Raw genomic sequence first — 72,089 nt, 5'->3', positions numbered from 1 at the left:
CCGAAGAATAAGATATTATACTTTTTATACCAAACTGAACTAAATATAGCATCCAACTGTAATACTACTAACAATCCCCATCCTGAAAATAATATACTCATATTTAATTCTAACTTTATAATACACTTCTATCAATCGAATTAACCCATTTCCCCCCATTTTTAATAATACTCCAGCAAAAATTATAGACCCATAAACAAGTATCTCAACATGAGCCTTAGGTAATCAAACATGCAATAAATAAATGGACATCTTAATAAAAAAAGCCATATAAATCATTAAAAATCCTTAAAAAGTAAAATCATAACCTCTTATAACCATTATTATTAATCTAAACTTAACAGTTATCCTGTATATATTTATATACACATATATATATATATATACACACATATATGTATATATTTTATATATATATATATATATATATATACATACATATATATACATATATATAAAATATATATAAAATATATTCTAATAAAAGAAATAAAAATAATAATATATATACTATCATATAACATCCTCTAAGATGTTCAGGATTACCGTTCCAATGAATAATTTTTAAAAAAGTAGGAATCAACCTAATCTTAAATATAAAATGAAATAAAATTAAATCTATAAATATAAAAAATATCACTAATACCATCAATATATTAATAAAAATTAATTTACTAAACTTTAATTTACTAAACTTCTCACCCAAACATATAAATATTAAACCCAAAATCCACAACATCACTAATATTATTGAATAATAATTACACTCTACACTTATTATAATATTAAATCATTCAATATCCTTTTACATAAATATAAAAATTAATATAAAACTAAATAAATAACATAAATTATAATAAAATATAATCATAGTATTAAATACAATTATAAAATTTATAAATATAATTATTATAATAAATTTTATCATATAAAATTTTTTAATATAATTTTTATTCACCCATAAAAAATTATATTATTCTAATTAAATAATAATTTAATAAAATAAAATTAATTCAAATACATTATAAATAATAATAATGATAAATAATAATAATAATAATAATAATAATATTGTATAAAAAAATTCATATTTTTTTATACTCTTCCCCCTCTTTTCTTAATCCTTACTTATACTCTCATCCTCTTTTAAAACTTTCTAAAATTAAATATATAATACAAATCATTATCCCTAAAATGAACAATCATCACTAATAAATCCAACCCTAATACTCTCTCACAAATCCTAAAAATTAAATAATAAATCAAATTAAGTAATAAACAAAATTAAGCATTAAATAAAATTCTATTTTTACCTGTACCATAACAATACATATATAACTATCGATATATTTACTACTAATAACTCAATTATTATTACTATAATTAATATAGGAGGGCAAGTCAATAAGTTCTTAGAAAATCTGTCAGAGGGCACTCGCAGTGTCGTGTCACATTACTTTTTGACAAGTAGCATCTTTCAATTGATTACTGTCAAATTTTGAGCGGAATTCATCGCGTGGTTTCATTTCTATAGATGATTAAAACGAACAATCTTTGTATTTTTTGCAAAATGGAAAAAAACGCGTTTCGTGCAGTGATCAAACATCTACATACGAAAGGTTTAACGCCGAAAAAATCAAAGCCGAGTTGAATAATGTTCATAGCACATCTGCATCAGCGTTTGTCGCGAGGTGGCATTTTGATTCTACCGTTAATTCATTGTACTTCGTCGAGACATCGCGATTATAAGATTACCGTTTCACAACATTTTAAAGTAAAAACGCACTTTGGACCAAGAGTACCCGTGAGGTACAAGCGGTTACACCTACCGGGTGTCTTTTTTAGAATGGTTCCCTTGCCAACATATTGCCGTTACCCTGGTTTCGTTCTAAATGTGTTCGGAAAGAGTTCCTCCAAGTGCAGTTATCACGAACCGGGCTTATTTTGTGAAAGTTGGTCACCAATTATTCGACGGCTTGAAAAAGTTGGAATCGTTGTCAATGTCTTACTGAAGCTAGTGGTATTGCGATAAAAAGTGTCTTTATATTTTTCCTCAAATAAAACTTCCCGTATTTATATTATACTAATAATATAGGCAATTAAAAATTTCCTATCATTGGCGCAACTATGCGCTGTTAGTTTGTGAAGACAAACGCAGACTTGCTGGCACCTATGAAACTACAAATATAAGTTTTAAGTGTATTCAAAAACGTATTAATTTTGATTAAGTAAATTGTACTAAAACATAAAAAAAAAATAACTAACTGAACTATCTTTAATCAAATAACTTTATTACTAAACTATTTTTGTTTTTTGTTATTATCCCCTCCACTTAAGATAATTCTCTAATAATGTCGGTTTTTTTTTTTATGCATGTTATTTATATTATTAGTATTCTTGTAATTCAGTTACTTAATATTCGAATTATTATTATTTATCTAATATTTTACTCTTATTAATCTTACTTAAATCATTTGTCAATTTTGGGATGTCTAATTATATTCACAACTGAAAGAGTACTATATTTGATATTCCAGATTAATTCAATTACAATATTATCATTTTAACCCTGCTAATAATTCAAAAAGTATACGTCATGCTATAATAAATGAAATCATCGTCGCTTCATTGAATCCAATTTTTTCCAATATTAACTTTATTACTCTTCTTTAAATCAAAGATTTTTATAATAGATAAAGAATATGTGAATATTTAAAGTTATCATAATTTTAAAACATCACTTTACTTGCATATCGATGTCCTTCATAGCCATGACTTGGACATCATTTAACAAGCCAATTTAATTCTTATGATAAAATTACATTTAAAAGTATTTGTTTATTATATGCTACCTTCAAAGTTGCGCGATGCCCCTATCTACGCTATTTAAGAAACACATTGTATCGAGAAATCGATCATATCTATACTGAAATCATTTTGTGCATGTTACTACAATAATATAACATTATTTCTTCTTAAGAAAATCTAAATACGTTTCTATGTATTTTATCAAAAACAACATTCATGAAAATAATGAAATATTCAACATTCAACTACTCATAAATATCTTTTCAAATGGTTTCAGCCAACTCTTATATCCAATTATAAGAATCCCTAATTTCGCGCCAATGATAGTCATTATGGTTCCAATCTGATTCACACATCACCAGTCTACAATTGGATTTTTATTGGGAAAATAAAGACACGATACGGAACTACTCTTAGAATACATGAAGAAAATTCGAGAATCCTTAATCTAATTCTACTTGAATTTCGGGTTACATATTTTATACAGATACAGCCTCTACATGCCTGAGGACATGAAAAATTTAGAACTGAACACATGTACAACGTGACGGCAAGGGGAACCACTTTAAAAAAGCACCCCGACGAGGTGTAAGTCCGACCTTGTGACCTCCACGTGGTACATCTTGGGTAACGCTGACACAGGCGGCATCGACTGTTCAAGATCTTGATAATTAGGAATCTTTAAAAATCGATGTACACGACTACAAATGAATCTAAAGGTAGAATTCAAATTCACTAGCAGATAGATGCATCATAGCTATGTAAATACCTAGTATTGTTTGAACTATTTTTTGTACAAACACATCCATATCTTTTAAAAGGTTGGTACGGGTGCTCTAAAAGTAATTTGACCTCCACATGACCTCTAAGGGTAATTTTGACCTAGGCTTGATAACGTATTCGGACGTAAAATTTTCCGCTATCTTCATTTGTGATGTCATGAATAAGGGTTTACATTTGTATTATAAAACGGTACTTTGACCTTGAGTTATGCCCAAGGTCGACCTCAAGGTCAAATTCAAGGTCACTATCAGATAGATCTCTCGAAATCCTGCAAATTTTGTCTGAACCATTTTTTTGTACAAACACATCCCTACCTTTTAAAAGAGTGGTACGGGTGCTCTGAGACACCCGGTACAATTGGGTGAATGAATTTAAACGTAGGCATACAATTGGGTGAATGAATTTAAACGTAGTTATACATCCACATGTGATGCAACTTGTTCCGAACGTCCAATTAACGCTGTTACGCCAGAAATCATTAATAAAGTCCACGATATTGTTTTGACTGATCGACGAGTGAAACTGCGCGAGCTTGTTGATATGCCACAGGCATATCACATTGTACAGTGATTTCAATTTTGCACGAATAATTGGGTATGAAAAAGCTATCAGCAAGATGGGTGCCGCGTTTGCTCACTGTATCATAAACACGACCGTGTGACGATTTCAAAACAATGTTTGGAGATGTTTCCGCAATCCAGATGAATTTCTGCATGGATTCATTACTTCACACCGAGACGAAGGAACAGTCAAAACAATGGACTTCATCGAGTAAATCAGCTCCGAAAAAGGCGAAGACCGTGAAGTCGGCCGGAAAGGTGGCCAGTTTTTTGGGATGCACGCGGTATAATTCATATCGATTACCTTCCGTCGAAGCAAACAATCAATGGCGATTACTACGCAGCCTTATTGGACCGTTTCAACAACATTTTAAAGAAAAAACGTCACTATTTGACGAAGAAGAAAATACTCTTCCATCAAGACAACGCACGGGTTTACACATACCCGGCACCGATGGTCAAATTCAACGAATTTCGCTACGAATTGCTTCCCTATCCAACATATTCGCCAGATTTATCCCCCTGCGACTATTTCCTGTTTCTAAACCTGAAAAAATGGTTCGGGAAAAAGAGATTCCCTACCAGAGAGCAGCTTATCACCGAACCGGGGCTTATTTTGTAGAGTTGGACAAATCATATTATTCGGACGGCTTGAAAAAGTTGGAGAATCGTTGGATCAAATGTATTGAACTGAAAAGAAACCATGTTGAGAAATAAAAATATATCGATCAAAAAAAATGTGTTTTACTATATTTTTCTAAAAATTTATTGACTTGCCCTCGTTTATTTATATATTAATACTAATAATAATAAGAAATTTAAAAAATTTGCATATTATATTAGGTGCGCAACTAAGTTCTCGCTGTTATTTTGATGAAAATGCATCAAAACAGCGAGAACTTAGCTGCGCACCTAATAATATCTAAAAAAATATAAATGTTTTATAGTTTATTACAAAAATATTAATTTTGTAAATTAAAGATATAAATTTATTAAAACAATAAAAAAAAAAATATACTTCTACTTATATCTATCTTTAATTTCCAAAATTAATATTCTTTATTTTATAAACTATTTTTGTTTTTTTTTTAATTTTTATCCACACTCCCACCCACCTTTAATGACTAAATTCTCTAACATAATTTTCTTTATTTTTTTTTATTATTAACATTTTTAATTATAATTATTATATTAATTAATTCTTTTAATATCAGTTCTATAATTATTCTATATAATATTTATTATTCTATCTAATATTTTACTCTTTATTAATCTTTACTATAATATCATTCTGATCAAAAAATTATTTATATTCTATTATTATATTCCTAACATTAATTAGAGGATTACTTATTATTTTTTTATATTTTACAAGATTAATTTCTAATATAAAAAATAATTATCATTTTAAATCCATTCTAATAATATCTTTTCTAATAAATATACTCATGCATAATAATGAAAATCTCTCTCTCTATTGAATCCAAATCTTTTTTTTATTCTCAATTTTTATTTAACTTTTATAAAATATAAACTCTAATATCTTTAATATAAATTTTTTTATTAATATTAATAAAAGAATATTTGAAAATATTTTTAATATTTATATATATCCTTATAATAACATCACTTTACTTTGTATATTATTCCTTCTTATATCCATATTTATAATCATTAAAATCTGCTCAATTAAATCTTCCTCATTATGAAAAATTAATTTAAAATATGTTTTTAATATATAAACTGCTTACTCCTTACAGTCTCCCGACTCCCCCTATCTTACTGCCCCATTTAACAAATACTTATTTTATTGTCAATCTCCCACTCGCTCTATTTTAATCCCCACCTCCATTATATATCACCTAATAAAAACTAAACTATCTTATTATTCTACTCTACTATCAATTTAAATATAAAATTATTTCATACCATCCCCTAATATATAATTACATTATACATAAATACATTTCATATTATTTTATACAATAATAATCAAATAATATGAAAAAAATTAATGAAATAATTAAACATTCCTTAAACCTCCTCTCTCTTATAAATATCTTTTACTGATGAAACTTTGGTTCTTTACATGGTATTTTCTTAATAATCCAAATTATTAGAGATTATTTCTCTCTATTCATTATTGCCCCCATATTCCATTTCTTTTCCAATGCTTTTGATTTATTCATATTATCCATGTTCCTAAATGGATGTTAAAATGTTTCTAATGGATGAATTATATATAATATTCACATAAATGGAACTTCTTTTTTCTTTATTTGTATACTTACATATTAGACGAAATATTTACTATAATTCCTTTAATCTAATTCATACTTGAATTTCAGGAGTCTCAATTCTTTTATTATCTATGACTACAGCCCTTCTAGGCTATGTTCTTCCTTGAGGACAAATAATAAAATATCCTTTTAAGGGGAAACAGTAATTACTAACCTTATATCAACTATCTCATATATAGGAAATATACTAGTTATATAAGCTGAGGAGAATTCTCAATTAATAACTCAACCCTAAATCGTTTCTTTTCCTTTCATTTATCATTATATTATTTATTTTTATTCATTTATGTTTTTTACATTCAACTGAATCTTCAAATCCCACAGGAATAAATAGAGATCTATACAAAATTTTCACCATATTTTACCATCAAAGATCTCCTAGGATTTATCATTGCTCTCTCTCTTTTTTCTTTATTATCATTCTTCAATATCTATAGATACTTAGTGATCTTGATAATTTCACTCCCGCAAATCCCATAGTAACCCCTACTCATCCTCAGATATTTTTTATTTGCTTATGTTATCTTTCGATCCATCCCTAATAAACTAGGGAGAGTTGTTGCCCTTACAATATCAATTTTAATTCTTTATATTCTCCTTTGCATCAAATCTAAATATTTTATCTCCTCCTCAGTTATAATCTCAAACCAACTAATCTACTGAATACTCATTAATATCTTTTTTTATTAACATGGGCCGGAATCCAATTGATTGAAATGACATACATTATAATTTGCCAAATTCTTACCTTAATCTATTTTTAATTTTTTTATATTATGTTATCTCTAAATCATGAAACATAAAAATTTATTATTTACAATTATTATAATTAATATAAAAATTCAATATAATTTATTTTATTCATTTTTTATTCAATTCATTCATTTATTAAATAAATTATTAATAATCTTTAAATTATTAAATAAATTAAAATTTTTTATCTATTATTTATATCACAATCATAAATATTTATTTATTTTATTATGATAAATAACATTAATTAATAATAATATAAAAAAAATTATTAAAATTTATTAATAAATTAACATTTTTTAATATAATAAATTATATTATAATTTAATTTTATTATTATCTCTTATTACTACCCAAATAACCTATCTTCTCTATCTATTTTATTAAAATTTATTTCATACAATATAATTTACCACAACATTATAATCATTATAATTATAATATAATTGTATTATTTATTATTACACAAACAATTATTTCCTTTCATATTGTGCGAGAGCGCACCGCGCGGAAAAATTCGAGTGAGAGTTCGGCGCACGGCTGGTATGATGCACGACAGTAAAATCAACTCAGTTTCTTTGTAATTTAACAAAAGAATTTCTTTAATATATTCAGTTACAAAGTCAAAAGATATAATTAATTAAAGATCAGATTAACAGAATATTAAATGCGGTCACCTTTTCCAAATTGAGTTTGGAATCGCGGTGATGGAAAATCTCGGCGATTTTTCTCGGCACTTCTCGAAAGATTCGGTTTATAGCGATTTCACTAAACGATTAGCACGGCGATTTTACGAAGCGAGATTATGACTCTAAGAACTCTAAGAACTTTTTGGAAGTAAGAAGGAGGACGGCGAGATCGAAGCATTTATTGCTTTCGGCCTGAGCTTTCCCTTTTGGGAAAAATCCAATAAAATTTTGCCACAATCGTAATTATTACGTGGCATTAGGTGTACAGAATTGATTGGCGCTTTGAATTCTTTTCTAGCGACGTTCAACGTAACAGTCATGCGCGGCAGAAAATCCGTGCGTGGGATTGGTGACAGCGCATGACGTATTCGTCAGAGCGCGGCGCTCGCGTGCGCGAATTGAATCGTTCTAGAACTTTCGATTGTCCGTTGCCGGTAACGACAGCTTGTTTGCATGTAACGAGTTGTTTTTAAAAAGAACAAAGAACGACGAATTCGATGATTTTAATGAGGATTAAGATCATGCTTGAGATGAAATCACGAGCTCAATTTATGCATGCGTTCAATGACAATTAATGTCGGTCGACTGACAGAATTCTTGCTTTTCTTCCGAATTACCGATCTCGAACACATATAAATTATAAAAATTCAATCTTCCTCTATCTTTCTTCTTTTCTTCTCTATGTTCTCCTCTCTTATTCCAATTTATTATCCACCCCATTAATATTTTTTTATAATATATTTATAATTATAATAAATAATTAATGATCTTGAATAAATCTATGTTTTGAAATCATACTAAAGGAATATAAATTTTCTATTAATTTTTATCGTACTCATTTTTACTTTCTACATCTTACTCCCCCCTTCCTTCTTTTTTTATATATACAATCATAATCCATCTCATATTTTTTAAATTTATATATAACCTCTACTATGATTATATTACATAAAACTTATTTTTTTTTACTTAAATTTTTTTAATTCTATTAAAACAAAAATCAAATAAAATTAAATACCATATTCACTTTCTATTTAAAAATATAACTTTATATATAATAATATTATATTATTCCTAATATTACTCTACTAACAATAAACAAATTCAAACTTAAACATTAAAATAAAAATTATATAATTTAAAATATTAAGTGTACAACTTTGCTTCCGCCGTTTTTTTTCCGAAGTTCGAGACTATATTGTAAAAAACTGGTTATACATTTATGATTCAAAGTATTATCGCTGGTCACTACTTTCTCCAATCTTTCGGGCAGCGTACGAATCGATCCAATTTTTTACTTCTTCATAAGACTGGAAGTGCTGGTCAGCCAGGCCGTGTGCCATTGTTTGAAACAAGTGATAGTCAGAGGGAGCAACGTTTGGAGAATACGGCGGGTGGGATAGGACTTCCCATTTCAACGTTTCCAAATATGTCTTGACCACTTTCGCAACATGGGGTCGAGCATTGTCAGGCTGCAAAATCATTTTATCGTGTCTCTGTATTGCGGCCATTTGTCTTTCAATGCTCGGCTCAAATTGCGTTCGATACTGCTCGCCTGTGATTGTTTCAGTCGATTTTAACAGCTCATAATACACTACGCCGAGCTGGTCCCACCAAATACAGAACATGACTTTGAAGCCGTGAATATTCGGTTTGGCCGTCGACGTGGAAGCATGGCCGGGAATTCCTCATGATTTTCTGCGCTTAGGGTTATCGTAATGAACCCATTTTTCGTCACAATGCGATGCAGAAATCCCTTCCGTCTTTGCCTTTCAAGCAGCTGTTCACAAGCAAACAAATGCCGTTTAACATTTCTCGGCTTCAACTCGTATCGCACCCAATTTCCTTGCTTCTGAATCATTCCTATGATTTTGAGGAGTAGAGTCAGAAAGACAGAGAGGGAGGACAATTTTTTAAATAAATTTTAAGTAAATAAAATAATTTCTTTAATTTAAAAAAAACATAATTTATTTGCAATGTGAAGATTTTATAAAAAAAGATATGAATTAAAGATAATAATCCGGTATTATCTTCAAGATAATTATTAGGTGCGCAACTAAGTTCTCGCTGTTATTTTCATGGCATTTACATCAAAATAACAGCGAGAACTTAGTTGCGCATCTAATATATATAATGTGTCTTGAATACGTGCCCACTCGTCCAGAGCAGGTAGAATGAACTAATTTGAACAAAATATTAAACAAAAAAGTAATGCTGCTAGAAAGTGAATAAATGCATTGATTTAAAGTGCATTTCGAAAACATCTAGCCAAAATTGCAGAAAAAGTGTTTCTCTTCAAAACTGCCTTAAAAACGAATTGCACCAAAAATGTGTAAAAATTACTTTGCAGCTAAAAAGTGAATAAATTTATTGGTATACAGTGTATTTAGATAACATCACACCAAAATTGCAGAAAAAGTTAATCTCTCAAAAACGCCTCTAGGGCCAATCGCATCGAAACTGTGTAAAAATTAAAATGCAGCTTTAAAGTAAATAAACGCATTGATTTAAAGAGCTTTTCGAGAATATAATGCCAAAATTGCATAAAATGAGCATTTCATTAAAAATTATTTTATACCGAATCGCACCAAAATTATATAAAAATTATAATGGTGCTAGAAAAAGAATAAATGCATTTGTTTAAAGTACATTTCGAAACATCTAGCAAAAATTGCATAAAAAATGCACCTCTTCAAAACTGCACTAAAAGCGAACCAAAATTTTATAAAAATTATAATGCTACTAGAAAGTGATTAAATGCATTGGTTTAAAGTGCATTTCGAAACATTTACTCAAAATTGCATAAAAAAGTGCATCTCTTTAAAACTGCCCTAAAAGCGAATCGCACCAAAACTGTGTAAAAATTAAAATATTGTTTAAAAGTGAATAAACGCATTCGTTTAAAGTGCATTTCTCTAAAAATGATTATATACCAAATCCCATCAAAATTGTATAAAAATTAAATTACGCCCTAAAAGTGAATAAAGGCATTGATATAAAGTGCATTTCGAAAACATCGTGCATATAATATTATATTATATAAATATATATGTATAATATTTTATTTGTTCTTTATTTATAATTATAATTATTTTATATTTCTTTATTTATCCTGATTTAATAATTATTTGATTTTTCTTAAAAATTTTTACTTTTTTATTTATTTTTATGCTTAATATATTTAAAAATAATAAAAAAATATTATTTTTTATATTTCATTATTCAAATTATCCCATTTTTAATAATTTTTTCTATTACAACTAATATTATTATTTTATTCAATAATTATATTTATTATATTCTATTTTTTTCCCTAATAATTAAACTTAGCGTCTCACATTTTCCATTTATGGTTTCCCATAAGCTCTAAATTTTTACCATTAAATATACTATTAAATTTTATTGCTATTAAAAAACAATTTTATATATTAGGTGTTGGAATTAATTCGTAGCGTTTTTTAATGAAAGAATGTTATTTATTTCACATGAGCATTAAAAAATACATTAATGAAAGTACTTCCCATCACTTGTAAAACGCTACGAATTAATTCCAACACCTAATAATATCTTTAATAACATTACTTTAAATCCAAAGCGCCACTACGGTTTAAGTATTAAGATGTTGAACTAATATATATATTTTCAAACAAATGAATTAATTTCAGAAATGATAATTACGTGCCGATATGATTGTCGACATTAACGCAATTGATCTGAAATATTAATAATCCCCCTAAATTCCCCAAATTAATCTTAATAATCGGGTTCGACTCCCGGCCGAGGCAATATTTTTTCGCAATAAATTTATGATTAATTTGGGGAATTTTGGGGGGATTATTAATATTTCAGATCAATTGCGTTAATGTCGACAATCATATCGACACGTAATTATTATTTCTGAAATTAATTCATTCGTTTGAAAAATATATATATTAGTTCAACATCTTAATACTTAGACCGTAGTGGTGCTTCGGATTGTAATGTTATTTAATATAAACGGTCTTGTTTCCTATCTTATTATTTATTATTTAATTATTACTACATTTATTTTTTTTATTTTGATCTATTATTTTCTTATTACCTATATATAAATAAACATATTATGTATAAATGATTATTTTCTATTATACTAATCATAAAGGTATCAAAATTCTTTATTTTATATTAGCTATTTGATCCGGTATAATTGGATTAATAATAAGTATGCTTATCCGATTAGAATTAAGATCTTGTAGAAATTTAATTAATAATGATCAAATTTATAATTCTTTAATTATTAATCATGCATTTATAGGGTGGGCCATCTATTGGTACGTTTTTGAATTTCGTCGTATGGCAACACCGAACGAGCTACAGACCCGAAATTTTGACAGTTTATTAGTCATACCGTCCGCGGCACGAAACAACATGTTTTCTCTTGAAGAGCGTTTTGAAATTTTAAAAACTTATTTTCAAAGTCAGTGCTGTGTCGCCGAAACTGTACGAATTTTGAAAAGAAATATGGAGCACCGAAGGAGCTATACGCAAATTGGTGAGGAAAGTTCGTGAGAAAGGGATGTTAGTGGATGACAGAAGTGGTCCCAGAGCTCGGACAGTGCGCACACCCGAGAATATTGAGGCTGTGGCCCAAAGTGTGAGACAATTCCAGCTTTGAAAAACAATAGTCCAAAATGTCATTAATAATTGGGATGACCGAATGGCATACTGTAAGGCCAGTAGAGGGAGCCACATGAACGAAATCGTTTTTCATTCTTGACGCGGATACTTTTAGCTTCACAACAAAAAAAAAATTAATAAAAAATATCAATGTATGCTCATTTGATCGCATTTTTAAAAACGTACCAATAGATGGCCCACCCTGTATTATAATTTTTTTTATATTTATACCTTTTATAATTGCAGAGGATCGGAAATTTCTTATTCCATTAATACTTGGCTCACCAGATATGCTTATGCATGTAGAAATAATATAATATTGTGAATTTTATCCCTATCCATTTACTCTTCTTATTTTAAGAAATTTATTTACTTTAGTACGGGCGCAGGATGTATCCCTTCCCCCCCCTCCCTAATATTTAATATGTTCTACAGATTATTATCACTTGATCTATTAGGTGTTGGAATTAATTCGTAGCGTTTTTTAATGAAAGAATGTTATTTATTTCACATGAGCATTAAAAAATACATTAATGAAAGTACTTCCTATCACTTGTAAAACGCTACGAATTAATTCCAACACCTAATAATTATTTTCTCTCTACATATTGCAGGCATATCTTCTATCCTAGGCGAAATTAATTTTATTTTTATAATCTTAAACTTACATCAAAAAATTTTATTCATAGATAAAATTTTTCTCTTAATCTGATCAATTCTTACCAGCCGTATTATTTTTTTCCTGCCGGAGCTACACTTTTAACCGAAATTTAAATACCTCTTTTTTTGACCCCTCTGGTGAAGGAGACCCTATTTTATACAACATTTATTCTGATGTTTTGGACACCCTGAATTTTATATTTTAATCCTCCTTGAAATTGACTTAATTTCTCATATTTATTATTATAAATGAAAGAGATTAAAACCTTTGGTCCATTAAGAATAATTTATGCTAGTTAACTTAACCTTTTGTCCCCCACTTTTTCTAAGACGCTCAGAGGAGAGTACTCAGATTATCCTGATTCATTCTTATCTTGTAATATTATTTTATCTATTCGATCTTTAATCTCTATTTTATGACTTTCAATTTTATTATTTATTATTTGAGAAGCTCTCTCTTTATCATTAATAATATAACTTATCATTAATACAAAACAATTTATCATTAATAATATATTTCTTCTTAATTTTTCATTAGAATAATTAAATAAATTCCCCTTTTTAAATCACAGTTTCTCTGAAATTCCTACAATTTAAAATAATTATTTTAATATTAGTATTTTGATACTATTATTTAAAAAAAAATATGTATATATATATATATATATATACCATATATATATATATATATATATGGCAGATTTAAGTGCACTGAATTTAAACCTTAAACATAAAGATTTTTATTTTATATATCTTTTATTAAAAATTAATATTTGATCTGTTTCCCTTCAAAACTCAAATTCTCCTACTTATGATATAATAATTTTATTTTACGATTCTACAATAATTATCTTAACTTTTATCACAACATTAATCTTATTTATTATATCCCTATTTAATAAACTTATTAATTCTTCCAATTCTTATTAGAACATCAAATAATTGAAATTATTTGAACTATTACTACTTATATTTATTTTAATTTTTATTGCCATCCTCTCAATTAAAATTCTATATCTTACTGATGAAATCTCCAATAATAATTTATCCATTAAAATTATAGGATATCAATGATATTGAAGATACGAATACTTTTAAATATTGATTTCGATTCGTTCATAATTACTCCCAACCAACTTTTACTAAATGAATTCCGTCTCCTTGATGTTGACAACCATTGTATCTTACCATTCAATTATCCCATTCGAATTCTTAACTACTTCTATAGATGTAATTCATGCTTGAATAGTCCCATTCTTAGGACTCAAAATAGATTCTATTCCAGGTTGGGTCTAAATCAAACCTTATTATTAATTACCTGGAGTATTCTTCGGTCAATGTTCAGAAATTTGTGGCTTAAATCATAGTTTTATACCTATTGCTATTGAACCTAGAAATTTAACCAATATTAAAAAATGATTCAAAATTTTATCATTAATTAATTTTATTATTTTATTCTCTATTCTCTATATTCTTACTAATTCTCCACTCATCTTATTTTCATCACTATATTAAAATTTAATTTTTATATACAATAATTTTTTTAACTTTTTTATTTATCTTCTATTTTTATTTCCCCCTTCCGTGTTCCAATTATTTATTTTTATACTAATATAATTAATATAATTAAGTTAACCTTATTACTTAAATTCCAATTATAATTTATTACATAATTATTAATCATATTTTTATTCATCTTATCATATTTTTAATATTTTTCTTAATTAATTAATATTTTTATTTTTTATATTAATAATTAATAATTTTTATATTTCTTTTATTTTTTTAGCAATAAAAATTTTTTCTATATATAATAATAATTTAATTAATTATCAATAAATAATTTATATTATTATAACATATATAATTTTTAAAAAAATTCTATTTTTCTTAATTCAATTTAAATTATTTATTTTAAAATCAAATTTACTTTTATAAACCATTAAATGACTGAATAAAGTATTGATCTTTTAAATCAAATTATGATAATACATTCAACTCTATTTTTAATGGAAAGAATTAATTAAATATAAAACATTAGATTGTTATATTTTTAAAATATTAATTAAATAATATTCTTTTATTCCTCAAATAATATTATAATATTAAAGTGAACATATATATTAATTTTTATAGTTACCATAATGTTAATTTTAATTTCTTTTTTATATTTTTTCTTTATCCCCCCCCCTCAAATTTACATTATAATAAAATTCATCATCACTTAAAACAAACCAATAAAAAAAATTTTTGAAATTGAATATGACAATAAATCTATTTTCAATTTTTGACCCTGCTTCATCCCCATCTTTATCTTTAAATTGATTAAGTATATTTATTTTTTTATTTATACTCCCATATCAATTCTGATTTACACCATCTCATATTACTTATATCTGAAATATTATATATTATATATCTATTAACATATTTAATGAATTTAAAATTTTAATCAATTTTAATCAATTTCTTTTTCAAATATTATTATTTTTACTAGATTTATTTTATTTATTGTTTTCAATAATTTTTTAGGACTTTTTCCATACATTTTCATAGCTTCCAGTCACATAAGATTTGCCCTTTCCCTCAGACTTTGAATAAGATTAATATTATTTAGAATCACTAATTATTTAAATAATTTATTGACCCATTTAACTCCCCTGGGCACTCCTTTTATATTATTACCATTTATAGTTATTATTGAATCAATTAGATTAATTATTCGTCTTTTCACTCTAGCTATTCGTTTGACAGCAAATATAATTGCAGGACATTTATTACTCACCCTCTTTGCCTCATCAGGAATATTTTTAATCCTCCTAATTCTTATTTCCACTAAATCTTTATATTCTTGAAGTCATAATATAATTCAAGCCTATGTATTCTCAATTTTATCTACTTTATATATAAGAAAAACTTTAACTATCAATTATTATTATGATAAATCATAACCCTCCTTTCCACTTAGTTACATTTAGTCCCCTGACTTCTTATTATCTCTCTTAGAATTTTTAATAATTTAATCTGTTATATCAATTGATTCCATAATTTTTATAGCCCCCTTCTAATCATATCAATTCCAAACACCCTAATCTGCATATATCTATGATGACGAGATGTACTTTGAGAAGCCACTTCATCAAGGATTTCACTCAATTTATGTATTCCTCTATTATAATATTCCTCTTATAAACACTATTATTTTGATTTCCTCCAGCTTAACTTGAATCCATCATGCCTTAATTAATAAAGATATAAATGAAAGTAAAAAAAGAAGAAAACGAAAGTAAAAAAAAATAGAAAAAGAAGAAACTCTAACAATTATCCTCTACTACTTTTCCCTTTTTCAATTAATTGAATATATTAACTCTTCTTTTATTATAGTTGATTCTATTTATGGCTCAACTTTCTTTATCGCCACGGACTTTCAAGACATTTATGTTATCATTGGAAATTTATTTCTAGCAGTTTTATTAATCCGACTTTATAACATACATTTCTCACCCTACTACCAGTTCGGATTTGAGGCAGCATGATATTGACATTTTGTAGATGTTATTTGACTATTTCTCATTATCTCTATTTATTGATGAAGATTTTAATATAATTTTTTTATAATTTATTACTATATTATTTATAAATACTTTAAAATTATCCCCTTTATTAAGCTTACCTTTTTTATTTTATGAAAATTTTTCCTAACTTAATTAATAATTCATAATTGTAGACAATAACTTTACTTTCATTCAATTTATATATTTATATTGATATAGTATATATCAAGTATAAATCATTATTATATTTAACTTCCAATAAAAAAATTTGAATAAATAAATTAATGTAAATAATTATAAACATTATCTTATTCACTTCATTATATTATTTGCTCTATCTTCTATTCCATTCTTAACTAACTTTATATTCTCTAAAAAAAACTAATTTAAATCAAGAAAATATATTCTCCTTTAAATGTGGATTCAACTCAATATCTAAGGCTCTCGATTATCTCAGAATTCAATTCTTTATTATTAGTCTTATTTTTCTAATTTTCGATATTGAAATTGCTCTCTATTTACCCCTAATTTATATATTCATAAATTTTAACATTACTATTTTCTACTCATTTATATTTTTATTTATTTTAATTATTGGTCTTTAGATTGGTCTTTAGAATCTAATGAACACTCTCTTGATTGAAAAATATAATATTTATATATTGTATATTTAACATCCCCTTCTTCCCCCAGTTCTTAAATCTTTTACTCCCCCCTCCTTATTATATATCCACTCTCTACTTTTACTTTACATATAAAAATTAAGGATATTAGTTAATTTATAACATTTTAATTGCATTAAAAAATAATATTATTTTTAAATATATATACCTTATTATTTTATTTATCTACTTTACATAATTAAAATGTAATTAATAATATTAATATAAATTAAACTATCTTATTCAATTTAAACTAAAGCTCCCCCCTCCCTTCGTACACTACTATAAACACTCCAATATTTAATTACTAAACCTTTCAATACTTAAAGTAAACATTTTACATTTTAACTTCGAATTAAAATATTGATTTTTAATTATAAAATCTAAGAATTCTATCTAAAAAAATAAATACATAAATTTAATTACTAACCTCTCTTTCTACCCCCCCCCCTCTACCCTCACTTTTTGATATTTTATTTTTTATTATTCCAATAATATAACGTACTACATTTACAAACAAATTTAAAAAAAATTTTTCATATTCTACTCAAAACTATTAATCATCATTATAATATAAAATTAATATTTATATTGTAACAATAATAAGACTCAATAAATCAAAATAAGTAAAAAGGAAAAAGGGATACGAGCCTAAAACATAAATTGACAAACTGTGTAAATAATTAAAATAGAAATAAAACTATGTAATAAAATTAAAAACGTGAAATATAATTTGACAATCAGAAGGTGAACAAAACAAACGTTTCAATCCTTGTTGGATCATTTTCAATGTGACAAATAAATTGATGTGACAAAATACGAGGGGTATCCAGAAAATAAGTTCCGTTTTTTTTACAAATAAAGTTTTTATTGAAAAAATCTAAAATTTACATGGATAATACTTGATAACTTCTAGTCTTTTTCTACATAATTCCCGTCAATCTCAATACATTTTGTATATCTGGAAACAAGCTTCGAAATCCCTTCTGCATAGAAACTTCCCGCCAGTTCTTTAGTCCAGTTAGTTACAGCTGTCTGAACTTCCTCGTCGCTTAAACGACGATTTAGTTAAACGACGATCATTGCGAATCGCATTTTCAATTTTTGTCGTCAACTCATCCGTGATAAGGGAGGGTCTGCCTCTCCCACTTTCGTCTTCAAGTGAATGTCTTCCTGCCTTAAATTCTCGGACCCATCTCCGCACCATAGATTCACTCATCACACTCTCTCCATATACAGAAACAAGCTGTTTGTGAATATCAACCGATTTAAAATCTTGAGCAAAAAGAAACTGAATGATGCCGCGCAAAACAACTCGAGAAGGAATCGGAATGGAGGTGGCGGGACGCGAAGTGGAGGACTCCATTTTGATAACCTCTCCTGACCGTGTTTCACGAGCTACTGACGCCGAACACCGCTCATTCTATTCGGTAGCTTCCCCTCTTCAATGCTGTGTTGCCAGCTCGCTCATACATCGACCTTACTAAACGTATAATACAAACGGAACTTATTTTCTGGATACCCCTCGTAAATTAACAACAGTAATTAACAATAGAGTTATAACGTAGATAAAAACATAAGAAATCAAGTAAAATTCGCATTCGGACGCAAAATTAACTATAAAACTCCAAATTGAGAGGAAATCAAACAAACGATTATAGTTGACAAAAATGTGCTCCTCCGAACCGTGTGTGTGTATAAGGACGAACATGTTTCTGTTAGCAAGTATAAATTGTAATAATAAATTAACGATAGAAGTAAATAAAAATAATAAGAAAAGTACAAATCGAGTCGCAAACAATAAAAAGAAAGGTACAAACAAGTCAAAATTAAATAATAAGTAAAATTAAAAGAAAGAGGCAAAAATTATCTCTGGTATTATAAGACAAGCACATAAGAAATAAAGAGTAAATTGCCGACATTCATTGTATATGTATGATGAGTTTAGAATAAATAAATTTATAATAAATACCTTATGTGTGACTCGAAACGATGTATTATCGATTAGGCAATGCAATTGGAATCGAAATTGATCGTCTCTCTAGGAAGCTAAGATATAAAGTACGACATATAAAGACAAGAAGGTTGAAATGGAAAACTAGAAAGGGAAGGGGGAAAAAATAATAAGAAGGAAAGAATAAAGTGGAAGGGAGAGAAAGTAGGGAGAGAAGAGAAGGATAGGGAAGGGAAAGCCGTCAAGAAGGAGAAAGAGATTGAATGATCTGTGAATAAGTATCGGGTAAAGATTCGGTATCATTTTGTCTATTAAGGCCTTGTTTTTGTCTTTTAATATGAATCATTTCAGACACCAATCTCTTATTGTATGAAGATTCACAGTCCAAAATTCTCACATCATTCCATTTGAAATTATGATCAAAATGGATTCGATGATCAGTTATGACAGTGGGAGAACCTGTATTCTTTTTGATGTCAGAGATATGTTCGTGTAGTCTCGTGCTCAATTTTCTCTTTGTCTGACCAACATAACTCGCCTCACAATCATCACATGAGATCTTGTAGACAACATTCTGATTGGATAGGAAATTAAGCTTGTCTTTTCCTCTCTTTATGAAGCTTTTTAAAGTGTTAGGAATAGAAAAGGCCAATTTACAATGAAACATACTAGAGATTGGAAGGAAACTTTCGGAAATAGATTTAACATAAGGAATCGTAAAATATTTGTCTTTATTGCGTGAATAGTGTGTAGCATCTTTGTTATATTTATGAAACTTTAATCTGCGTTCTATTGTAGAGAAAATAAAAGGAAGAGGATAACAGTAATTTAAGAAAATATGAATAGCATCTATCAAATTTTTTTGTTGGAATCATGGATGTGATAATAAGATAATTTTGTCAATAAAACTGATGATGGTATCTTTTTTATGGCACAGAGGATGATTTCAGCTCCCTTTTCCCACCATCTAAAATAATTGAAGAGAAACATGTCAGATGATTTTACTGGTTTGTATCAACTTCTCAATTTAATTTATAATAAGACCGGCTTCGCGAAGTTCTTCGATAATCGACAGCATCTCGTTGTCGTGAGAGTTGTTGCCCGCTCGGTGCGAAGCGTCGAGCAATCGTAGACGATCCACCAGCTCGTTGGGATCGTCCCAGTGCACGTAATCGATCACATTGTCATTTAATGTCATTGCGTGAGGTAATCCCTTTCCAGATTTCTTCTTCTGTTTCTTGGGTGTGATCGACATCAACGGCGCGATATTTGTACTTGTATCCCCTGTTGCTCAATAATCGGCCCTGCGAATGATGCTATTTGTGCGCATTCATCGCCAGCAGCATGCTCTTGTATTTGTTCATATCGTCTTCCGTGTAAAGGAGATCGTCGGGAATTCTCTTGAAAATTAACTCGTAAAGGCCGGGTGAACTGGCCGGTATCGTACGCCGTCGATAATTATGTTGTCAGCATCATCCACGTCGAAACGTTTATTGCCAAACATCAATCCATCCTTGTGTAGGTAAACGCCGTATACATGATCTATACCACTCTTCTGTTTATCTCGCGCTCCCCTCAGGACAGCCTCGACGTACTTTTGACCCAGCGGACCCAAGCCGGCTTGCAACGCTTCTCGACCTTCCGACGTTTGCAACTGATTTTGAACCTTTGTTGCTAGCGAGTCGTCCGTCGTTTCGAAAACGTTATCCAACGATTCTATCGTCGGTACGATCATCGTACGCGGAGTGGAGGTTATCGGCTGTACACGATCGTGCGATCGATCATCGGATTTCCGAAATCGCGGAACGCTCGAACGTCTCACTCTCTTTCTCTCTCTCTTCCTCCTCCTTCTCCTCTTCTTCTTCTTCCTTCCTCTCGCGTTTGGAAGCAGACGCTGCGTCATCGTCGCGCGACTGTCTCGTTATCGCGTGCACACCGGGGCTGTTAACGATTTGTCGCAGCGGTTTGATAATAGGCTTAAAATGTCTGTCCAATGCCATGTCTTCCTCGATTCTACCGGTTTTCAGAGCGCGATGTTTCTTGCGGATCGACTCGCTCGTCTTCTCGATCTCTCTCTCGCGATTTTTTCACGCTTGCGCACATCAGCCATGTTCGTCTCTGGTGAAGTATCAACAACGACTAGTCACGTTACAGTATTGCGAACTCGTTAAATCCCTTTCTGTATCTCCCGTCTTTAAGCGCACTATCCTTGTCTATTACTAAAAATCCATATTTTTTTTGCCAACAGTCGCGGCACAACGTGCAAAATTCATCGTAGAACATGTCGGTGTTCACGTGATAATTGTAAACGTGTTTCAAGTTGGTACAATCCTGTTTGAACAGGATCAGCAGATTCGCGTTGTCGCGTATCAGATGTTTAGATATCCTCGCGTACGTCTGACAAAGATAGAAGCAGTCAACGTTCGCGTGGCGACCCATCGAAAAGTATTCTCTCACCGCATCCTGCTTGTCGCATGCCACGTCATCAAAGATAAAAATAGAATTTGGGCGCGCCTCGTTCGGTGGAACGATGTCGCTATTGTTGGAAAACGTAAAGTAGCCGATTTCATCGATAGATGTAAATAAATTTTCGAGATATCGATACTTTGGCTGTTGCAGTGATTTCGAGTAGACATACACGTTCTCGAAACGTACGCCATTTGGACTCTCGAGCAAACTTATGAGAACGTTAGTTTTACCACAATTCGACGGGCAACAAATGATCGCGCGTATAGTACTCGGCAGCATTTCGCCGTGCTTGCGCTCCTCCGCACTGCCTCCCATCATTTGTGATTTCACGTCACAGTTTGTGACACGTATCGTCAGCGGTTGCAGCACGAATTTCATGCTCACACTAAAGACTACGCGCTCTCTAACGATTATTTAAAGGCGTGCGAATCCGCGAATCGCGCAGTAGCAAAATGTATGTCGCGCTGTGTCATCCTTCCGATATTCGAGATTTGAGCGCCGAGCAGTTACAATATATACCGAAGGTCGTACTCTTACGCGTGTACGGTGAATACATCGAACACGTTTGGGATAAGCTTCCGGAACACGTGAAGTCAGATTCGGAGGTTCGAACTTATCGTCGCTGCGACGAACAGTACAATCAGCCGTGGCAGCGGACGCACATCGACGGCCCCACACCGAAGATAAAGGATTGTAGCGAATGTCGGCGTCGCATGGCAGTCTGCTAAATCGAGCGCTTCCTCGAGTTACATATTCCAGTTTTGCGGTCCGGGCACTCGACTTACGAAACGATTAACCAGAGGTGACGCGGGCATAAATCCGCTGGACGCGGCGTGTCGAGAACACGACATTGCGTATTCTCGAAGCAACGATCTCACCGATAGACACACGGCGGACAAGGTACTCGCCGATAAAGCGCTAGGACGCGTCGTCGCGAGAGATTCGGCTCTGGGCGAGAGAGCCGCCGCAGCTGCCGTCTGGGCAGCGATGAAAGCCAAGACCAAGATCGGCATGGGCATGAAACCGAAGAAGAAAACGACGAAAAAAAAGGCGACGAAAAAGCGGATACTTCCGACGGTGAAACGAGGCGCTGCGTTACCGTTTCTACCAATGTTGGGTGCACTCGGGTCCTTGATCGGCGGAGCAGCCAGCGTGGCGAAAGCGGTAAACGATAGCAAAACCGCGCGACGTCAGCTCGAAGAGCTGCAATGTCACGATCGCGCGATGGAACAGGGTCGCGGACTGTATCTCGGTCCATACAAACATGGACAGGGCGTAGCTGCAAAGAAAAAAAAAACGTCAAAAAGACGATAAAAATGCCGTCTGGCGCAACTACCAATGTACAATTGAACGAGCTCGCGAGACGTATGCGTGTACCATACTTTAGAGGCGTTTTCATGCGTAACGCGTTACCGACGAGCGGTGTGCGCCGAAACGAAAGCGGTATCGTGAATCTGGACGATGCGACGGGGCCTGGTACTCACTGGGGTACTAGCGTACGCGAAGAGGAACAATCGCGTCATGTATTTTGACAGTTTCGGTAATCTTCGACCGCCTAAGGAACTGGTGCGATATTTCGAGAACGACGCTATGGCGATAGAGTACAATCGCACGTCTTATCAGACGTACGATCAGAGTTTCTGCGGACAGATGTGTCTGCGGTTTCTGCAAACGGTAGACGCGCGTGAATTTAAAAAGCTCGACGAGGTGCTGTGAAATCTTAGTATTAGTCGAACGCTTTATTCCATCATGTCGTTGACGCTTACGCTGAGCGGAAATCGTCCTCGCGGCGAATTACTTCCCCGCCATAGATTTGAGTGACGGAGATTACGAGCTCGGTTTGGCGATTTTTGAGACTTATCACACGATACCGAACGTGAACGAATCGAACAACAAATTTTATTTCACCAAAGACGACGTGGAAATTACAATTCCCGAGGGTTCGTACGAAGTGCGAGATATAAATGAATTTCTGAAACGCGCCATTTTACGAAAACGTCCGCACCGCGACGCACTTGAAACCGTTTTAGTGGGTGATGACAATAACAATAACACTGATAATGATGATGATAATGATGAGGGTGAAGAATACCCAATTACGCTCCGCGCAAACTACAACACGATGAAATGTGAGATTAGATGTGCGTACAGAATAAACTTTGACAAGTCCAACAGCATTGGATCGCTGCTGGGATTCTCGTCGAAGCGTATACTGCAGCCGCGAAGGTGGCACGAATCGGACGTGTCGATCAACATAATGAATGTAAATGTTATCCGCGTAGTGTGCAACATGACCGCGGGTGCATACAACGGCAAAAGCGCGCACACGATACATGAATTTTCGCCGAGCGTGGCGCCAGGATATAAGATATCGGAGAGGCCGACGCAAATCATTTACCTGCCGATCATCGCACGGAGCATTACAGCTCTAACGATACACATCGTCGATCAAAACGGACGATTGCTCGATTTTCGAGGAGAAGAGATCACCGTTGCACGTACGACGGCGACAGTAATAACGTGAGTGTGAAATGCTCGTGCTGAACGGAGCGGAGCGTACGCAGAGAGATAACATATCCTTTACAAGATCGGTGACGCCACAGTTCGATAATGCTCGCTCATCCAGCTGCATAAGGAAGAAGAAACTCAACGCGACGAACGTTACATTTTTAAAGTCTTTGGGATTCGCGGTGCGCTACATTTGAGATGACTGATATCTTAAACATTAAAGATGAGCCGATCTTCGACGATCGCATCGTCAAGATTGAGACTCACACGTACAACCCGTTCGCCAACACCACGTTTGGGTACAGCGACGAAATAAGAATACCCATACAGCAATCGGATCTGTATACACTGCCGTACGAAAGCTTTCTATATGTCGAGGGAAAACTGACGAAGAACAAAGTGGTCCAGGGTACTCATGTGACATTGGGAAATAATTGCGTCGCGTTCATATTCGATGAGATTCGATATGAACTCAATGATGTGGAGATTGACCGTAATAGAAATATGGATATAACTAGCACGCTCAAAAACTATGTAACAGTGTCATCCGACAGAAGCGTGATTCTACGGAATGCCGGCTGGGATGCGCAGACTACTGCAGCCGGATATTTTAATTTCTGTGTACCGTTCTACTGCTGGGATTTTGCGAAGATTACAAACGCGTGGTGATTAACGTTCGTCACGAGTTGATTTTAATACGAGCGCGCAACGACAACAATTGTCTGACGGGAGATCCGGCGGTAGAGCCAACGCTCGAATTATTCAAAGTACAGTGGCGAATGCCGCACGTGTTATTGAGCGAGACAAATAAGCTGTCGATGCTGCGCGCTTTGGAGAGCGGACGATATCTGAGCATGGCTTTTCGTTCGTGAGATCTGTACGAATTTCCGCTCTTGCAGAGCACAACCAAGCATTCGTGGGCCATCAAGACGGTTACTCAGCTCGAGAAGCCGCGCTACGTTATTTTCGCTATGCAAACAGGTCGAAAAAACGTCATGTCCGAGGATGTAAGTCGATTCGACGACTGCAAATTAACTAATGCGAAACTTTACCTGAATTCGGAATATTATCCGTACGATGACTTGAATCTGGATTTTGACAAAAACAGATGTGCGATTCTGTACGACTTGTACGCGCGTTTCTGCAAGGACTACTACGGATACGAGTATCTCGAGCCGAGTCTCACCTTTACAACTTTTTTACATAATGGTCCATTCGTGATCATCGATTGCTCTCGACAGAACGAATCAGTCAAGAGTGGCACCGTGGACGTGCGATTAGACTTTGAATGTAAAGAGGATGTACCCGCAAATACAACAGCCTATTGTCTCATCATACACGATCGCGTGGTTCAGTATAATCCATTGAACAATGTTGTGCGCAAAATCACCTAAGATGCACCTCTGACACGATGTAAGATCTGCGATACGTCGCAATCGACCGCAATCGACCGCAGTCTTTTCAACAACATGCTCGTGCCAACGTTCGTGGATCTGCAAGGATTCATCGTTAACAAGAAATTTATCGTGAAGGAAGTAGCGGTGTTGAAACAGGGGACCGTTCTTACGCATTACATTTTTACGAGCTCCATGCCATGGAAATTTTTGACAAGATCCGACAGGTCTTGCGCCTCCTGGTTGATTGCTTATCACCATGGATTGCAATGGGAGGACGGGACGATCCCGTACAACGAGGCGAAACGTCTAATTACGATGGCTGTATTTGAAGATGATGCTGTCGTTTATGTCAAGGGACGCGAGAAACGAATGTGGCTGTAGAACTTACTTCTGGACGATGAGCGAGAACGCATGTACATCGAGACCTTGGACGCAGTTTACGAAGACATGGAATCTTTATCTAATCTAAGATGTTACTAATATTATACGGTGTGAATAACATGTTAAGAATTGCGCGTTAAAATGTATTGAAAATATATAAGTGGTGGTTGCAAAAGAATTTTTTAAATAAAAATACGTTAACGTATTTATTATGTATTTCTTTTCCCTTCCTTTGTAATGTATAAACGTATGTACGTATGTATAAACGTATGTATAAACATATGTATAAATTCGTGACAAAGAAAAATACATAAAAAGATAAAACTTGATAAAACGTGTCGCGACGTGTCAGACAGTACATCTGACAGTACATATATGCAATGTATATATGCAGTATATTAGACTTTTTTTCATTCAATCGTAAGCTTCAGTTACGAGCGTTAAAACATGGACCGAATAAAGGAATATATACGTCGAAAATCAATCGAGCGAAAGGGGTACTGTCCATTGTCGCCAAGTCCGCCAAGTCCACCGCCTTCGAAGGAAAAAGCAAGATATTGTATATCCTGGAGAAAAGGTGTCAAAGTCGCCAACGTGCTCATCACCAACGTCATCGATGCCATCGAAATATAAATCATAAAGTATAAGCATTGATAAACTCGCGAACAAAAAATAAAAAATAAAAAAACATAGAAAGACTCGATAAAACGTGTTGCAACAGGTTCGCAATTCTTAGAAAAAGAGTGGAGAGTTATCCCCTCTTCGATTCTAGAAGTTTTATATATATATCGCAATTTACGCGGGTGCAATTAGTCTTGCGATACTCGCTTGTACGAACGGTTGAAAAATGTACTACGCTGAAGACAGCAACGCATCGTACGAAACGAAGAAGAATTGCAGTAACATGTAAGTTTTAACATTCTATATGCAAAAGAAACGTTTTTTAACATTATGTATGTATACACAGCATGGAGCATCGCAAGATGCGTTTATTGGGTAGACATTACGATCTGACGACTACGGGCTATAAATTTTTGGAAATTGGAATCAACTTAAGTGAAGTGATAATTTTTTTATTGCGGAGCTATAACATGCAAAAAGAACAAAAAGTTGAGGAGACTGCCTCCTCCTCCTCTTTCTTAGAGGAGATTCAGAATAATATAGTTGATCTCACTCAATTAAATGTGGATCAGGTCCTCTGAGGGGAGCGCGGGACGCGGGGGGTACTCGGTGGCGCGGGGAGTACTGGTTGGTGCGGGGAAGGGAGGGGGAGGCGCGGGAAGTCCTGGCGCTATCAGTGTTTACTGATATGATGATACATATCGCTATGTGTGGTGTCACGTATTATTGGGACCGCCTACCAGTACTCCCCGCGCCACCGAGTACCCCCCGCTCCCCGCGCTCCCCTCAGAGGACCTGAGTTAGAACCCGCCTATTATTCCTACTTCCATACTAAAAATTTCTTATACCATTTTTTAAAGAAATTTTAAAGAAATAAATATTATATAATTAAATTTAATAAATATATTAATAAAGGAAAAAGATAAAGAATATATAATTAAAATTATAATATATACTCTTTTAAATTAGAATTATAAATCTTATTTTCATTATAAATACTTTTCCTACGATAAACATATGAAAATAAATACAATGAATAAGCCTTCCTAAAAAAAAACAAATTAACATTAAATATATTAATATCCCCACATCTCAATTTAAAATTTTTATTAATATCATTATCTCCCCAATAAAATTTAATGATAAAAGAAAAATTTATAATACAAAATAAAAATCATTTTATAACTATATAAATAAATACAGCCAAATTACTTACTATACTCTTATTTAAAAACAACAATCGCCTCCCAGATCGCTCATAATATAAATTTACTATACAAAATATTCCAGAAGAACACAACCCATGAGAAATTATTATCACATATCCTCCCAATATATCTCATTTAAAAAAAGTCATTAACCTAACAATTCTAAAAATTTATATAAACTATCGAAGAATAAGATATTATACTTTTTATACCAAACTGAACTAAATATAACATCCAACTGTAATACTACTAACAATCCCCATCCTGAAAATAATATACCCATATTTAACCCTAACTTTATAATACACTTCTATCAATCGAATTAACTCATATCCTCCCATTTTTAATAATACTTCAGCCAAAATTATAGACCATAAACAGGTATCTCAACATGAACCTTAGCTAATCAAATATAAAATAAATAAATGGGCATCTTGATAAAAAAAGCCATATAAATCATTAAAAATCCTCAAAAAGTAAAATCATAACCTCTTATAATCATTTAATCTAAACTTAACATTTATCCCATATATATATATATATATATATATATATATATATATATATAAAATATATATACTAACAAAAGAAATAAAATTAATAATATATATATTATCATATTATATATATATATATATATATTATAACATAATATATGTATATATTATCATATTATATATATATATATATATATATATATATATATATTATTAGGTGTTGGAATTAATTCGTAGCGTTTTTAATGAAAGAATGTTATTTATTTCATATGAGCATTAAAAAATACATTAATGAAAGTACTTCCCATCACTTGTACAACGCTACGAATTAATTCCAACACCTAATATAATTTAATATATGTATATATTATCATATAATATCCAGTTCTAAGACGCTCAAGATTACCGCCCCAATGAATAATTTTAAAAAAGTAGGAATCAATCTAATTTCAAATATAAAATAAAATTAAATTAAATCTATAAATATAAAAAATATCACTAATACCATCAATATATTAACAAAAATTAATAACTTTAATTTACTAAACTCCTCACCTAACATATAAATATTAAATCAAAATCCACTTCCTTAATATCACTAATATTATTGAATAATAATTGCACCCTACACTTATTATAATATTAAATCATTCAATATCCTTACACATAAATAGAAAAATTAATATAAAACCAAATAAATAACATAAATTATTATAATAAAATATAATCTTATTATTAAATACAATTATAAAATTTATAAATATAATTATTATAATAAATTTTATTATATAAAATTTTTTAATATAATTTTCATTCACCCATAAAAAATTATGTTATTCTAATTAAAAAATAATTTAATAAAATAAAATCAATTTAAATGCATTATAAGTAATAATAATGATAAATAATAATAATAATATAATAATATAAAAAACTCATATTTTTTATACTCTTCCCCCTCTTTTTTTAATTCTTATTTATACTCTCATTCTCTTTTAAAACTTTCTAAAATTAAATAAATAATATAAATCATTACCCCTAAAACGAATAATCATCCATAATAAACCCAATCCTAATATTCTCTCACAAATCCTAAAAATTAAATAATAAATCAAATAAAATTCTATTCTTACCTGTACCATAACAATACATATATAATTATCGATCTATTTATTACTAATAATTCAATTATTATTAATATAATTAATATATATTTAAATATAATATTAATACTAATAATATTAAAGAAGTTTAAAAAATTTGCATAAAAATTATAATATCTAAAAAAATGTTTTATAGTTTATTACAAAAATATTATTAATCATAAATAATAAAAATTAAAATTGAAGATTTTGGTTTTAGGAATTAGGCAAATTAGTTAAGTTCAACTGTTTAATAAAAACAGTTTGTTTTTTGATTATAATAAAAGATATTTTTATTGCTTAATGATTAATAATTAAATAATTGTAGTATATTGACTATACAAAGGTAGCATAATAAATTGTTTTTTAATTGTAAACTGGAATAAATGTAGGAATAAAATTTTAGCTATTTTAAATTAAAGTATTGAATTTAGTAGTTATTATAAATAAAAATTTTTTAATGTTATTATGGGATGAGGAAGACTTTATAGAATTTTATATATAAATATTATGAGTAGTATTATATAAATTATTCATATGAAATTTATATATTTAGTTGGGAGGATTGTTAAATTTTATAAACTTTAATTTAAAATAAAATATAAATTAGTAGAAGCAATAATTAAGCGAGGGATTGTTGTTTAAAATTAAGTAAGAAATAATTATCTTATGGATAACAGCGTAATATTTTTAGAAAGATCATATTGATAAAATTGATTTCGACCTCGATGTTGAATTAAGATAAAAATTAAGTATAAAGTTTAATATTTAAGTCTGTTCGACTTTTAGAATCTTACATGATTTGAGTTTAGATCGGCATGAGCCAGATCGGTTTCTATCTATAATTAGGTTATAAATATTATACGCAAGGACTATATTTATGAATTCGAAATTTTACAAGAAAAAGTTATTTTAGGCAATAAGTTAATTACGAGGGGTATCCAGAAAATAAGTTCCGTTTGTATTATACGTTTAGTAAGGTCGATGTATGAGCGAGCTGGCAACACAGCATTGAAGAGGGGAAGCTACCGAATAGAATGAGCGGTGTTCGGCGTCAGTAGCTCGTGAAACACGGTCAGGAGAGGTTATCAAAATGGAGTCCTCCACTTCGCGTCCCGCCACCTCCATTCCGATTCCTTCTCGAGTTGTTTTGCGCGGCATCATTCAGTTTCTTTTTGCTCAAGATTTTAAATCGGTTGATATTCACAAACAGCTTGTTTCTGTATATGGAGAGAGTGTGATGAGTGAATCTATGGTGCGGAGATGGGTCCGAGAATTTAAGGCAGGAAGACATTCGCTTGAAGACGAAAGTGGGAGAGGCAGACCCTCCCTTATCACGGATGAGTTGACGACAAAAATTGAAAATGCGATTCGCAATGATCGTCGTTTAACTAAATCGTCGTTTAAGCGACGAGGAAGTTCAGACAGCTGTAACTAACTGGACTAAAGAACTGGCGGGAAGTTTCTATGCAGAAGGGATTTCGAAGCTTGTTTCCAGATATACAAAATGTATTGAGATTGACGGGAATTATGTAGAAAAAGACTAGAAGTTGTCAAGTATTATCCATGTAAATTTTAGATTTTTTCAATAAAAACTTTATTTGTAAAAAAAAAACGGAACTTATTTTCTGGATATCCCTCGTATATTAATATATTAAATATGTTTATAATAATTATGTATGTAGAATTATGTTTAATGTTTAATTTTAATTCCTTAATTACTTTGGCAGAATAGTGCATTAAATTTAGAATTTAATATTAAATATAAATAAAATATAATATAATATATAAGTAATAATTTTAAGATATATGTATTATATATTAATAAATTTGGTTAGATTAATTATTTTAGAAGTATATATTAATAAGAGTAGCTTTTTTTAACACTTTTAGAACTTAAGATTTTAGGTACAAGAGCGTAAGAGTCAAAATAGAGTAGGGTTAATAAGATTATTGCAACCTTTTAGAGATGCCATTAAATTATTTAGGAAAGAAGTTTTTATTATTAATAAATCAAATTATTATATATATTATGTTTGTCCTGTTGTTTTATTTATATTGATGATAAGAAATTGATTAATATTTGGATATATTACTAATATTTATTATTTAAATTATTCGTTATTAATTTTAGTTGTCGTTTTAACCATTATGGATTATATACCATATTTATATTTATAGGAAAAGGTAGTATACAAGAAGGGCCAACAACGTATAAAAGAATTTTAATTTAAATAAGCAAAATTAATACAAAACAATTAAAATAAACAAACATTTCAACTCCAATCGAGTCATTTTCAATGCAATCTTACAATAATATAAACATAGTTCTAAATTAAAAATCTGTACATGGTCTTACAATATTCTTACAATTCCTTAATATAAAATTTTTTTCTTTCTGTGTAATACGCTGCGAGTCATTTTTATCAAGAATTAACAAAGTATATCATAAGAAAATTTTGGAAAAGTAACCGTGAACAAAAAGAATTAATATTAATTACATAAAAATTAGTAATATGATAATGTACCTTAGTAAATATGTTAAGAGTCCAATAATACATGAGAAAAAAAATGTAGACTGTAGTCCATTTCGTGGTACAATAAAATAGTCTTTTTATTTTATAAGTTATTATAAGCAAATTTGCAAAGGAAACAAGCATCTGACTTGCACGATGTCAAATAACGAAATGTCAAGCAGAAAAACATTATCGAGAAAAATAGGGGGGAAAAAGGAGAGAAGATATTAGGAAGGAGAAAGAAAATGTATAATGTCAAAATACAATTCCAGCAAAGACTCCGTGTCATTTTGTCTATTTATTCCATGTTTCTGTTTTTTAATATGGATTATTTCAGATATCAACCTTTTATTATGTGAAGGCTCTATATTTAATATATTTACTTTATCCCATTTAAAGTTATGATTCTCCTCAATACGATGATTGGAAATCACTGAGATTTTGAAATTATATCAGATATAGATATCAGAAACATGTTCGTGCAATATGGTCTTTAATTGTCTTTTAGTTTGGCCATCATAACTGACATCACAATCCTTGCAAGATATTCTGTAGACCACATTTTGATTCTGAATGTGTTCTAAATCATCCTTTCCTCTCTTTATAAAACTTCTTAATGTGTTAGGAATGGTAAAAGTCAATTTACAATTAAACATGTTAACAATAGGTATAAATCTTTCGGATATCGTATTAACATATGGAATCATAAAAAATCTCTTAGTGTCATCCTTATTCTTATTCAAATTATTAATCTTATTAATGTGATATTTAATTCTATTATGAATAGTCGAAAAAATAAAACGTAACGGATATCCATTCTGTAAAAATATCTTAATAGCGTCAATCAAATTATTTCGTTGGAATTTCGGATGACACAAACAAAAAATCTTATCCACAACTCCATAAATTACACCTCTTTTATGACAAAGTGAATGGTGTGAATGGAAATTAAGAAATCTACCGGAAAAGGTTGCTTTGCGGTATATATCAAAAATAAGATTTCGTTCTTCAATAATCAACACCGTGTCTAAAAAACTTATTTTTCCATCAAGGCCAATCTCCATGATGAACTTCAATCTAGTGTGCAACGAATTAAAAATATCCAAAATATCACAAATACTCTCAGACGGAGCAGCTAAGATAATATCATCAACGTATCGATAATAAAATAGCAATCGACAAGGCAGCATTTCAAGGCAGCCATTTTTTCAAAGTCCTGCATAACCATATTTGCAACAACAGGTGACAAGGATGAATCCATGGGGACCCTAAATATTTGCTTGTATATTTTTTTATTAAAAAATATCTTGAAACTAATGTGGTTCTAATATTAACACATATAAAAAATAAGAGCATAAAAAACCACAGCACAAGTTATAGTTTGTGATATTTAATTATTATTACATTAACTAAAACATTAAACGTTTTGGCCACAATCTGGCCATCTTCAGTAATTCAATAATATTCTTATAAAACGCAGAGTTACATCTAGTTGACATTAAATTCAACAGTCGAGAGTTATAATTAAATATGTTCTTTTATATGTGAAGATGCTTCATACAGTAATGTTACACCGTCAATTGTCATATCAAGAAAAGTGTAGAACAAGAATTTCCAAATTCTAAATAAAATTGTATATATTAAAATCTTCTAGTCGGAATATAAAGAAATAGAATCATTACCTGTTTTACAGCAAAAAAACCAAACGATAAATCTCGAGTATTTCTTTTACACAGTTGACTACTTTAATGTTTTAATTAATGTAATAATAATTAAATATCACAAACTATAACTTGTGCTGTGTTTTTTATGTTCTTATTTTTTATATGTGTTTTTTATTAAAGATAAAAACCGTAGAATTTAAAACCATCCGAAAAATATATAAATATTTTAAATATATAAATTTTAAATATATAAATATATAAATATTTTAATTTCTCTTTTTTTTATATTCGATATGAATATGGTTTTGAAACTTATTAATTTTTAAAAGAGTTTTGTAAGAGTTATTTATAGGGTTTTATATTTTTATATTTTCTAATTCTTTATATTCATTGATGGGAGTTTGGGCTATTTCCCAAACTTTGTCATATGAAGTTAGTTTAATTATAATTTTTTTAATATTAATGATTTTGAAGGAGAGATATTCTTTTATGGATTTTATAAAGTGATAGATATACATGTGGTATAGATTTATAGTTATGCCTTAATATTTTTAGTAAGAGTAATAGTTGAATTAAATCGTAGACCAATAGATTTTGTAGAGGGTGAGTCAGAGTTAGTTTCAGGATTTAATGTAGAATATTTTAGATGTGCCTTTGCATTAATTTTTATGGCAGAATATGGGATAATTATTTTTTTTAGATATTTAATGGTAGGTATATTTACTAATTTAATTATTTCATTATGGGTATGATTATATATAATATTAAGTTGACAGTGTTTTTAATTATTTTAATATAGGGGGTTTACGAATATGTTATAATGAATTAATATATTTATGTTGAAAAATTATTTTAGCTTTTATTTTAAATTATATAATTTTTATTTTAATGTTTAAGTGTGTATTTGTATTTGTTTATTATTGGTAGAGTAATATTAGGAATAATATTATTATATATAAAATTATATTTTTAAATAGAAAGTGAATATAGTATTTAATTTTATTTGATTTTTGTTTTAATAGAATTTAAAAAATTTAAGTAAATGGAAATAAGTTTTATGTAGTGTAATAATAGGAGAGGTTATATATAAATTAAAAAAAGATGAGATGGATTATGATTGTATTAGGTGTAGTAAAAAAATCCATTATTTTTCCAATAGATGGCTTTAGTAATCTGTATCTTGTGGCGTTGCGAGCGTTAGTTGCGGCGCTGCGAACGTTAGCTGCGGCGCTGCGCGCGTCAGTGGAGGCGCTGCATGCGTCCGTCGCGATGCTGATACGGTCGTTCTTTCCATGACTCTTCCCATTCTCTCTCCGGCGTCATGGCGTGCCGCGTGCAGACCTCGTGTAAGTCTCTGCGATAGTCAGTAAGTTAGAACTCGGACGTTAAAGCTCCGAATTACTTTGTGTATTCCGCGAGGCCGATACCGATCATTATTCATGTCCGCGATAATTATTAGCGTCGTCAGATAAATTCTTAGAATGTATTTTCATAGTTCTAGTATTGTAACTCCGCGACACGATGCCGGTATCCGAGCCGACTTACACGCGCAATCACGTCTCTACTTTCTAATCAACATTTGTATTCAGTATTTAGTTAATTAGGCATTAAGTGTGTATTAAAACGCCTCATGGCATAAAATCAGAAGCAGTGCGTAGCTCTCATTCTCAACCTAACTTTTTCCCGCCATACGTCCTTCGCCGTGGTTGGTAACCACCGGCGCCATATTGCGTAGCACGCGATCCAATAGCCACAAACTGGTGACCCCGACGTGATCGCGCGGTGTTTTTGCTGTTGTTTGCGCGTGTGTGACTTCGTGTGTTCGACCTTACGCGCGCATCTAAATAAACCGCCGACATGCTTGGTGGCTCTAGCGATTCCCCGACGTGCAATCCGGACGGCGGCGCACCATCGCGTATTATCGAGATACCCGCGCTTTCGCGAGTCGGTATTAGGTCCATACCGTTCTGGAAAAAAAAACCAGATCTTTGGTTCGTGCAAATGGAAGCTCAATTCCTCACCGCAGGCATAACGGTAGACGACACGCGGTATAATTACGTAATACAATGTCTCGACGACGATTCCTTGACCGAAGCTAGTGATCATACTTAATCCGCCCGCGATGGACAGATACGCCGTGCTAAAAGACAGGTTATTGAGAAGCTTCGCGGACAGCGCCGATAAAAAATTGCGCAAATTGTTAAACGAAGTCGACCTAGGCGACCGTCGCCCGTCTCAATTGCTCCGCCGCATGCGGGATCTCGCGCAAAATGGCACATCGGAAGAAGTATTGAAATCGTTGTGGCTGCAGCGCTTGCCGCAACAGGTACAGGCGATATTAGCGTCCAGCAAGCACGAGCTGGAGGAACTAGCGCAATTAGCGGACCGAATCACGGACGTGCTTAGCCCCAGCGCCATGGCCGTCGCAACGGTTGCGCCGACGAACAGTAACACTAAAGACGCATAAATATCCGCGCTTACTGAACAAGTAACTAAACTAGTAGCTCATTTATCGCGCGACAGGTCGCGGCCCTCGCATAATTCGCGTCGTAGAAGCCGCTCCAAGTCCCAGCCCACGAGCAAGCCGTGCTGGTATCACCAACGCTTCGGCGGCAGAGCGCTCAAATGTACGCAACCGTGCAGCTGGAAGCCGACGGCGTCAACGGAGAAGGAAAACTAACAGCCGAACTATCCCCGACGGCAGGAAGTTCGGCGGCGGTGAATCGCCGTTTAATGGTGCGTGACCGTGTCACCGGCACCAATTTCCTGGTGGACACGGGCGCCGACGTCTCGACCGTACCCGCTTCAAGGCGCGACCTTGCGCACTTAGATAAGCAGGTACTCTACGCTGCGAATGGTACGATCATCTCGACGTACGGGCAGAAGCTACTCCGGCTCGACCTCGGATTCCGCCGAGTGTTCCAGTGGCCCTTCATCATCGCAGAAGTGGACACCTGCATAATCGGCTCGGACTTCCTGGCGCGCTACAATTTGCTGCCTGACATCCGGTATAAGAGGCTTATCGATGGCGACACGCTCTTCAAGATTAACGCACAGCTCGTCTATAAGACAGTACCAAAGCTGACAGCCTTCGCCGACGACTGCCCTTTTAAAGAATTACTAAGAGAGTTTCCAGAGATCACTCGAACATCGGGTACGCACAAGCCAGCCGCATATGCGGTAGAACACGTCATCGAAACAAAAGGGCCCCCGGTGTCAAACAAATCCAGACGACTCTGCCCGGAGAAATTTAAGGCAGCCAAGCAAGAGTTCGAATATATGATTCAACAGGGCTTATGCAGGCCTTCCAAGAGCCCTTGGGCCAGCCCACTGCACCTGGTCAAGAAGAAGAATAGCGATTGGCGTCCGTGCGGGGATTACCGCAAGCTCAACGAGGTAACCGTCCCGGACCGTTACTCAATTCCGTTTCTTCAAGACAGCACACACTTTCTTCATGGTAAAACAGTTTTTTCCACGATCGATCTAGTACGCGCATATCAGCAGATTCCAGTTCGCGAATCGGATATTCCGAAAACTGCCATCATCACACCATTCGGGCTTTTCGAATTTCCGTATATGACCTTCGGACTTCGTAACGCAGCTCAAACCTTTCAACGATTCATGGATCGAGTAACCATAGGACTCGATTTTTGCTTTACTTATATTGACGATATTCTAATCGCTTCGCAAAACGAAACTCAGCACAAAGAGCACCTAAGGATTCTGTTCGGTAGACTGCAACAGCATGGAATAGCGATCAACCCGAATAAATGCGTGTTCAGGCAGAAGAGTGTCAACTTCCTTGGACATATGATCAGCGCCGAAGGCATCAAGCCCTTGCCCGAAAAGGTTCAAGCAATTGTTGATTTCCAGGAACCAGCCACTGAAAAAGGACTTCGACGATTCCTGGGAATGCTCAATTTTTACAACCGGTTTTTAAAGGATATCGCAAGTATACAGGCGCCATTGTTAAAAGTAATTTCTGGACGTAAACGCAACAACAATGCGAAAATCGAGTGGACTCCTGAGCTCAAGCAATCCTTTCGACGAGTCAAGGAACATTTTGCTCAAGCCACCTCGCTCGCATTTCCGGACAGCAATGCAACATTCTCGTTGCAAACAGATGCCTCAGATAAAGCAATCGGCGCAGTATTGCAACAGCACAGCAACGGATTTCTCCAACCACTCAGCTTCTTTTCAAGGAAACTCACGCCTACACAAACTAAGTATAGTGCATACGATAGAGAATTATTAGCTATCTATGCGGCTATCAAACATTTTCGATATATGTTAGATGGACGAAATTTTCACGTTATCACGGATCATAAACCTCTCATTTACGCATTCAAGAAGAAGTCAGATCAAATGTCGCCAAGACAAACTCGTCATCTACTCTTCATTTCAGAATTCACAACTGATGTGCGTCACGTTTCAGGCGCCGATAACATCGTAGCAGATGCATTATCTCGCGCCGATACTATCGTGATGCCAACTAGTCTCGATATGCAGGAGATTGCAGAAGCTCAAGCTTCGGATGATGAATTGCAGCAATTGAAGCAGTCCACATCAACGTCTTTGAAGCTCAAAAAGTTTACCTTATCGGAAACAGCATCCAGCATTTACTGCGACACTTCAGAACAAGAGATCAGACCTTACATTCCTGGACCACTACGAAGGCGAGTTTTCGACATGGTGCATCAAATGTCGCATCCAAGCGGCAGAGCAACTCACCGGCAAATTGCACAAAAATTTGTGTGGCCTTCCATGTCTAAGGACATTAAAGAGTGGGCCCGCACTTGTCTAGCATGCCAACAATCCAAAATTCATCGTCATAACCACACCACACCCTCCAAAATACCAATACCAGATTCTCGTTTCGAGCATGTACATATCGACATCGTCGGTCCTCTACCTCCATCCAAAAGTTTCAGGTATTTATTAACAATGATTGACCGATTTACTCGTTGGCCGGAAGCTATTCCATTACAGGATTGTACAGCAAACACGGTAGCAAAGATGTTTTTCACTCACTGGGTAGCCAGATTCGGAGCTCCACGCTTGATCACGACCGATCAAGGCTCGCAATTTGAAGCGCAGCTGTTCGACACATTAACTAAGCTCATTGGCTCTAAACGTTGTCGGACAACTGCATACCACCCGGAGTCTAATGGCATCATCGAGCGATGGCATCGCTCTCTAAAAACAGCATTAATGTGTCACGGCGAAACTCAATGGACTGACACACTGCCAATAGTATTACTAGGATTGAGAACTTGTCTCAAAGATGATCTAGGCGCTTCGGTAGTGGAATTAGTGTACGGCACTACGCTCAAGGTACCAGGCGAATTTTTCTCCTCTGAAGAGATGCCGAGCGACCCACTAATCTTCGTCGAAGATTTCCGCGTAATTATGCAAAAGTTGCGGCCTAGACCAACTTCTCATCACATTAGACCTAAGCTATTTTTCCACAAGGAATTATATAATTGCTCGCACGTTTTCTGCAGAGTTGAAGGCAACAGACGTCCTCTGGATCAACCATATACCGGACCGCATAAAGTACTAGAGCGCATTTCGGACCAAGTCTTCGCCATTGAAATCGACGGCAAACCCATCAATATCACGGTCGACAAACTTAAGTCCGCGTACGTACTAATCCAAGACTCGGAAACTCTTCCGTCCACTGCATCTTCGTCTTCAACTGACATTCCAGTGCAAGGTGAACCAAAGACATATCCTAGTCCAGCAGCAAAGCGAAAGACTGTTAGATTTAAGATGTAATTCGCGCAACATTACGCTAAGCAAACCAATATGTACAACTTTTGTTTGTTTCATCTATTCTTATGTTTGTTATTCTCATTCTAGCGATATCTTAGCCAGTATTTCTTTCTTTAACGTTTACACTAGGAGGGGAGTACTGTGGCGTTGCGAGCGTTAGTTGCGGCGCTGCGAACGTTAGCTGCGGCGCTGCGCGCGTCAGTGGCGGCGCTGCATGCGTCCGTCGCGATACTGATACGGTCGTTCTTTCCATGACTCTTCCCATTCTCTCTCCGGCGTCATGGCGTGCCACGTGCAGACCTCGTGTAAGTCTCTGCGATAGTCAGTAAGTTAGAACTCGGACGTTAAAGCTCCGAATTACTTTGTGTATTCCGCGAGGCCGATACCGATCATTATTCATGTCCGCGATAATTATTAGCGTTGTCAGATAAATTCTTAGAGTGTATTTTCATAGTTCTAGTATTGTAACTCCGCGACACGATGCTGGTATCCGAGCCGACTTACACGCGCAATCACGTCTCTACTTTCTAATCAACATTTGTATTCAGTATTTAGTTAATTAGGCATTAAGTGTGTATTAAAACGCCTCATGGCATAAAATCAGAAGCAGTGCGTAGCTCTCATTCTCAACCTAACTTTTTCCCGCCATACGTCCTTCGCCGTGGTTGGTAACCACCGGCGCCATATTGCGTAGCACGCGATCCAATAGCCACAATCTCGTCTACGCGTGACACAAATTACTAAAGCCATCTATTGGAAAAATAATGGATTTCTTTTTATTACACCTAATATATATAAAAAAAGAAGAGAAAAGGGCGTAAGATATAGAAAGTAAAAATGAGTATGATAAAAATTAATAGAAAATTTATATTTCTTTAGTATGTTTTCAAAACATAGACTTATTCAAGATCATTAATTATTTATTATATATATAATTATAAATCTAAAAAAATATTAAGAGAGGGGATAATATAATTGGAATAAGAGAGAAGAATTTAGAGAGGAAAAGGAGAAAAATAGAGGAAGATTGAATTTTTATAATTTATATGACAGGAAGTGATTGTTTGTATAATAATAAATAATACAATTATATTATAAAAATAAAAAGGCTCAATAAATCAAATAAGTAAAAAAGGAAAAAGGGCTACGAGCTTAAAACATAAATTGACAAACTGTATAAGTAGTTAAAAAAATTTTTTTTTTTTAAATAAAAGTATGTCATAAAATTAAAAACGTAAAATATAATTTGACAATAAGAAGGTGAACAAAACAAACGTTTCGATCCTAGTTGGATCATTTTCAATGTGATAAATAAATTAGTGTGACAAAATAAATTAACAACGGTAATTAACAATAGAGTTATAACGTAGATAAAAACATAAGAAATCAAGTAAAATTCGCATTCGGACGCAAATTAACTATAAAGCTCGCTCCAAATTGAGAGGAAATCAAACAAACGATTATAGTTGACAAAAATGTGCTCCTCCGAACCGTATGTGTGTATAAGGACGAACATGTTTCTGTTAGCAAGTATAAATTGTAATAATAAATTAACGGTAGAAATAAATAAAAATAATAAGAATAATAAGAAAAGTACAAATCGAGTCGCAAACAGTAAAAATAAAAGTACAAATAAGTCGTAAATAATAAATCAAAATTAAAAGAAAGAGGCAAAAATTATCTTTGATATTATAAGACAAGCACATAAGAAAAAAAGAGTAAATTGCCGACATGCATTGTATATGTATGATGAGTTTATAACAAATAAATTTATAATGAATACCTTATGTGTGTGTCGAAATGATGTTATAGATTAGGCAATGCGATTGGAATCGAAATTGATCGTCTCTCTAAGAAGCTAAGATATAAAGTACGACATATAAAGACAAGAAGGTTGAAATGGAAAACTAGAAAGGGAAGGGAGAAAAAAATAATAAGAAGGAAAGAATAAAGTGGAAGGGAGAGAAAGTGGGGAGAGAAGAGAAGGATAGGGAAGAGAAAGCAATCAAGAGGGAGAAAGAGACTGAATGATCTGTGAATAAATATCGGGTAAAGATTCGGTATCGTTTTGTCTATTAAGGCCTTGTTTCTGTCTTTTAATATGAATCATTTCAGACACCAATCTCTTATTGTAAGAAGATTCGCAGTCCAAAATTCTCACATCATTCCATTTGAAATTATGATCAAAATTGATTCGATGATCAGTTATGACAGTACAAAGTCGATACAATACTGATTATAGATAACCAAAAAATTATATTTGACATTTACCATAAAAAGACATTTTCTGGAAGGTTCCTTGGAAATTTCCATTCAAATCATCCTCTGTGCCATAAAAAAGGTACCATCATCAGTTTATGGACAAAATTATCACATCCACGATTCCAACAAAAAAATTTGATAGATGCTATTCATATTTTCTTAAATAACTGTTATCCTCTTCCCTTTATTTTCTCTACAATAGAACGCAGATTAAAGTTTCATAAATATAACAAAGATACACACTATTCACGCAATAAAGACAAATATTTTACGATTCCTTATGTTAAATCCATTTCCGAAAGTTTCCTTCCAATCTCTAGTATGTTTCATTGTAAATTGGCCTTCTCTATTCCTAAACGTTAAAAAGCTTCATAAAGAGAGGAAAAGACGAACTTAACTTCCTATCAAATCAGAATGTTGTCTACAAGATCTCATGTGATGATTGTGAGGCGAGTTATGTTGGTCAGACAAAGAGAAAATTGAGCACGAGACTACACTAACATATCTCTGACGTTAAAAAGAATACAGATTCTCCTACTGTCATAACTGATCATCGAATCAATTTTGATCATAATTTCAAATGGAATGATGTGAGAATTTTGGACTGCGAATCTTCTTACAATAAGAGATTGGTGTCTGAAATGATTCATATTAAAAGACAGAAACAAGGCCTTAATAGACAAAACGATACCGAATCTTTACCCGATATTTATTCACAGATCATTCAGTCTCTTTCTCCCTCTTGATTGCTTTCTCTTCCCTATCCTTCTCTTCTCTCCCCACTTTCTCTCCCTTCCACTTTATTCTTTCCTTCTTATTATTTTTTTCTCCCTTCCCTTTCTAGTTTTCCATTTCAACCTTCTTGTCTTTATATGTCGTACTTTATATCTTAGCTTCTTAGAGAGACGATCAATTTCGATTCCAATCGCATTGCCTAATCTATAACATCATTTCGACACACACATAAGGTATTCATTATAAATTTATTTGTTATAAACTCATCATACATATACAATGCATGTCGGCAATTTACTCTTTTTTTCTTATGTGCTTGTCTTATAATATCAAAGATAATTTTTGCCTCTTTCTTTTAATTTTGATTTATTATTTACGACTTATTTGTACTTTTCTTTTTACTGTTTGCGACTCGATTTGTACTTTTCTTATTATTCTTATTATTTTTATTTATTTCTACCGTTAATTTATTATTACATTTATACTTGCTAACAGAAACATGTTCGTCCTTATACACACATACGGTTCGGAGGAGCACATTTTTGTCAACTATAATCGTTTGTTTGATTTCCTCTCAATTTGGAGCGAGCTTTATAGTTAATTTGCGTCCGAATGCGAATTTTACTTGATTTCTTATGTTTTTATCTACGTTATAACTCTATTGTTAATTACCGTTGTTAATTTATTTTGTCACACTAATTTATTTGTCACATTGAAAATGATCCAACTAGGATCGAAACGTTTGTTTTGTTCACCTTCTTATTGTCAAATTATATTTTACGTTTTTAATTTTATGACATACTTTTATTTAAAAAAAAAAAAATTTTTTTTAACTACTTATACAGTTTGTCAATTTATGTTTTAGGCTCGTAGCCCTTTTTCCTTTTTACTTAGTACAATTATATTATAATTATAAAGATTATAACGTTGTGGTAAATTATATTATATAAAATAAATTTTAATAAAATAGATAGAGAAGATAGAGTATGATATATTATTTGGGTAGGGAATAAGGAATAATAATAAATTAAATTATAATATAATTTATTAAAAAATATTAATTTATTAATAAATTTTAATAATTTTTTTTATATTATTATTAATTAAGGTTATTTATCATGATAAAATAAATAAATATTTATTAATTATTTAATGTGGTATAAATAATAGATAAAAAATTTTATTTTATTTAATAATTTAAAGATTATTTAATAATTTATTTTTAGAAATATGAATGTATTAAGTAAAAAATAAATAAAATAAATTACATTGAATTTTTATATTATATTAACTATAAATAATATAAGGAATACAAATTAGTTCGTTTTCCAAAAGATGGCTTCGGCTGTTGTGAATGGTTCATAGTGACAGCTGATTTTGACATTTTTAAAGAGGTTAAACATCTACTAATAATATTCAGTTTATATCGCTTTTAGTTTCATACAAAAACCTTGATTTTTACTGTGTTTGAAATGTCGAATTTTGTATTAACCAAGCAGCATTTGCGGGAGGTTCTAATTTTCTGTTTTAATTGGAAGAAAAGTGCAGCTGAAGCCCATCGAATGCTTGTCAAAGTTTATGATGACACTGCTCCAACTGATAAATCATGTAGGGAATGGTTTCGACGTTTCAAGAATGGAGATTTCAGTGTTGAAGGCAAGCTTCGCTCTGGACAACCAAAAAAATTCGACAAAGAATTAGAGGCATTATTCGAAGAAGATCAGAATCAAGAGGAGCTTGCAGGATCATTGGGAGTAACTCAACAAGCCGTTTCTGCACGATTGAGAGTCATGGGAATAATTCAAAAACAAGGAAATTGGGTGCCTTATGAACTGAAACCGAGAGACGTTGAAAGGCGATTTTTCACTTGCGAACAGCTGATTCAAAGACAACAAAGAAAAGGTTTTTTGCATTGGTTTGTGACTGGAGATGAGAAGTGGATATTCTACAACAAGAAGAAAAAATACTATGTTAAGCCCGGTCAATCGTAGCCATCGATCTCAACATCAACTCTAAAGCCAAATATTCATGGTTCGAAGATCATGCTCTGTATCTGGTGGGACCAAGGGGGTTATTGACTATGAGTTGCTGAAACCTGGCGATTCCATTACGGGCGATCGGTATCGGCTACAATTGATTCGTTTGAGCCGTGCATTGCGAGAAAAACGGCCGGAATAGGAGCAAAGACGTGAAAAAGTTATTTTTCTTCATGACAACGATCAGCCTCATGTCGCAAAAGTCGTAAAAAAATATTTGGAAACGCTCAAATGAGATGTTTTACCACACCCGCCGTATTCTTCGAACATTGCTCCTGATTACTAGTTGTTCCGAAGAATGCAGCACGATTGGCAAGTTCACTTCTCCAAAATTGGATCGCCTCCAAAGACGATTCATTTTTTCGAGATGGAATTCGAAAATTGCCTGAGAGATGGGAAAAAGTAGTAGCTACCGATGGACAATACTATAATTAATCTGTTCATTCATTTGTTTTGAAAATTTGAACACAAAAAAACGAACCGAACTAATTTGTACTCCCAATGAATTTTCATGTTTTATGATTTAGAGATAATATAATATAAAAATGAAAAATAGATTAAGATATGAATTTGGCAAATTTATAATGTTTGGTATTTCAATTGATTGAGTTCCCATGTTAATAAAAAAAAGGTATTAATGAATATTCAGTAGATTAATTGGTTAGAGATTATAGTTGAGGAAAAGGTATTTAGATTTGAAGGGAAAATATAAAGAATTAAAATTGATATTGTAAAGGCAATAACTCTCCCTAGTTTATTAGAGATGGATCGAAGGATAGCATAAGCAAATAAAAAATATCATTCTGATTGAATGTCAGTATGGGTTACTATGGGATAGTTTAGATTTGTGGGAGTGAAGTTATCAGAATCACCAAGTATCTATAGATATTGAAGAATGATAATAAGGAAAAAAAAAGAGAGCAATGATAAATCCTAGGAAGTCTTTGATGGTAAAATATGAGTGAAAAGTAATTTTGTATAGATCTCTATTTATTCCTGTGGGATTTTTTTTATTCAGTTGAATTTAAAAAAAAATAAATGAATAAAAATAAATAATAGTAGTAAAGCAAGGCGGGTTCTAATCCATGGGGCTAGAGGGGAGCGCGGAGCGCGGGGATGCTCGTAACGCAGGGAAGGAGGGGGAAAAGGTCCCGGCGCTATTGATAATGACCCCGGTCCTTATTTAATGCCGCCACTCTGTCTCCAAAAATGCAATAAAGGCTTGCATACACTTACCGCATCTGTTACTACCATCACTTACTACTATCTGTTTTTTTCTTACGTTTCATCTTTTCCGCCGCCGCCGCGGATTGTCACTCTCGTTATATCTTCATGCATGCAAACATATTTTATTATACGTTTTTTATTTAAAAAGAGAACGCTTAATATGTCGTGACAGCACCGTCGAGTGTGAAGGATGGGAAGTAAAAGAAAATACGTACGTAATAATGCGAACAAAACAATGTTTATTCACATCTTATTACACTGGTTTCCGTACTTATTAAAAACTAAAGCTAATAGTTCGCAATCGATGAGCTGATGTCCATTGAAGATGTTGCTATCACGTATAATGTTCTCAGATGCGATGTTGGAGAATCGCGTATACTTGGTATCCACCGTATCGACGAGTCGAACTAATCATTTGAACGTTACATCGATACACCCGTTAAAGTCAAATATACGGCGTAGCGTCGTTTCGGTCATCGTAATGCGTACGGATGAAGAATCGAGACGTACGAGCGTAGCATCGTTCAACATGCAAACACTGACGGTTAGCGGTCCAACGCTTATAAAATTATCCTTGTATTCGTTTCGAAACATCTTGTAAATATTCCCTCGCTGTTCGTAGAGGCTCTTCCACGTTTCAAGAGACAGCGATAGTTCGTGTCCGCGATGATCTTCAAGGGCGACCTCCACGTAACTCGGTGGGCCAACGTCGATTCCAATTTCCAAAAATTTGTAGCCCGTATTCGTCAGATCGTAACGTCTGCTCAGTAAACGCACCGCACGATGCTCCGTATTGTGTATACACATAATGTTAAAAAACGTTCCTTTGGTATAGAAAGTTGAAACTTACATGTTATATTCCTTCTTCACATCGTACGATGCACTGCTCTCTTTAGTGAAGTACATTTTTTCAGCCGTTCGTACAAGCGGGTATCGCAAGACTGATTGCATCCGCGTAAATTGTAACGTAATATTTCTGGAAGCGATGAGAGAAGGCAGGTCCTCCCCCTCTTTCCAAGAATTTCGAACACGTTTATACATACGTACGTTTATACATACGTTTATACATACGTTTATACATACGTACATACATTTATACATACGTACATACATACGTACATACGTACATACATGCGTACATACGTTTATACATTACAAAGGAAGGGAAAAGAAATACATAATAAATATGTTAACGTATTTTTATTTAAAAAATTCTTTTGCAACCACCACTTATAAATTTTCAATACATTTTAACGCGCAATTCTTAACATGTTATTCACACCGTATAATATTAGTAACATCTTAGATTAGATAAAGATTCCATGTCTTCGTAAACTGCGTCCAAGGTCTCGATGTACATGCGTTCTCGCTCATCGTCCAGAAGCAAGTTCTACAGCCACATTCGTTTCTCGCGTCCCTTGACATACACGACATCAAATACAGCCATCGTAATTAGACGTTTCGCCTCGTTGTACGGGATCGTCCCGTCCTCCCATTGCAATCCATGGTGATAAGCAATCAACCAGGAGGCGCAAGACCTGTCGGATCTTGTCAAAAATTTCCATGGCACGGGACTCGTAAAAATGTAATGCGTGAGAACGGTCCCCTGTTTCAGCACCGCCACTTCCTTCACGATAAATGTCTTGTTAACGATGAATCCTTGCAGATCCACGAACGTTGACATGGACATGTTGTCGAGAAGACTGCGATGTCGATTGCTACGTAACGTAGATTTTATATCGTATCAGAGATGCATTTAGGTGATTTTGCGCATTACGTTGGTCAATGGATTATACTGAGCTACACGATCGTGTATGATGAGACAATAAGCTGTTGTATTTGCGGGCACATTCTCCTTGCAGTCAAATTCTATGGGTACGTCCACAGTGGCACTCTTGACGGATTCGTTTTTGTCGCGAGCAATCAATGACCACAAAAGGCCTTTTCTCGACAAATGAGAGCACGTTGAGTAGCGTTTCGAAGCAATCGATTCCATAATATGCTCTACGAAAACGTGCGTACATATCGAATAGAATGGCGTATCTCTTTTTGCCAAAATCCAGATTTAAATCGTCGTACGGATAAAACGTCGAATTTAGATAAAGTTTCATATTACTCAAATTACAATCGTCGAACACGCTACCATCTCGTGACATGATATTCTTTCGACTGATCTGCAGAGCAAAGATAACGTATCGAGGCTTCTCAAGCTGAGTCGCCGTTTTGACCATGAATGCTTGGTCGTATTCTGTAACAGAGGATACTCGTACAGATCCCACGAGCGAAAATTCATGCTCAGATAATGATCGCTTTCCAATGTTTGCAATGTTGATAATTTATTGACCTCGTTTAATGCAACGTGAGGCATCCGCCACTGTACTTTAAATAATTCAACCTCAGACTCTGTCACAGGATTTCCCACCAAGTAATTGTTGTCGTTGCGCGCTCGTATCAAAATTAATTCGTGACGAGCGTTGACAATCAGGCGTTTGTAATCTTCGCAAAAACCCAACAGCATGCTGAGCGGCACGCAAAAATTAAAGTGTCCTTCCTCCGTGTCGGATCTAGAGTTCCATCCAGCGTTCAGCGCAATCAAAGCTTTATCAATGACATCTAGATCAATGACACGTAATTCTTGAGCGTGCTAGTTATGCCCACGTTTCGGTTGCGGTCAATCTCCACACCATTCAGTTCATATCGAATTTCATCAAACATGAACGCCACGCAATTATTTACAAGCGTCGTTGGCATATGATCGTTTTTCTTTTTCACCGTTAATCTTCTTTCGACGTAGAGAAAACTTTCACACGGCAACGTGTACAAATCCTGCTGCTGGGGTATTCTTATCTCGTCGCTGTACCCAAATGTTGTATTAGCGAACGGGTTGTACGTGTGAGTCTCAATCATGACGATGCGATCGTCAAAGATCGGCTCGCCGGTAATATTCAAGATATCAATCATCTCAAAAGTTGCGCACCGCGAATCCCAAAGATTGTAAAAATTTAACGTTCGATGCACTGAGCTTCTTCTTGCTGACGCAGTTGGATGAGCAAGCGTTATCGAACGGTGATGTTACCAGCCTTGTAAAGAATGCGTTATCTCTCTGCGTGCCCTCCGCTCCGTTCAATACAAGTATCTCACGCTCGCTGTCGCTGTCGCACGTGCAATCTGACGATGATCTCCTCTCCGCGAAAATCGAGCAATCGTCCGTTCTGGTCGACGACGCATATCGTTAGATCCGTAATGCTCCGTGCCGTGATCGGCAAGTAAATGATCTGCGTCGGCCTCTCCGATATCTTATATCCTGGTGGCACGCTCGGCAAAAATTCGTGTATCGTGTGCGCGCTTTTGCCGTTGCTGTACACGCCCGCGGTCACGTTACACTCTACGCGGATAACGTTTACGTTTATTATGTTGATCGACATGTCCGATTCATCTGTGCCATCTTCGCGGTCGCAGTATACGCTTCGACGAGAATCCCAGCAGCGATCCAATGCTGTTGGGCTTGCCAAAGTTTATTCTGTATGCACATCTAATCTCGCATCTCATCGTATTGTAGTTTGCGCGGAGCGTAATCGGGTATACTCCACCCTCACCAGTTATCGTCATCAGTGTCATTGTTGTTGTTGTTGTTGTTATTGTTGTTGTTGTCACCACGCACTACGTCAACGGTTTCAAGTGCGTCGCGGTGCGAACGTTTCCGTAAAATCGTACGTTTTAAAAATTTCATTTATGTCTCGCACTTCGTACGAACCCTCGGGAATTGTAATTTCTGCGTCGTGTTTCCCAAAATAAAATTTATTGTTCAATTCGTTTACATTCGGTATCGTGTGATAAGTTTCAAAAATCACTAGACCGAGCTCGTAATCGCCGTCACTCAAATCTATGGAGGGAAAGTAGTTCGCCGAGAGGACGGTGCTCTTCCCGCTCAGCGTGTCAGCGACATGATGGAAAAAGCGTTCGACTAATATTGAGATTTTAAAGCACCTCGTCGAGCTTTTTAAATTCATGCGCGTCTACCGTTTGTAGAAACCGCAGACACATTTGACCGCAGAAACTCTAATCGTACGTCTGATGCGTAACGCACCACCTCGTTTTGCCGTTGGAAGTATCCGCTTTTTCGTTGTTTTTTCCTCATTGTCGTCTTCTTCTTTGATTTCATGCCCATGCCGATCTTGGCTTTCATCGCTACCCAAACGGCAGCAGCGGCGGCTCTCTCGCTCAGAGCCGAATCTCTCACGGTGACGCGTTTCCGCGCCTCCTCAGCGAGTACTTTGTCTGTCGCGTGTCTATCGGTGAGATCGTTGCTCCGAAAATACGCGATGTCGTGTTTTCGGCACGCTGCGTCCAGCGGATTTATGCGGATTTATGTGGATGATCACCTCGGTGGTCCAATTTGGCGTGTAACCTTTCTCTAAAATCGTCTTGTACTTGCTCACGCGTACCGAATCGCCTACTTTGAATTTTGCAGGACCCGCGATCTTTACCGCTGTACACCGTGTCCAAGAGTCTTTCGGCGATCGCGCGAGTTACTTCGGCGGGTCGCATGTCGATGGTGCGATGCTTGCGCGCGATGTAATCTGACAGGAGACGCGGCAGCTCGTCGACCCACTTGTAATTGCCGTTGAGCGTTAACATCTTCTACATGTCGTTCTTGAGCGTGTGATTGAACCGCTCGATCACTGACGCTTTCAACGTCGAATGCGTGGAATAGTGATTAACATGCTTTTTCAAGATTTTCTGCACATCGGCGTTGTAAAACTCTTTCCCCATATCCGTTTGTAAATTTTGAAAAACATCTTCTACTCTCTCGAACGATCTCACCGATAGCGTTAGCCATCTCGCTTCCACCCTTGCTCTTGAGTGGTACGGCCCACGCGTATTTGCTCAACACATTGATGACGGTGAGTATGTAGTGGTGGCCTCTGTTGAAATCCGAGTACGGGCGCATCTCAACGACATCAGCCTACCACAGATCGTCGTATCTCCAAACTATGACGCGCCTTCGCGGAAAATTTCTTCTCGAAGAAAGAAGCGTGCAATTCCTCGACGAGTCGACGTCTCTCGGAGCTAATTTTCTCTCTCTGTTTCTCAGATTTCTTTTTCATGATTCGATGCGTAATACACTGAGTACGAGAAAATAATGTATTTTTTCTCGCTGATGTTACTGGACTGAATCGTTTCATGGATACGCGATTTAATTTATAATAAGACCAGCTTCGCAAAGTTCCTCGATGATCAACAGCATCTCGTTGTCGTGAGCATTGTTGCCTGCTCGGTGCGAGCAATCGTAAATGATCCACCAGCTCGTTGGGATCATCCCAGTGCTCGTAATCGATCGCGTTGTTGTTCAATGTCATTGCATGAGGTAATCCCTTTCCAGATTTCTTCTTCTGTTTCTTGGGTGTGATCGACATCATCGGCGCAATTACGTGTTTGTACTTGTATCCCCTGTTGCTCAATAATCGACCCTGCGAATGGTACTTGTGTTTGTGCGCGTTCGTCACCAACAGCATGCTCTTGTGCATATCGTCTTCCATATAGAGGGTATCGTCGGGAATTCTCTTGAAAATCAATTCGTAAAGACTAGGTGTACCGGCGTATCGTACGCCGTCGATAATTATGTTGTCCGCGTCATCCACGTCGAAACGTTTATTGCAAAACATCAGACCATCCTTGTGTAGGTAAACGCCGTGATCTATACTGCTCTCTTTATCTTGCACTCCCCTCAGGACATCCTCGGCGTACTTTTATCTCAGCGGGCCCAAGCCAGCTCGTAACGCCTCTCGACCTTCCGACGTTTACAGCTGATTTTGAACCTTCATCGCTAGCGAGTCTTCCATTGTTTCGAAAACGTTCTCCAACGACTCTATCGTCGGTATGATTTTGGCAGGCGGTGTGGAGGTTATCGGCTGTGCACGATCGTGCGATCGATCATTGGATTTATGCAGAGTCGTGGAACGCTCGAACGTCTCGTTCGCTTCTTCTCCCTCCTCTTCTTTCTCTTGTTCCTCTTCCTCCTTTCTCTCACGTTTAGAGGTAGACGTTGCATCTTCGTCGCGCAACTCTCTTTTTGTAGCGCGCACGCTGGGGCTGTCGACGAAAAGTCGCAGCGGTTCGATAAGAGGTTTAAAATGTCTGTCCAACGCGATGCCCTCCTCGATTCTACCGGTCTTCAGAGCGCGATGTTTCTTACGGATCGACTCGCTCGTCTTCTCGATCTCCCTCGCGATTTTTTCACGCTCGCGCCATGTTCGTCTCTGGCTAAGTATCGGCAACGACTGGTCACGTTACGGTATCGCGAAATCGTTAAATCCTTTTCTGTATCGTCCGTTTGTGAGCCCACTGTCTTTGTCTATCACTAGAAATCCATATTTTTGCTGCCAACAGTCGCGGCACAACGTGCAAAATTCATTGTATGACATGTCGGTATTCACATGATCGTTGTAAACGTGTTTCAAGTTGGTACCGTCCTGTTTGAAGGATCAGCAGGTTCGCGTTGTCGCGTATCAGATGTTTAGATATCCTCGCGTACGTCTGACAGAGATAGAAGCAGTCGACGTTCGCGTAGCGACCCATCGAAAAGTATTCTCTCACCGCATCCTGCTTGTCGCATGCCACGTCATCAAAGATAAAAATAGAGTTTGGACGCGCCTCGCTCGATGGAACGACATCGCTGTTGTTGGAAAACGTAAAGTAGCCGATTTCGTCGATAGACGTAAACAAATTTTCGAGATATCGATACTTTGGCTGTTGCAACGATTTCGAGTAGACGTACACGTTTTCGAAACGTACACCGTTCGGGCTCTCGAGTAAGCTTATGAGAACGTTGGTTTTACCACAATTCGACGGGCCGCAAATGATCGCGCGTATAGTACTCGGCAGCATTTCGCCGTGCTTGCGCTTCTCCACGCTGTCTCCCATTCGCGATTTCGTATCGCAGTTCGTGACGCGTATCGACAATGGTTGCAGCACGAATTTCATGTTCACACTAAAGCTAGTCGCGCTCACGAACGACTATTTAAAGGCGCGCGAATTTACGAATCGCGCAGTAGCAAAATGTATCTCGCGCTGTGTCATCCTTTCGACATTCAGGACTTGAATGCCGAGCAGCTGCAGTATATACCGAAGATCATACTCTTACGCGTGTACGGTGACTATATCGATTACATGTGGGACAAGCTTCCGGAACACGTGAAGGCGGATTCGGAGATTCGAACGTATCATTGCTGCGACGAGCACTACAATTAGCCGTGTCTGGGGACGCACATCGACGGTCCCGCACCTAAGATAAAGGACTGTAGCGAATGTTAGCGTCGGGCGGCAGTCTGTTGAATCGAGTGATAAACGCGCTTCCTTTCGAGTTACATATTCCGGGTTACCAGCCGGTTTTACAGCCCGGGCACTCGGCTTACGAAGCAATTAGCCAGAGATGACGCAGGCATAAATCCGCTGGACGCAGCGTGCCGAAAACACGACATCGCGTATTTTCGGAGCAACGATCTCACCGATAGACACGCGACAGACAAAGTACTCGCTGAGGAGGCGCGGAAACGCGTCACCGTGAGAGATTCGGCTCTGAGCGAGAGAGCCGCCGCTGCTGCCGTTTGGGTAGCGATGAAAGCCAAGATCGGCATGGGCATGAAATCAAAGAAGAAGACGACAATGAGGAAAAAACAACGAAAAAGCGGATACTTCCAACGGCAAAACGAGGTGGTGCGTTACGCATCAGACGTACGATTAGAGTTTCTGCGGTCAAATGTGTCTGCGGTTTCTACAAACGGTAGACGCGCATGAATTTAAAAAGCTCGACGAGGTGCTTTAAAATCTCAATATTAGTCGAACGCTTTTTCCGTCATGTCGCTGACACTTACGCTGAGCGGGAAGAGCACCGTCCTCTCGGCGAACTACTTTTCCTCCATAGATTTGAGTGACGGCGATTACGAGCTCGGTCTAGTGATTTTTGAGACTTATCACACGATACCGAATGTAAACGAATTGAACAATAAATTTTATTTTGGGAAACACGACGCAGAAATTACAATTCCCGAGGGTTCGTACGAAGTGCGAGACATAAATGAAATTTTTAGAACGTACGATTTTACGGAAACGTTCACACCGCGACGCACTTGAAACCGTTGACGTAGTGCGTGGTGACAACAACAACAATAACAACAACAACAACAATGACACTGATGACGATAACTGGTGAGGGTGGAGTATACCCGATTACGCTCCGCGCAAACTACAACACGATGAGATGCGAGATTAGATGTGCATACAGAATAAACTTTGGCAAGCCCAACAGCATTGGATCGCTGCTGGGATTCTCGTCGAAGCGTATACTGCGACCGCGAAGATGGCACAGATGAATCGGACATGTCGATCAACATAATAAACGTAAACGTTATCCGCGTAGAGTGTAACGTGACCGCGGGCGTGTACAGCAACGGCAAAAGCGCGCACACGATACACGAATTTTTGCCGAGCGTGCCACCAGGATATAAGATATCGGAGAGGCCGACGCAGATCATTTACTTGCCGATCACGGCACGGAGCATTACGGATCTAACGATATGCGTCGTCGACCAGAACGGACGATTGCTCGATTTTCGCGGAGAGGAGATCATCGTCAGATTGCACGTGCGACAGCGACAGCGAGCGTGAGATACTTGTATTGAACGGAGCGGAGGGCACGCAGAGAGATAACGCATTCTTTACAAGGCTGGTAACATCACCGTTCGATAACGCTTGCTCATCCAACTGCGTCAGCAAGAAGAAGCTCAGTGCATCGAACGTTAAATTTTTACAATCTTTGGGATTCGCGGTGCGCAACTTTTGAGATGATTGATATCTTGAATATTACCGGCGAGCCGATCTTTGACGATCGCATCGTCATGATTGAGACTCACACGTACAACCCGTTCGCTAATACAACATTTGGGTACAGCGACGAGATAAGAATACCCCAGCAGCAGGATTTGTACACGTTGCCGTGTGAAAGTTTTCTCTACGTCGAAAGAAGATTAACGGTGAAAAAGAAAAACGATCATATGCCAACGACGCTTGTAAATAATTGCGTGGCGTTCATGTTTGATGAAATTCGATATGAACTGAATGGTGTGGAGATTGACCGCAACCGAAACGTGGGCATAACTAGCACGCTCAAGAATTACGTGTCATTGATCTAGATGTCATTGATAAAGCTTTGATTGCGCTGAACGCTGGATGGAACTCTAGATCCGACACGGAGGAAGGACACTTTAATTTTTGCGTGCCGCTCAGCATGCTGTTGGGTTTTTGCGAAGATTACAAACGCCTGATTGTCAACGCTCGTCACGAATTAATTTTGATACGAGCGCGCAACGACAACAATTACTTGGTGGGAAATCCTGTGACAGAGTCTGAGGTTGAATTATTTAAAGTACAGTGGCGGATGCCTCACGTTGCATTAAACGAGGTCAATAAATTATCAACATTGCAAACATTGGAAAGCGATCATTATCTGAGCATGAATTTTCGCTCGTGGGATCTGTACGAGTATCCTCTGTTACAGAATACGACCAAGCATTCATGGTCAAAACGGCGACTCAGCTTGAGAAGCCTCGATACGTTATCTTTGCTCTGCAGATCAGTCGAAAGAATATCATGTCACGAGATGGTAGCGTGTTCGACGATTGTAATTTGAGTAATATGAAACTTTATCTAAATTCGACGTTTTATCCGTACGACGATTTAAATCTGGATTTTGGCAAAAAGAGATACGCCATTCTATTCGATATGTACGCACGTTTTCGTAGAGCATATTATGGAATCGATTGCTTCGAAACGCTACTCAACGTGCTCTCATTTGTCGAGAAAAGGCCTTTTGTGGTCATTGATTGCTCGCGACAAAAACGAATCCGTCAAGAGTGCCACTGTGGACGTACCCATAGAATTTGACTGCAAGGAGAATGTGCCCGCAAATACAACAGCTTATTGTCTCATCATACACGATCGTGTAGCTCAGTATAATCCATTGACCAACGTAATGCGCAAAATCACCTAAATGCATCTCTGATACGATATAAAATCTACGTTACGTAGCAATCGACATCGCAGTCTTCTCGACAACATGTCCATGTCAACGTTCGTGGATCTGCAAGGATTCATCGTTAACAAGACATTTATCGTGAAGGAAGTGGCGGTGCTGAAACAGGGGACCGTTCTCACGCATTACATTTTTACGAGTCCCGTGCCATGGAAATTTTTGACAAGATCCGACAGGTCTTGCGCCTCCTGGTTGATTGCTTATCACCATGGATTGCAATGGGAGGACGGGACGATCCCGTACAACGAGGCGAAACGTCTAATTACGATGGCTGTATTTGATGTCGTGTATGTCAAGGGACGCGAGAAACGAATGTGGCTGTAGAACTTGCTTCTGGACGATGAGCGAGAACGCATGTACATCGAGACCTTGGACGCAGTTTACGAAGACATGGAATCTTTATCTAATCTAAGATGTTACTAATATTATACGGTGTGAATAACATGTTAAGAATTGCGCGTTAAAATGTATTGAAAATTTATAAGTGGTGGTTGCAAAAGAATTTTTTAAATAAAAATACGTTAACATATTTATTATGTATTTCTTTTCCCTTCCTTTGTAATGTATAAACGTATGTACGCATGTATGTACGTATGTACGTATGTATGTACGTATGTATAAATGTATGTACGTATGTATAAACGTATGTATAAACGTATGTATAAACGTACGTATGTATAAACGTGTTCGAAATTCTTGGAAAGAGGGGGAGGACCTGCCTTCTCTCATCGCTTCCAGAAATATTACGTTACAATTTACGCGGATGCAATCAGTCTTGCGATACCCGCTTGTACGAACGGCTGAAAAAATGTACTTCACTAAAGAGAGCAGTGCATCGTACGATGTGAAGAAGGAATATAACATGTAAGTTTCAACTTTCTATACCAAAGGAACGTTTTTTAACATTATGTGTATACACAATACGGAGCATCGTGCGGTGCGTTTACTGAGCAGACGTTACGATCTGACGAATACGGGCTACAAATTTTTGGAAATTGGAATCGACGTTGGCCCACCGAGTTACGTGGAGGTCGCCCTTGAAGATCATCGCGGACACGAACTATCGCTGTCTCTTGAAACGTGGAAGAGCCTCTACGAACAGCGAGGGAATATTTACAAGATGTTTCGAAACGAATACAAGGATAATTTTATAAGCGTTGGACCGCTAACCGTCAGTGTTTGCATGTTGAACGATGCTACGCTCGTACGTCTCGATTCTTCATCCGTACGCATTACGATGACCGAAACGACGCTACGCCGTATATTTGACTTTAACGGGTGTATCGATGTAACGTTCAAATGATTAGTTCGACTCGTCGATACGGTGGATACCAAGTATACGCGATTCTCCAACATCGCATCTGAGAACATTATACGTGATAGCAACATCTTCAATGGACATCAGCTCATCGATTGCGAACTATTAGCTTTAGTTTTTAATAAGTACGGAAACCAGTGTAATAAGATGTGAATAAACATTGTTTTGTTCGCATTATTACGTACGTATTTTCTTTTACTTCCCATCCTTCACACTCGACGGTGCTGTCACGACATATTAAGCGTTCTCTTTTTAAATAAAAAACGTATAATAAAATATGTTTGCATGCATGAAGATATAACGAGAGTGACAATCCGCGGCGGCGGCGGAAAAGATGAAACGTAAGAAAAAAACAGATAGTAGTAAGTGATGGTAGTAACAGATGCGGTAAGTGTATGCAAGCCTTTATTGCATTTTTGGAGACTGAGTGGCGGCATTAAATAAGGACCGGGGTCCTTACATCAATAGCGCCGGGACCTTTTCCCCCTCCTTCTCTGCGTTACGAGCATCCCCGCGCCCCGCGCTCCCCTCTAGCCCCATGGATTAGAACCCGCCTTGCTTTACTACTATTATTTATTTTTATTCATTTATTTTTTTTAAATTCAACTGAATAAAAAAAATCCCACAGGAATAAATAGAGATCTATACAAAATTATTTTTCACTCATATTTTACCATCAAAGACTTCCTAGGATTTATCATTGCTCTCTTTTTTTTTCCTTATTATCATTCTTCAGTATCTATAGATACTTGGTGATTCTGATAACTTCACTCCCACAAATCTAAACTATCCCATAGTAACCCATACTGACATTCAATCAGAATGATATTTTTTATTTGCTTATGCTATCCTTCGATCCATCTCTAATAAACTAGGGAGAGTTATTGCCTTTACAATATCAATTTTAATTCTTTATATTTTCCCTTCAAATCTAAATACCTTTTCCTCAACTATAATCTCTAACCAATTAATCTACTGAATATTCATTAATACCTTTTTTTTATTAACATGGGAACTCAATCAATTGAAATACCAAACATTATAAATTTGCCAAATTCATATCTTAATCTATTTTTCATTTTTATATTATATTATCTCTAAATCATAAAACATGAAAATTCATTGGGAGTACAAATTAGTTCGGTTCGTTTTTTTGTGTTCAAATTTTCAAAACAAATGAATGAACAGATTAATTATAGTATTGTCCATCGGTAGCTACTACTTTTTCCCATCTCTCAGGCAATTTTCGAATTCCATCTCGAAAAAATGAATCGTCTTTGGAGGCGATCCAATTTTGGAGAAGTGAACTTGCCAATCGTGCTGCATTCTTCGGAACAACCAGTAATCAGGAGCAAAGTCCGAAGAATACGGCGGGTGTGGTAAAACATCTCATTTGAGCGTTTCCAAATATTTTTTTACGACTTTTGCGACATGAGGCTGATCGTTGTCATGAAGAAAAATAACTTTTTCACGTCTTTGCTCCTATTCCGGCCGTTTTTCTCGCAATGCACGGCTCAAACGAATCAATTGTAGCAGATTTGAGCAAATTTTAACGATTATAAATATGGATATAAGAAGGAATAATGTATAAAATAAAGGGATGTTAGTATAAGAATATAAATATTAAAAATACTTTCAAATATTCTCTTATTAATATTAATAAAAAAATTTATATTAAAGATATTAGAATTTATAAAAGTTAAATGAAAATTGGGAGTAAAAAAAATTTGGATTCAATAGGGAGAGAGATTTTCGTTATTATATGTATGAGTATATTTATTAGAAAAGGTACTATTAGAATGGGTATAAAATGATATTTATATTTGAAATTAATCTTGTAAAATATAAAAAATAATAAATAATTCTCTAATTTATGTTAGGAATATAATAATAGAATATAAATTTTTTGATCAGAATGATTTTATAGTAAAGATTAATAAAGAGTAAAATATTAATAGAATAATTATAGAGCTGGTATTAAAAGAACTATTTAATATGATAATTACAATTAAAAATATTAATGTTAAAAAATAAAGAAAATTATGTTAGAGAATTTAATCATAAAGGGTGGAATAGATAAAATTGGGTGTGTAGATAAAATTTAAAAAAAAGAAATAAAAAATAGTTTATAAAATAAAGAATATCAATTTTAAAGATTAAAGTTATATATAAATAGAAGTATATTTTTTTGATTATTTTTTGTTTTAATAAATTGGTTTATATCTTTAATTTACAAAATTAATATTTTTATAATAAACTATAATATAAAACATTTATATTTTTTTAGATATTATAATTTATATGCAAGTTTTTTAAATTTCTTTAATATTATTAGAATATAAACATATATTAATTATATTAATAATAATTTAGTTATTATTAATAAATATATCGATAATTATACGAGTATATGTATTGTTGGTACAGATAAGAACAGAATTTTATTTGATTTGTTATTCGATTTTTAGGATTTGTGAGAGAATATTAGAGTTGAGTTTATTAGTTTGCTGATTGTTCGTTTTAGGGGTAATAATTTATATTATATATTTAATTTTAGGAAGTTTTAAAAGAGAATAAGAGTATAAGTAAGGATTAAAAAAAGAGGGAGAAGAGTATACAAAAATATGAGTTTTTTAATTATTATTATTATTTATAATGTATTTAAATTGATTTTATTTTATTAAATTATTTTTTAATTAGAATAATATAATTTTTTATGGGTGAATAAAAAATTTTATATGATAAAATTTATTATAATAATTATATTTATAAATTTTATAATTGTATTTAATAATATGATTATATTTTATTATTATAATTTATTATAATTTATGTTATTTATTTAGATTTATATTTAATTTTTATATTTATGTGTAAGGATATTGAATGATTTAATATTATAATAAGTGTAGGGTGCAATTATTATATAATAATATTAGTAATGTTAAGGTAGTGGATTTTGGTTTAATATTTATATGTTTGGATGAAGAGTTTAGTAAATTAAAGTTATTAATTTTTGTTAATATATTGGTATTGATATTTTTTTTTATTATTTATAGATTTAATTTAATTTAATTTTATATTTGAGATTAGGTTGATTCCTACTTTTTTTTAAAATTATTCATTGGTGCGGAAATCCTGAGCGTCTTAGAGCTGGATATTATATGATTATATATATTGTATATATTATTAATTTTATTTCTTTTATTATATATATATTATATATGTATATACTATAATTATATATGTATATACTATAATTATATATGTACATACTATATAATATAATTTAAAAGAGTATATATTATAATTTTAATTATATATTCTTTATTTTTTTCCTTTATTAATATATTTATTAAATTTAATTATATAATATTTATACAATTTCTTTAAAAAATGGTATAAGAAATTTTAGTATGGATGAATGGCATATAAAAAATTTAAATAGTTTGAAAAAAATATTAATTTATGGGATTAAAGATGCTCTATATTGTTAATTTTTGAATCTTGAATTATTATAAATGTATTACTTTTTTTATATTTTGAGTATTTATAATTTTAGGAATAGTGAGGTTAAGATTTTATTATTTAGATTTAATAATTATTTTTGATGATTAGTTTTTGAATTTACTTCTGTAAATTTGAAATTTATTATATTAATTGATTGAATTTCTATATTATTTATTATATTGATTTCCTCAATAATTATATTGTATAGTGTATATAAGTTTAGAGAAGTATATAGGTATATATAGGTATAAGTCGATTTAATTATCTATTGTTTTTATTTATCTTATCAATAATTTTAATAGTAATTAGACCCAATGTAGTTAAAATTTTATTTGGGTGGGATGGGTTAGGAATAATTTCTTATAGTTTAATTATTTATTATCATAATTATATCTTATAATCCTGGTATAATTACAGTTTTATGTAATCGGATTGGTGAGGTTGAGATTTTAATTACAATAAGAATAATAATAATAATCGGGAGATGAGATTTTAGTTATGTTTAAGAAGGGGATAAAGTTGATAATATTGGCAGCTATTACTAAAAAGGCTCTGATTCCTTTTTCTGTATGGTTGCCATTGGCTGTTCCTACACCAGTGTCAGAGTTAGTGCATTCTTCAACATTGATTACTGCGGGGGTATACTTAATGATTCGTTTTAATAGATTTTTGATAGAGACAAATATGAGGATGATTTTAGGTTTTTTTTCTATTGTTACTATATTTATATCTGGAATTATAGCTAATTTTGAGAATGATTTTTAAAAAATTATTGAATTATCAACTTTAAGTCAATTGAAGTTGATAATAATAATTTTAAGTTTTGGATTTAGATTAATAGCATATTATCATTTATTAAGGCATGCAATTTTTAAGTCAATATTATTTTTGGCTGCAAGGACTATTAATTAGTCTATGAAAAATATATAATATATAATACTCAGATATTCGATTATTAGGAAATTTAAATGAAGTAATGCCTTTTGTAACGATAAGGCTATTAATTTCAAATATAGCATTAAGAGGTTTTCCTTTTATGTCGGGATTTTATAGGAAAGATTTAATTATAGAAGTAATTTATAGAAATATGGTGGTTAATATATTTATATTTATTATAATTATTTTATCTAAATTATCAACCGTATCTTATTCTATTCGATTAATATATTATTTATTTTTTAACAGAAGATTAAAATTTTATAAGTATGTAAGTATTAATTAATTAACGAAAATAAAATAATTAATATATCAATAACAATTATAATGTTTTTAAGAATTTTAGTGGGATCGTTAGTGAATTGGATTTTTTATTTTAATTATTGTATAATTTATTTGCCCGTTTAAAATTGATTACTTTAGGATATTATTTTATAGGAGTTAATATTGATAATTATAGTTGTAAGAAAATTTTTAGGAATATATTATTATATATATTTTTTTAGATCTATGTGATTTTTAAGGAGATTATATAGATGAATTTATAATCCAGCAAATATTTGAGGATTAATAGTTTCAGAATTAAATAAATTTGTGTAGAATTTATAGGTAAAATATCTATTATTAGATTTATTGAGAAAAAATTTAATTATATTTATTATAAATTATATATTAATTATATTTATATTTATTTTTGTTTATTTTAGTTTATAATGTTTATGTTTATATAATAATAAAGTTTATAAATTTTAATTTATTATAGTATTTAATTTAAATATGTTATATGTTAAAGCATAATATATATATTGGAGATATCAAGAAAATATATTTAAATATTTTTAAATAAATATATATATAAGATATATTATTTTTATAATGAAAATATGTTTTTATAAACTATATTTAATCAGGAGGCAGATATTAAAAAGTGTAAGGTAATATGGGAAAGTTTCCATAAATAATGAATTAGAAGTTCATTTTAAATTACTTCAACTAGAAATTAAAAATGTTCAATGATATTATTAATAATAATACCTCTTTTTTGGTTTTAGTTTTGGATTTAGTAAATTAATAAATTAATAATCAGGAGTTGTTGGTTGTTGGATCAGGTTGGTGAGGAATTTTGATTGTAGGGGTGGTAAAAATTTTTATAGGTGTAGGAGGATTAGATTTAATAATTTAAGGATATAGAGGAGTAGGAGTATAGGGGAAAGGTAGAGGAGGGGGAGATGTTTGTTTTGGTGTTGATTGATTATTAGATTTATATAATAGGAAATTTTATATAATAGTAGGCTTAGGGGACAGAAGCGGAGATAGTAATAAATTTTTTAATTCTTAGATATTATAGTTAAAATCAATAATTTAATTCGAAGTTAAAGTATAAAATAACTTTAAGAATTAAAATTTAAATAAACCTAGTAGATGATTAATAAATATATAGAAAATAGGATGGTGGCGCGTGTGGGTAAAAAATTTATTTTATATAGAAAGAGAATATATTAAATTATTATGAGATATAGATTTGTTATGAGATATAGAGAGAATATAGTAAAAAATAAGTAAAAATAGTAAAGATAAGATAATATAAGGGAATATTATTTTTTAACTTAATTAAAATGTTATAAATTAGATTAACTAATATCCTATAAGTTTTATAATTTTAATTGGGAGTGTTAGTAATTATTTAGATAAATAATTTTAAGAAGTAAAAAAATATATGTTTTTTTATTTTATTTTATTTTTTTTATTTATGTTATTTTCCAATCTAGGGAATATTCATTATATTCTGTATATAAACCGATGATTAGAATAAATAAGAATAGAAATGAATAGAAAATAATAAATAGATTAAAATTTATAAATATATAAATTAGGGATAAAAGGAGGGCAATTTCAATCAAATATCAAAGATTTAAAAAATTAGCTTAATGATAAAAAATTGAATTCCGAAGGGTAGTTTGACAAAAGATTGAACCCATATTTAAAGGGGGATATTTTTTCTTGATTTAAGTTGGTTTTTTTAGAAATAATAAAAATAATTAAACATAAAATAGAAGATACGATAATTAAAAAAATATTAAGTAAAATAATATTTATGATTATTTATATTAATTTATTTTTAAATTTTTTAATTGAAAGTTAAATGTAATGTAATTTTATACTATATAAATAAAATGAAATTATAAAAAAGTAATTTTAATTAATAATTATTGGTCAGTTAAATAATTAATAAATAAATATTATTAATATAAAAAAATTAATTTTATTAATTAATATTATATTATGAAGATAAATAAAATATAAATAAATGAGAAGAAAAAATTTTTATAGTAGGGATATAATAAGAGAGGTATAATAAGAGAAGAAAATAAATCTTTATCTTTTCTATATCTTTATTAATATTTATTATATAATATAAAGTGTATGGGAAATTTATTTTTTTTTATTAAAGTAATTTAAACAATAAAGAATAAAAAATAATTTATTATTATTAGGTATGAAGTGAAGATTGTAAAGTCAGATTAACCATACAAGTAAAAATAGAGTCCCGATGATAACATGAATTCCGTGTTGCGATAAAGAAAGTTGATTCATAAATAGAGTCGAATATAGTAAAAGGAGAGTTAATGTATTCAATTAATTGAAGAATTGAAAAATAAATCCCTAAAATAATTGTTATTTTTGTTATTAAAAGACATTTTTTCTTTCTTTTATATCTTTATTAATTAAGGAGTGATGTGTTCAAGTAACAGTTAATCCAGAAAGAAACAAGAATAATAGTATTTATTAGAGGAATATTAAATGGGTTAAATGGAATGATACCCTTAGGGGTATAATTGCCCAATTTCAATCCTAGGAACTAAAAATGAGTGAAAATATGCTCAGAAAAAAGAGATAAAAAAAATTTCTGAAATAATAAATAAGATTATCCCTATTTTTATGCTCTTAAATACATAAATTGAGTGGCATCCTTGAAAGGTGATCTCTCGCAGAACATCTCGTTATCATAGGAATATACAAATTAGGGTATTCGAGATAGATAGAATAAGAAGGGATCTATAAAAATTATGAAATCATGTGACAGAACAGATTAAATTATTAAAAATTCTTAGGGAAATAATAAGTGGTCAGGGGTTAAATGTAAAGTGAAAAGAATGATTGTGATTTATCATAATAAAATTTAAGTTACGCTCCTCTTTTATATAAAGTAGATAAAATTGAGAATACGTAAGCTTGAATTAAAGATACGGCGATTTCAAGGATATAAAGTAAAATTTGGGTTGAAATGAGAATTAGAAAGATAGCTGGAATGGTTCCTGAGGAACCGAAGAGGGTAAGTAGTAAGTGTCCCACAATTATATTAGCTGTTAAATAACGAATGGCCAGAGTAAAAGATCGGAGAATTAAATTAATTGATTCAATAATAACTATAAATAGCATTAATATAAAAGAGGTGCCTAAGCGAGTTAAGTCAGCTAATATTAGGTAATATAATTATTTAAATAATTAATAAATCTAAATAAAATTAATCTTACTCAGAATCTAAAAGGTAGAGAAAAGCAGAATCTGATGTGTCTAGAGGCTGTAAAAATATATGGAAAAAGTCCTAGAAAATTATTGAAAAAAAAAAATAGAGTAAGTCTTAGAAAAATAATAATATTTGAAAAAGAATAGCTAATTAAAATTTTAAATTCATTAAATATAAAATTAATAAATAAGTTTCAGAAATAAGTGATACGAGATGGGGAGAATCAAAATTGATAGGGAAGAATAAATAAGAAAATTAATATACTTAATCAATTTAAGGATAAAGATGAGGATGTAGATGGATCAAAAATAGAAAAAAAATTTATTATCATCTTCAATTTCAAAGAATTTTTTTATTAGTGTGTCATCAAAATGGGAATTTATTTCAACTGTAAGTTAGATAGACAAAGAAAAAATATAAGAAGGAAGTTAAAATTAGTATTATAAAAGTTGAAAAAATTAATATATATGTTCACATTAAAGATATTATTTAAGGAATAAAAGAATATTAATTAATTAATATTTTTTAAATAACAATTTAATGTTTTATTTATAACTAATTCTTTCATTAAAAATAGATTTATTTAAATTCTATTATAATTTGATTTAAAAGATCAATACTTTTTTCAGTCATTTAATGAATTTAAAATAATAAGTAAATTATAAATAATAATTGTAATATTGAAAATATAAATAAAATAAAATAAAAAGTATATAAGAAAATTTAAAACTATAAAATTTTTATTTAAAAAGAATTGAATTGATATTATATTTATTTTTTGATTTTATTGATTTATTTTATTTATAAGATAAAAAAATTATATTATTAGATAATAAAAATGATAAAATTTAATTAAATAAAAGAAATAAAAATTTTTAATTAAATGTTAACTAGTTAAGAGTTATAGGTGTTGGAATTAATTCGTAGCGTTTTTTAATGAAAGAATGTTATTTATTTCACATGAGCATTAAAAAATACATTAATGAAAGTACTTCCCATCACTTGTAAAACGCTACGAATTAATTCCAACACCTAATAAAAAGGGGGAGTGAGAAGGAAAAAATAATTATTTATTAATTATTTAAAATTTTTAATTAAAATAAGAGATAAGAAGTAAAAATATATATAAAGTTATAATATAAAATATAATAATATATAATATAATATATTAATTAAGATAAGATAAATAAATATTATATTGTATTATATTATATTATAGTATAAATAATATAGTATTATTATATAAATAGAAAATAAAGGGGATAATTTAATTAATTTTTGACTTCATTAGGAAGATAGAGAAAGAAAAATTAATTATATATAAAATAAAAATTATTTAGATTTTAGAGATAGAATTGAGAAAATCAGATTTTAAAATTAAATTTGTGGCTTCAATAACAATGGGTATAAAGCTATAATTAATATCACAAATTTTTGAGCATTGATCAAAAAATATTCGAGGCCGTCTAATTAATAATAAAGTTTGATTTAGACGACCTGGGGTTGAATCTATTTTAATTCCTAATGATGGGACTGTTCAGGCATGAATTACGTCCATGAAAGTGGTTAAAATTCGAATTGGGAAGTTAAATGGTAAGATATATCGGTTGTCAACATCAAGAAGATGGAATTCATTTATTATAAGTTGATTAGTGAGAATTATAAATGAGTCAAAGTCAATATTTAAGAAATCTGAGTATTCATATCTTCAATGTCATTGGTGACCTACAGCTTTAATAGATAAATTATTATTAAAAATTTCGTCAGTAAGGTAAAAAATTTTAATTGGAGGAATAGCAATAAAAATTAAAATAAATATAGGAGCAACAGTTCAAATAATTTCAATTATTTGATGTTCAATGAGAAAGCGGTAATAAATTTATTGGATAATGATTTAAATATGATGAATAAAATTAATGTTGTGATAAAAGTTAGAAATCGTGAAATAAGATTATTATGTCATAGGTAGGAGAATTAGAATTTTGAAGGGAAATAGATCAAGTATTAATTTTTAATAAAAGATATTATATGATTAAAAATCTTTATGATTGTAATTTAAATCCAGTGCACTTAGGTCTGCCATATTAATAAAAATTTATAGGTGTATTTACAATTATTATTATATTAAATTAATATAATGAAATTGTTGAAAGTAAAATTATAAGAAAATAATTTTTTTTTAATTGAAGGGATTTCTGAAAAACTGTGATTTAAAGGGGGAAATTTATTTAATCATTCTAATGAAGAGTTAAGAAAGAATATATTAATAATAAATCGTTTTTTAGACAAAATTTCTCAAATAATAAATAAAAGAATTGATAGTCTTAAGATAGAAATTAAAGATCCGATAGATGAGATAATATTTCAAGATAAAAATGAGTCGGGATAATCTGAATAACGACGTAGAATATCATAAGTTCAACAAAATGTTAGGGGAAAAAGATTAAATTAACTCCAATAAATATAGAAATGAATTAGATATTTAAATAAAAATTATTTAGTCTAAATCCAGAGATTAAGGGAAATCAGTGAATAAATCCAGCAATAATAGAGAATACTGCTCCCATGAATAAAACATAATGAAAGTGAGCTTATTACTACATAGTAAGTTTCGTGGAGAATAATGTCGATAGAAGAATTTGAGAGTATAATTCCAGTAAATCCTCCTATAGAAAATAGGAAGATGAATCCCATAGATCATCATAGAGTGGGATTGCAATTGATTTTTATATTATGGAGAGTGAAGATTCATCTAAAAATTTTAATTGCTGTTGGAATTACAATAATTAATAGCGGAAGAGAAATAAGCTCGTGTATCTACATCTAGACCAATAGTAAATATGTGATGAGCTCAAATAATGAATCCTAGAAATCCAGTCATTATAGTGTAAATTATACCTAAGGAGCCAAAAGTTTCTTTTTTGACTTTTTCATTTATAATAATATGAGAAATTAATCCAAATCCTGGAAGGATTAAAATATAGACTTCAGGATAGCCAAAGAATAAATATTGGTATAAGATAGGATCTCTGCCGCCGGATGGGTTGAAGAAAGAGGTATTTTGATTGGGTGTTTTAATCTGTTAAAAGTATAATAATAGTTCCAGTAAGAACAGGGAGGGAAAGAAGTAATAATACAGGTAATAAAAATTGATCAAACTAGAAGAAGGATTTTATCCAATGAAAGAATTTTTTGATGTATGTTTAAAATTATGGAAATAAAATTAATTGCATCTAAGATTGAGGATATTCCTGCAATAAGAAGAGAGAAGATAGTTAAATCAATTAATGAGCCTCTGTGAAATACAATATATTAGATGTAAGGGAGCGATAAAGGATTCATCCTGTACCAGTTCCTAAATATAAAAAATTTAGGATAGGAAGGGTTAGAGACGGAGGTAAAAGTCAAGATCTTATATTGTTCATACGTGGGTAAGCTATATTAGGAGAGTCGAGTATAAGAGGGAAGACGAGAAAATTTCCGAATCCTCCAATTATATAAAAGATGTAACTATGAAAAAAATTATAATAAATGCATGATTAGTAACTAGGGAGTTGTAAATTTGATCATTATTAATTAAAAATTTCTACAAGATTCTAATTCTAGACGAATGAGTATACTGCTGATCCAATTATGCTAGATCAGATGGCTAATATAAAATAAAAAATTCCAATACCTTTATAATTAGTTGAAAATAATCATTTATTCATAATATATTTTTATTTTATTTATTAATATAATTAGAAATGTTGATTTAAAATGTATGAAAAAATTAAATTGGAGAAATAAAATAATAAGTTAGTTTAAGTAGGTAAATAATGAAGGGTGTGGAAGGATAAAACTGAATAATTGTTGGGGGATAATTAAAAGGGAAAGAAGAAGGATACAATAGAAATTAATTTAATTTCATGATTCGTTTAAATTATATAGATAAAAAATTAAAGTAGATTGAAAGAAAATAAGTAAAATTAGGGGGAATAAAATATAAAGTAAAAAATATGTTATATCTGATTTAAGAAATAAATTATAAATTTATTTAAGAAATTAAATTTAAAAATTTCTAACATTATAAAAAAAAGTAACGTTAAGTTTAATTTTATATTTAAGTTTAATATTTTATATATAAATTTAATGAATTTAAAAATAAATAAAAATCTATAATTAAAAATAATAAAATAAAATATTATTAGGTGTTGGAATTAATTCGTAGCGTTTTACAAGTGATGGGAAGTACTTTCATTAATGTATTTTTTAATGCTCATGTGAAATAAATAACATTCTTTCATTAAAAAACGCTACGAATTAATTCCAACACCTAATATAAAAAATATGTTATAATTTAAAAAAAATATTAAATTGCAAATTTAGAGATTTTAAAATTAAAAATTTAGATAATATATAATTTATATATTTTAATTAGATTAACAAAAATTAAATTACTAAATAATATGATATATTAATTAATATTATAATATAGTAAGATTTATAAAAAAAATTATTTTTTAAACTTTGAAGGTTTAAATGATAACTTAAAATCTTTAAATTAAATAATTTAAATTATTGTAATAATAAATGATAAAATTAATAGGAATAATAAACATAAATAGATATTATTATTTATATAATTTATTTTAATTAATTTTGATTCAAATTTAAATAAGAATAATGGGTAAAATAATATATTACTATAAATAAATAATATAAATAAAGATCTAAATATCATTAAAATTAAGATAGATAATGAATTATTTAATGTTATAAATAAAAAAATTGAATATCATTTTATAAAAAATATAGAAAAAGGAGGGAGGCCTGCTATATGAAATAATATAAATAAAAATATTAGATTAAGATTAATATTATTATTAGGTGTAATAGAAAAATTTTTTAATATTTCAAATAATAATAAAACAAAATTAAGATAGATAATAAATTAAGATAGATAATTATTTAATGTTATAAATAAAAAAATTGAATATCATTTTTTTTTAAATATAGAAAAAGGCGGTAAACCAGCTATATTAAATAGGATAAATAAAAATATTAGATTAAAGTTAATATTATTGAGTAAGATAGAAGAATTTTTAAATATTTTAAATAATAATAAAATTAAAATTAATGACAAAAGAGTAATTGAATAAAAAATAAAATATATTAATCAAGAAAAAATTTTTGCATAAATTATTGAAATTATTCATCTAGATTGATTAATTGAAGAGTAAGCTATGATTATTTTAAAATTAGTAATATTTAAACATAAAAGGGGAGAAGATAGAACATAAAATTAAAATTATATATAGGATAGAAAAATTATTGAATTTAATTAAAGAAATTATATAAAAAAGAATAATTTTTTGAATGTAATTAATATTAATAATATATTTAATGGAAAAAATTTTTAAATTAAAGGGAGTCGAAAATGAAAAGGAGGAATATTAAGTTTGATTATAAGAGAAAGGAATAAAATATAATATATATAATTATTAAATATAATTAAGTTGTTAATAATAATGGAGAAAATCATTAGAAATGATGAAATAATTTGAATTATGAAGTATAAGAAGATTATTTTTTTGTTATTTATAAAGATATTAAGTATAAAGAAATATAAAGTAAAATAATTAAGTAAAGACAAATAATATAAGTATTAGTTAAATAATATAAGTTAAAATTTGATTAAAGAAAATATTAAATAATTACAAATAAAAAAATATTTTTATTATTATATTTTTATTAAATATTATTTTAATAAATAAAACAAAATAAAATAAAAAAATATAATGTATTAAAATTAATTTATTATAAATTAATTTATTATAAATTTTATGGATTTTGTCGTCCCATAATTTCATCTAAAAATTTTAATTTAACTATTAAATTCAATAACTTATCTAAGACAGCTAAATTTCATCCTTACATTCATTCTAGTATCCAATTAAAAAACAATTTATTATACTATCCTTGTACAGTCAATATACTACAGCTATTTAATTTTTTAAATCATTGAGTAGTAAATATCTTTTATTATAATCAAAAAACAATGTTTTTATTAAACAGTTGAACTTAACTCTATTTTGCCTAATTCCTAATTAATATATATTAATATATATAATATAAATAAAAATTAATATTTTTATTTTATTTTTTTTATTTTTTATTTATTATATCATTATTTCTTATTTCTAATAATTCAAAATATTTCTTTATTTAATTAAATTTTATAATTTCAATAAATTATTTATAATTTATTTTTCCACTTCAAATTTAAAAAAAAATACTCTCTAATATTATAAATTATATTATACATACAATGCAATATTATACACATATCATATCATTTTTATATTTTAATTTTAATTTTAATTAATAAATTATTAAATTTTTTTTATAAAATTAAAATTTTATTAATATTAATTTAAACAAAAATTATTATATATTATTTTAAATATATATTTCTAAATTACAGATTATCCCATAACTTCTTTCCCTAAATAATAATCAATATTTTAAATAAATAATATTAATTATTACACCATATCTTATTAAATAAATCAATTATTTAATATTTAACTTAAATTAGGGCTAAATTAAATTTAATTATAAAAAAAACTGGATATCTTTAAAATTGACTAGAAAAAAAATATCTTCACTAATAATTTATTTTTAATAATTATTACATATTAATTAACATAAAATTAAATTTTTTATACTTTTATTAGTTCTTTTAAATTCGAGAAATTTAATAAATTTATAAATTATATTTTAATAAACCCTGATACAAAAGGTACACTCAATCTCTCAAAATTACTTTTAAATGTATCTAATTTAAATTCATTTACATTATTTCATTATAATCTACTATAATTATTTTATATTAACTAATAAAACT

General features: G+C 31.9%; 2 protein-coding genes and 5 pseudogenes across 2 annotated transcripts; 4 read left to right on the top strand and 3 right to left on the bottom strand.

Moving 5' to 3' along the window:
• Positions 1-20,406: 20,406 nt before the first annotated feature.
• LOC147906710 (uncharacterized) lies at positions 20,407-21,282 on the bottom strand (annotated as a pseudogene).
• A 3,272-nt stretch (positions 21,283-24,554) lies between these two features.
• LOC147906709 (uncharacterized) lies at positions 24,555-25,577 on the top strand (annotated as a pseudogene).
• Positions 25,578-33,631: 8,054 nt separating this feature from the next.
• Positions 33,632-36,254, top strand: LOC147906708 (uncharacterized; annotated as a pseudogene).
• Positions 36,255-46,060: 9,806 nt separating this feature from the next.
• LOC147906707 (uncharacterized) lies at positions 46,061-46,624 on the bottom strand (annotated as a pseudogene).
• A 1,309-nt stretch (positions 46,625-47,933) lies between these two features.
• On the bottom strand, positions 47,934-48,778 carry LOC147906706 (uncharacterized). Its single transcript, XM_087416247.1, has 2 exons — positions 48,502-48,778; positions 47,934-48,430 (listed from the first exon to the last, which is right to left on the bottom strand). The coding sequence occupies exons 1-2, from the start codon at positions 48,776-48,778 to the stop codon at positions 47,934-47,936; spliced, it is 774 nt and encodes a 257-aa protein (XP_087272373.1).
• A 5,882-nt stretch (positions 48,779-54,660) lies between these two features.
• Positions 54,661-55,505, top strand: LOC147906705 (uncharacterized). Its single transcript, XM_087416246.1, has 2 exons — positions 54,661-54,937; positions 55,009-55,505. Exons 1-2 carry the CDS (start codon positions 54,661-54,663, stop codon positions 55,503-55,505), a joined length of 774 nt encoding a protein of 257 aa, XP_087272372.1.
• A 1,309-nt stretch (positions 55,506-56,814) lies between these two features.
• LOC147906704 (uncharacterized) lies at positions 56,815-68,539 on the top strand (annotated as a pseudogene).
• The last annotated feature ends 3,550 nt before the right edge of the window (positions 68,540-72,089 follow it).

This window comes from Acromyrmex echinatior, chromosome 19 (genome assembly GCF_024713525.1).
Source record: "Acromyrmex echinatior isolate Ae372 chromosome 19, ASM2471352v2, whole genome shotgun sequence".
NCBI classification, from domain to species: Eukaryota; Metazoa; Arthropoda; class Insecta; order Hymenoptera; family Formicidae; genus Acromyrmex; species Acromyrmex echinatior.
The sequence above is the reverse complement of the archived record's forward strand: the minus strand, read 5'-3'. Positions and strand labels throughout refer to the sequence as shown.

Coding starts and splice junctions, on each gene's coding strand:
- LOC147906706 (XM_087416247.1), bottom strand. CDS start 48,778: ATGATTGATATCTTGAATATTACCGGCGAGCCGATCTTTGACGATCGC. Junction 48,431..48,501: donor AATTCGATATGAACTGAATG/GTGTGGAGATTG, acceptor TCATTGATCTAG/ATGTCATTGATAAAGCTTTG.
- LOC147906705 (XM_087416246.1), top strand. CDS start 54,661: ATGATTGATATCTTGAATATTACCGGCGAGCCGATCTTTGACGATCGC. Junction 54,938..55,008: donor AATTCGATATGAACTGAATG/GTGTGGAGATTG, acceptor TCATTGATCTAG/ATGTCATTGATAAAGCTTTG.